The 71,728-nt window shown below is 54.3% G+C and overlaps 2 protein-coding genes across 2 annotated transcripts in view; one reads left to right on the plus strand and one right to left on the minus strand.

Moving 5' to 3' along the window:
• Nucleotides 1-7,216: 7,216 nt before the first annotated feature.
• On the plus strand, nt 7,217-56,551 carry LOC129716271 (uncharacterized). The gene is made up of 13 exons (XM_055666145.1): nt 7,217-7,433; nt 13,986-14,061; nt 16,046-16,237; nt 18,823-18,954; nt 21,550-21,817; nt 25,515-27,000; nt 28,109-29,397; nt 29,818-29,920; nt 44,643-44,766; nt 48,652-48,843; nt 50,517-50,648; nt 51,134-51,401; nt 55,480-56,551. The coding sequence occupies exons 2-13, from the start codon at nt 14,001-14,003 to the stop codon at nt 56,549-56,551; spliced, it is 5,319 nt and encodes a 1,772-aa protein (XP_055522120.1). The 5' UTR covers nt 7,217-7,433; nt 13,986-14,000.
• A 5,405-nt stretch (nt 56,552-61,956) lies between these two features.
• The window catches only part of LOC129716275 (rhotekin-like), a 39,969-nt gene continuing 30,197 nt past the window's right edge, over nt 61,957-71,728 (minus strand). The window contains exons 9-12 of the mRNA XM_055666148.1: nt 68,456-68,587; nt 65,858-66,034; nt 63,100-63,211; nt 61,957-62,503 (exon numbers count right to left, since the gene is read on the minus strand). Coding sequence (XP_055522123.1) covers nt 62,112-62,503; nt 63,100-63,211; nt 65,858-66,034; nt 68,456-68,587 — 813 coding nt within the window. The 3' untranslated portion in view covers nt 61,957-62,111. The remainder of the gene's footprint in view (nt 62,504-63,099; nt 63,212-65,857; nt 66,035-68,455; nt 68,588-71,728) is intronic.

Here is a 71,728-nt window from a genome sequence, read left to right on the forward strand (position 1 = left end):
ATTTTTCCACCTATTTCCTATGTTTCTATGCTGGAGTATATGGCAATAAAACTTGATCACTTGATTTTGAAGAATTCATGCAAGGTGGAGGTTTAATGTAGTCATAGAGTGATACGGTGTTAAAGTGTACCCCAGAACAAGGGGTCACAGTTTAAGGATAAGGGGGAAATCTTTTAGGACCGAGATGAGAAAAACATTTTTCACACAAGGAGTGGTGAATCTCTGGAATTCTTTGCTACAGAAGGTAGTTGAGGCCAGTTCATTGGCTATATCTAAGAGGGAGTTAGATGTGGCCCTTGTAGCTAAAGGGACCAGGGGGTATGGAGAGAAGGCAGGTACAGGATACTGAGTTGGATGATCAGCCATGATCACATTGAATGGCAGTGCAGGCTCGAAGGGCCGAATGGCCTACTCCTGCACCTATTGTCTATGTTTCTAAAACCGGCCCTTCGGTGCAACTTTCCCACACCCGCCAACATGTCCCAGCTACGCTACCTGCTTTTAGTCCATATCCCTCCAAACCTGTCCTATCCATGTTTCAGTCTAACTGTTTCTTAAATGTTGGAATAGTCCCTGGCTCAACTACCTCCTCTGGCAGCTCGTTCCATACACCCTTTTGTGTGGAAAATGTTACCGCTTAAAATGTTACCTCTTAAAAATACTTCAACCAAAATACATTGAAATCAGACTTCTACAATGCACTAAAAGGATGTCAACAAAATAGAGAGAGTACAGAGGAGATTTACTAGAATGTTGCCTGGGTTTCAACAACTAAGTTACAGAGATAGGTTGAATAAGTTAGGTCTTTATTCTGTGGAGCGCAGAAAGTTAAGGGGGGACTTGATAGAGGTCTTTAAAATGATGAGAGGGATAGACAGAGTTGATGTGGACAAGCTTTTCCCTTTGAGAATAGGGAAGATTCAAACAAGAGGACATGACTTCAGAATTAAGGGACAGAAGTTTAGGGGTAACATGAGGGGGAACTTCTTTACTCAGAGAGTGGTAGTGGTGTGGAATGAGCTTCCAGTGGAAGTGGTGGAGGCATGTTCGTTGGTATCATTTAAAAATAAATTGGATAAGCATATGGATGAGAAGGGAATGGAGGGTTATGGTATGAGTGCAGGCAGGTGGGACTAAGGGGAAAAAAGTTGTTTGGCACGGACTTGTAGGGCCGAGATGGCCTGTTTCCGTGCTGTAATTGTTTTATGGTTATATGGTTAAAACTTGATTTTAATACATCAAATTTCAATGTCCCTTCAGTGAGAGGGGGAGGGGGGAACCTCCCTCCCACACCGTCCCCCTACTTGGTCACTCCACTTCTTCGCTGAGTACCCCCTAATACCAATGATCAGTGATCGCTCAGCCCCCCCCCCATTTTCAAAAATGCTCCGCGGCCCCTGGTTCAGACAGAGAGCACTGCCAAATATGATCAGGGAACTGTGGCCAGTTGTCCCGTGATGTCTGAATCCCAATGCTCAGCGGTTTGTGTTTCGGAGTTGGCTAATGTGATTGACTTGTAATTAGCCCGATTTGTAATTAGTTGTCAAAACCTTAATTTATTAATCCAGAATATCCAGGGGGACTTCAGGACAGTTTGTTAGGAAAATGAAGGAAAAGGTAACAGAATACTTATACAGCTGGGTGCATGGATGAGAAATTGTGTTCTTTGACAAAGTAACTAGTACGTTAGATAACAAGGAAGCCAATGGATGGAGCAGTGCCCCATAAAAGATTACTGCATTAGATAAGCACCTGTGGACTTGAACGTAATAGGTTAAGTGCAGGGGGTCACATATAGGGTGTTATGTGAGGGCCAGATATATTGTCAGTGCAGAGGGGCTAGGAGCAAGGCCAAGTTTGCATCCAGAGTCAAGGTCTGGAATAGTACAAGGTGTGCAGTCAAAGCTGGGGCAATGGAATGTGTTCAGCACTGGGAACCTAAGCAGGTAAGCAGCTATGATCAGGGTAGAATAGGGGGCCAGGTGTAAGGCTGGACTCAGGGTCAGGGATGAGAGAAGGTATTCAACTGGAGTCAGGGTCAGTAGTACCATGTGTGCAGTGAGATCCAGGTTGGTCAACATGGGCCAAGTGTTTGATTATAATCTGATTTCCATACATGAATACACTAAGATCATTCATGTGCTGCACCTGTTGATCAGTGCCTGGCTCTACTGTGGAATGTAATTTAGCCTAACCTTATTCATAGCTAATCCAATTTAAAGCATAAATATTGCATTCAAGTGTAGGTTAAAAGACTCGTTACTGTATACAATACATCAGATGTATAGATAGAGTCGATACAGTACACAATACAATAGATACATTATCTGAATGGTGGCCATTAGTATGCAGATAACACCAGTCGTTACAGTGGTATGTTGGCACATAGCAAAAGGATTTGAGTAGATGGTCAAGGTAAAGGTTGAACAAGTTAGGGCTTTATTCTTTGGAGCGCAGAAGGTTAAGGGGGGACTTGATAGAGGTTTATAAAATGATGAGAGGGATAGACAGAGTTGACGTGGAAAAGCTTTTCCCACTGAGAGTAGGGAAGATTCAAACAGGGGGACATGACATGAGAATTAAGGGACTGAAGTTTAGGGGTAACATGAGGGGGAACTTCTTTACTCAGAGAGTGGTGGCTGAGTGGAATGAGCTTCCAGTGAACGTGGTGGAGGCAGGTTCGTTTTTATCATTTAAAAATAAATTGGATAGGCATATGGATGAGAAGGGAATGGAGGGTTATGGTCTGAGCGAAGGTATATGGGACTAGGGGAGATTATGTGTTCGGCACGGACTAGAAGGGTCGAGATGGCCTGTTTCCTTGCTGTAATTGTTATATGGTTATATGGTTATAGGAGCGGGGAGGTTCTACTGCAGTTGTACAGAGTCTTGGTGAGACCACACCTGGAGTATTGCGTACAGTTTTGGTCTCCTAATCTGAGGAAAGACATCATTGCCATAGAGGGAGTACAGAGAAGGTTCACCAGACTGATTCCTGGGATGTCAGGACTTTCATATGAAGAAAGACTGCATAGACTCGGTTTGTACTCGCTAGAATTTAGAAGATTGAGGAGGGATCTTATAGAAACCTACAAAATTCTTAAGGGGTTGGACAGGCTATATGCAGGAAGATTGTTCCCGATGTTGGGGAAGTCCAGAATAAGGGGTCATAGTTTAAGGATAAGGGGGAAATCTTTTAGGACCGAGATGAGGAAAACTTTTTTCACACAGCAAGTGGTGAATCTCTGGAATTATCTGCCGCAGAAGGTAGTTGAGGCCAGTTCTTTAGCTATATTTAGCCATAGAATATAACCATATAACAATTACAGCACGGAAACAGGCCATCTCGGCCCTACAAGTCCGTGCCAAACAACTTTTTTTCCTTAGTCCCACCTGCCTGCACTCATACCATAACCCCCCATTCCCTTCTCATCCATATGCCTATCCAATTTATTTTTAAATTATACCAACGAACCTGTCTCCACCACTTCCACTGGAAGCTCATTCCACACAGCTACCACTCTCTGAGTAAAGAAGTTCCCCCTCATGTTACCCCTAAACTTCTGTCCCTTAATTCTGAAGTCATGTCCTCTTGTTTGAATCTTCCCTATTCTCAAAGGGAAAAGCTTGTCCACATCAACTCTGTCTATCCCTCTCATCATTTTAAAGACATCTATCAAGTCCCCCCTTAACCTTCTGCGCTCCAGAGAATAAAGACCTAACTTATTCAACCTATCTCTGTAACTTAGTTGTTGAAACCCAGGCAACATTCTAGTAAATCTCCTCTGTACTCTCTCTATTTTGTTGACATCCTTCCTATAATTGGGCGACCAAAATTGTACACCATACTCCAGATTTGGTCTCACCAATGCCTTGTACAATTTTAACATTACATCCCAGCTTCTAGACTCAATGCTCTGATTTATAAAGGCTAGCATACCAAAAGCTTTCTTTACCACCCTATCTATATGAGATTCCACCTTCAAGGAACTATGCACGGTTATTCCCAGATCCCTCTGTTCAACTGTATTCTTCATTTCCCTACCATTTACCATGTACGTCCTATTTTGATTTGTCCTGCAAAGTAGTAGCACCTCACATTTATCAGCATTAAACTCCATCTGCCATCTTTCAGCCCATTTTTCCAAATGGCCTAAATCACTCTGTAGACTTTGGAAATCCTCTTCCTTATCCACAACACATTGTCTAAATGCATTTCGTTGTCTAAATGCATTTCGTTGTCTTTAAATGCATTTCGTTGTCTCTGTACTGTACACTGACAATGACAATTAAAATTGAATCTGAATCTGAACACCCCCTATCTTGGTTTCATCTGCATACTTACTAATCCAATTTACCACATCTTCATCCAGATCATTGATGTACATGACAAACAACAAAGGACCCAATACAGATCCCTGGCACCCCACTAGTCACCTGCCTCCAACCCGACAAACAACCATCCACCATTACCCTCTGGCTTCTCCCATTCAGCCACTGTTGAATCCATCTTGCTATTCCTGCATTTATACCCAACAGTTGAACCTTCTTAACCAACCTTACATGAGGAACCTTGTCAAAGGCCTTACTAAAGTCCATATAGACAACATCCACTGCTTTACCCTCATCAATTTCCCTAGTAACCTCTTCAAAAAATTCAAGAAGATTAGTCAAACATGACCTTCCAGGCACAAATCCATGTTGACTGTTCCTAATCAGACCCTGTTTATCCAGATGCTTATATATATTATCTCTAAGTATCCTTTCCATTAATTTGCCCACCACTGAAGTCAAACTAACAGGTCTATAATTGCTAGGTTTACTCTTAGAACCCTTTTTAAACAATGGAACAACATGCGTAGTACGCCAATCCTCCAGCACTATTCCCGTTTCTAATGACATTAGAAATATTTCTGTCATAGCCCCTGCTATTTCTACACTAACTTCCCTCAATGTCCTAGGGAACATCCTGTCCGGGCATGGAGACTTATCCACTTTTATATTTTTCAAAAGTGTCAGTACTTCCTCTTCTTTGAATCTCATAGTTTCCATAGCTACTCTACTTGTTTCCCTCACCTCACATAATTCAATATCCTTCTCCTTGGTGAATACCGAAGAAAAGAAACTGTTCAATATCTCCCCCATCTCTTTTGGCTCTGCAGATAGCTGTCCGCTCTGACTCTCCAATGGACCAATTTTATCCCTCGTTATCCTTTTGCTATTAATATAGCTGTAGAAACCCTTTGGATTTACTGTCACCTTACTTGCCAAAGCAACCTCATATCTTCTTTTAGCTTTTCTAATTTCTTTCTTAAGATTCTTTTTATATTCTTTATACTCCTCAAGCACCTCATTTACTTCATGCTGCCTATAATTATTGTAGATCTCCCTCTTTTTCCGAACAAGATGTCCAATTTCCCTTGAAAACCATGGCTCTTTCCAATTTTTACTATTTCCTTTCAACCGAACAGGGACATAAAGATTCTGTACTCTTAAAATTTCACCTTTAAATGTCCTCCATTTCTCTTCTACATCTTTCCCATAAAACAAACTGTCCCAATTTACTCCTTTTAAATCCTTTCGCATCTCCTCAAAGTTAGCCTTTCTCCAATCAAAAATCTCAACCCTAGGTCCAGTTTTGTCCCTCTCCATAATTATATTGAAACTAAATGGTATTGTGATTACTGGACCCGAAGTGCTCCCCAACGCATACCTCCGCCACCTGTCCCGTCTCATTTCCTAACAGGAGGTCCAGCACCGCCCCTTCTCTAGTAGGTACTTCTATGTATTGCTGCAAAAAACTATCCTGCACACATTTTACAAACTCCAACCCATCCAGCCCATTTACAGAATGTGTTTCCCAGTCTATGTGTGGAAAATTGAAATCTCCCACAATCACTACCTTGTGCTTACTACTAATATCTGCAATCTCCTCACATATTTGCTCTTCCAATTCTCGCTCCCCATTTGGCGGTCTATAATACACCCCTATAAGTGTTGCTACCCCTTTCCCATTTCTCAGTTCCACCCAAATAGCCTCCCTAGACGAGCCCTCTAATCTATCCTGCCAAAGCACTGCTGTAATATCTTCCCTGACAAGCAATGCAACACCTCCACCTCTTGCCCCTCCAATTCTATCACACCTGAAGCAACGAAACCCTGGAATATTTAGTTTCCAATCACAGCCCTCCTGCAACCATGTTTCACTGATTGCCACAACATCATACTTCCAGGTGTCAATTCACACTCTAAGCTCATCCACCTTTCTTACAATGCTCCTAGCATTAAAATATACACATTTAAGAAACCCACCCTCTCTTATTCTCTGTTTATTGTATTTTTCTTCTCTCTCCCCTACATTTTGGGTCAGAATGCTACCATTCTCTGCCCCTGCCTCACACACTGACTGCTAGCTTTCTCTATTTGAGTCCCTCCCCCCAACCATCCTAGTTTAAAGTCTCCCCAGTAGCCTTTGCAAATCTCCCCGCCAGGATATTGGTCCCCCTTGGGTTCAAGTGCAATCCGTCCTTTCTGTACAGGTCGCACCTTCCCCAAAAGAGGTCCCAATGAAGAAGGCAGGTACGGGATACTGAGTTGGATGATCAGCCATGATCATATCGAATGGCGGTGCAGGCTCGAAGGGCCGAATGGCCTACTCCTGCAACTATGTTTCTATGTTTCTATGTTTCTATCCAGTAGAACATTGTAAGAGTCACTGGGGACATGGTAGACATTCATCCTCGACCTCGAGGGATAACCGATACAACCCCCACCCATATACACACCCCACCCCCACTCCCCTCCCCAGGCCATATACACACCCCACTACCCCCACCAATATACATCCCCCCCCCCACCCATATATACATCACCCCCCCTATATATACCCCCCCCACCCCCATACACTCCCCTCGATCCCACCCCTGAATATACACCCCCCTAAATATACTTCCCCCATATATACCCCCCCCCCCACCCATATATCCCCCACCCATATATACCCCACCCCACCCATATACCCCACCCCCCACCCCCCCACCCATGGTCCCCCACTGATGATACCCTGTTTCTCCCACCAGACATCACAGTCCCCCACCCATATACCGGCTTCCCCCCCCCCCTCTCCCCATCCATACACCCCCACCCCCTGGTTAGTAACATCGCTCGTCAGCACCACACACCACACACAATCCACCCCTGGGGGTGGGGAGCGGTCTGTGTCTGTGGAGCGTGCCGAGGGAGACCAGCGACCACATCATCGTCCTCACCGCAGCATCCAGAGACCAGTGGCCAGAGCCCTCACCACACCACTGACCACCAGAGACCCAGTGGCCAGAGACCTCACCACACCACTGACCAGCAGAGACCAGTGGCCAGAGACCTCACCACACCACTGACCAGCAGCCAGAGTGCCTGACCAGCCGACATCACACGTGAGTGTAGAGCTCAGCCCATGACTGGGGGAAAGGTCACAGTGGGGTACAGACCCCCCCATTCTGTGATGGAACAATGGGGTTCAGGTGGGACTGTGTTGGGGTAACACCGACAAAGTGGGGTGCAGTCCAAGACCCACTGATGCTGCATGAACTGTACAAGTTGTTGGTGAGACCACAGCTGGAGTTCTGTGTGCGGGTCTGGTGGCCCAGCTACAGGGAAGGGTGGAACGGATGGAGCAAAGATACACCAGAATGTTTCACTCAGAGTGCTGGAGTAACTCAGCCGGGACAGGCAGGCAGCATCCAGAGACAAGGAATGGGTGACGTTTCGGGTCGAGACCCTTCCTCTGGCCTTGTGGGATTGAGCTACAAGGCTGAGGTTTGATAGGCTGGGACGTTATTGATTGGGCGGGGGAGGTTTAGGGGGGACATTATTCAGGTGTACAAGATCATATAACCATATAACCATATAACCATACAACAATTACAGCACGGAAACAGGCCATCTCGACCCTTCTAGTCCGTGCCGAACACATAATCTCCCCTTGTCCCACATACCTGCGCTCAGACCATAACCCTCCATACCTTTCCCGTCCATATAACTATCCAATTTATTTTTAAATGATAAAAACGAACCTACCTCCACCACCTCCACTGGAAGCTCATTCCACACAGCTACCACACTCTGAGTAAAGAAGTTCCCCCTCATGTTACCCCTAAACTTCTGTCCCTTAATTCTCAAGTCATGTCCTCTTGTTTGAATCTTCCCTACTCTCAGTGGGAAACGCTTATCCACGTCAACTCTGTCTATCCCTCTCATCATTTTAAAGACCTCTATCAAGTCCCCCCTTAACATTCTGCGCTCCAAAGAATAAAGCCCTAACTTATTCAACCTTTCTCTGTAACTTAGTTGCTGAAACCCAGGCAACATTCTAGTAAATCTCCTCTGTACTCTCTCTATTTTGTTGACATGAGGGGCACGGATAAAGTGAACACTCTCAGTCTTATCCCCAGGGTGGAGGATTCTAAAACTAGAGCACACAGGCTTAAGGTGAGGGGAGAGATTTAAGAGGGACCTCAGGGATACCATTTTCACACAGAGGGTAGCCTGTATCTGGAACAAGCTGCCAGCGATAGATGCGGCAACAATAACAAATTGGAAAAGACACTTTGACGATATATGGATAGGAAGAGTTGTGAGAAATCAGGTTGAGTTTAGTTTATTGTCACGTGTACCGAGGGGCAGTGAAAAGCTTTTGTTGCATGCTAACCAGTCAGTGGAAAGATGATCCAAGATTACATAGAAAATAGGTGCAGGAGGAGACCATTCGGCCCCTCGAATCAGCATTGCTAATTCAATATGATCATGGCTGATCATCCACAATCCGTAGGTACATAAAAATGCTGGAGAAACTCAGCGGCTGCAGCAGCATTTATGGAGCGAAGGAAATAGGTGACGTTTCGGGCCGAAACGTCACCTATTTCCTTCGCTCCATAGATGCTGCTGCACCCGCTGAGTTTCTCCGGCATTTTTGTGTACCTTCGATCTTCCAGCATCTGCAGTTCCTTCTTAAACATCCACAATCAGTAACCCGTTCCTGCCTTCTCCCCACACCCCTTGAATCCGCTAGCCCCAAGAGCTCTATCTAACTTTCTTTTAAATTCATCCAGTGAATTGGTATCCACTGCCTTCTGTGGCAGAGAATTCCACAAATTCACAACTCTCTGGGTGAAAAAGTTTTGTCTCAGACAATAGACAATAGGTGCAGGAGGAGGCCCTTCGAGCCAGCACCGCCGTTCAATGTGATCATGGCTGATCATCGCCAATCAGTACCCCGTTCCTGCCTTCTCCCTATATCCCCTGACTCCGCTATTTTTAACAGCCCTATCTAACTCTCTCTTGAAAGCATCCAGAGAACCTGCCTCCACCCCCCTCTGAGGCAGAGAATTCCACAGACTCGCAACTCTATGAGAAAAAGTGTTTCCTCGTCTCCGTTCTAAATGGCTTACTTCTTATTCTTAAACTGTGGCCCCTGGTTCTGGACTCCCCCAACATCGGGAACATGTTTCCTGCCTCTAGCGTGTCCAAACCCTTAACAATCTTACATGGTTCAATGAGATACCCTTTCATCCTTCTAAACTCCAGAGTGTACAAGCCCAGCTACTCCATTCTCTCAGCATATGACAGTCCCGCCATCCCAGGAATTAACCTTGTAAACCTACGCTGCACTCCCTCAATAGCAAGAATGTCCTTTTAAATGGTCTCCCCTTTATTCCAAGACTGTGGCCCCTGGTTCTGGACTCGCCCAACATTGGGAACATGTTTCCTGCATCTGGCTTGTCCAATTCTTTTATACAATTGTATGTTTAAGCTAAATAGTAGTTGGGGGCGGGGGGGGGGGGGGGGGGGGGGGGGGGGATGATGGGCTGATTACGACCAATCCGTCTACAATGTACAGATACATGATTAAGGGAATAATGGGAATAATGTTTAGTGCAAGATAAAACCATTAAAGTCCGATCAAAGACAGCCCGAGGGTCTCCAATGAGGGGTTTATGTGTGAGTTTAGCTGCAGGAAGTAACAATGTGATAATGCTGGTCTCAGAGTGTATGCCAGTCAAACACTGTTGTGTCAGCACCATTCCTCCCAGCAGCCTTGCCCTTCACTCTGACAGGAACACACTGACCTTGCGGCTTCACTATCACACGACTGAATCCTCCCACTTGCCGGACCTGCCCTTATCTGCAAACAGCCTCCCCCTCCCAGCAGCTCTGCCAGTTCCTGCCTAATCTCCCCTAAATTGGCATCAACATATTTATCCAGTCAAAGAGCATAAAAGCAGGCCCTTCGGCCCAACTCAACCATGATGGGCAAGTTGTGTAACTGAGCTTGTCCCACAAGACCACGTTTGGCCCACATTTCTCAGTTAGTTCAGTTAGTTTAGTTTTGTTTATTGTCACGTGTGCTGATATACAGTGAAAAACATTTGTTGCGTTCTAACTAGTCCGCGGAAAGACAATACATGATTACAATCTATTCATTTACAGTGTATAGATACATGATAAGGGGACAACGTATAGTGTAAGGTAAAGCCAGCAAAGTCCGATCAAGGATAGTCCTAGGGCCACCAAAGAGGTAGATAGTGAAGGAGATATAAGGAACTGCAGATCCTGGTTTACAGACAAAGATACAAAGTACTGGAGTAATTCACGTTACTCCAGCACTTTGTGTACATGAGGTTTGAAGATTGTTTTGAACGAGGATAAGGCTGAACCTTGTGGGAAAGTAGGTCAGATGACAAGGTTATTGGGCAGGAGCTGGCGAGTGGGCACTGGCACCAGTTATTGGGCAAGTCCACATCTGACCCGTGGGAGTGAGTGAAAGGCCAGTGATCGATGTTTAGACCTGGCATCCTGCAGTCAGGATGGCAAAGTAAGGAATCTCGGATGACCAGAGATTGTAAATTTGGTCCAAAGGAAACGATGCAAGATATAGAAAGATGAAATCAGATCCAATAATATCCAGTCCTGGTAACCTTGTGAATCTTCTTTGCACACTTTGCAATGAATGAATTCAACTCCATCCAAGCTCATTGCTCGGGTGTAACCAGTCACTATTTGCAAAGTGAAGATCTCCCACCATTACAGACTTACAATTCTCACCAATCTCCCAAATAATTGTTCAGGCGTTCATATGTGATAGGAGTAGAATTAGGCCATTCGGCCCATCAAGTCCACACCGGCATTCAACCATGGCTGACCTCTCTCCCCCCTAACCCCATTCTCCTGCCTTCTCCCCATAACCCCTGACACCCACACTAATCCAGAACCTATCTATCTCTGCCTTTAAAATATCCACAGTTCAGTCTGAAGAAGTGTCTCGAGCCGAAACGTCACGCATTCCTTCTCCCCAGAGATGCTGCCTCTCCCGCTGAGTTACGCCAGCATTTTGTGTCCATCATTGTTCAGTTTAGTTTATTGTCACATGTATTGAGGCACAGTGAAATGCTTTAGTTGTGTGCTAACCAGAAAGACAATACATGATTACAGTTGAACCATTCGCTGTGTACAGATACATGATATGGGAATAAGCAATGTTGCTGTAGGAGAGCAGAGATTTAAGAGTGTGGAACTTTGTAATATGTGACTGTAGATCTGCCTCTGTGTTTACATGTAAATGTCGAAGAGGATTCTCCTAAACTTCTACAGGTGCACGGTAGAGAACATTCTGACTGGCTGCATCGTGGCCTGGTTCGGCAACTTGAACGTCCAGGAGCAAAAAAGACTCCAGAAATTTGTGACCACTGCCCAGTCCATCACTGGCTTTGACTTCCCCACCGTCGAAGGGATCTATTGCCTCAAAAAGGCAGCCAACATCATCAAAGACCCACACCATCCTGGCCACACACTCATCTCACCATTGCCGTCGGGAAGAAGGTACAGGAGCTTGAAAACTGTAACATCCAGGTTCAGGAACAGCTTCTTCCCTGCAGCCATCAGGCTATGAAACACAACGAATAAGCTCTGAGCTCTGAACTGCAACAGGCTTATATTATTGTTTGTTAATTGCACTATATTTGTTATTTATTGAACTTTTTCTTTTTTTCTCTTCCCCCCTTTATGTACAATATTTACATATTCACATATCCTGTTGTGTTGCAGTAAGTAAGAATGTCATTGGCCCATCCGGAACATACGACAATAAAACACTCTTGACTCTTGAAATAGTCACCCGGGGCTGACCTCCACTTGGAAGCAGCTTCTGCAATGAATTCTACAGACCCTCCATCTCCACTGGCATGTGGACCTCTTGTACAACATCAACAGAGTGCTCGCCCCTTTGGTTCACACACCCACCCATATAGTCTCACGTACAAGACATAGCTTTAATATGGGAGGGGATGTACACAGAGAGTGGTTGCTGCCTGGAATAGTGGTGGAGGCTGATGCAAGACATGCACTGAGCAGGCACGGGATGGAGGGATATAGACCACATGCAACAGATGTAGTTTAGGCATCATGGCTAGCACGGATATACTGGGCCAAAAGGCCTGTTCTTCTGCTTTACTGGTTGTAGTTGCCCGCGATCCCTCTGCTCTACAACACTCCCCGGGGCCCTGACATTCACTGTGTAGGTCCTGCCCTGGTTTGGCTTCCCAAAATACAACTCCTCACACTAATCTGCATGAAACTCCATTCGCTATTCCCCAGTCCACTTACCCAACACATCAAGATCCTGCTGTTATTTTTGACAACCATCTTCACCATCTACAATACAACCCACGTTTAGTGTCATCGGCTAATCTTGCCTTGTACGTTCTCATCCAAATCATTCAGATAGATGATGAACAGCAACAGGCCCAGCACCGCACCCTGAGGCACATCACTGGTCACAGGCCTCTAGTCCAGAGGTGTAGCTCGTTTCACAGAGTGCTGGAGTAACTCAGCGGGTCAGGCAGCATCTGCGGAGAACATGGATAGGTGACGTTTCACAGAGTGCTGGAGTAACTCAGCGGGTCGGGCAGCATCTGTGGAGAACATGGATAGGTGACGTTTCACAGAGTGGTGGAGTAACTCAGCGGGTGCAGCAGCATCTGTGGAGAACATGGATAGGTGACGTTTCACAGAGTGCTGGAGTAACTCAGTGGGTCAGGCAACATCTGTGGAGAACATGGATAGGTGACGTTTCACAGAGTGCTGGAGTAACTCAGCGGGTGCAGCAGCATCTATGGAGCTAAGGAAATTGGCAACGTTTCGGGTCGAAACCCTTCCGGGTTTCGGCCCAAAACGTTGCCTATTTCCAGATGGGTTTCGGCCCGAAACGTTGCCTATTTCCTTCGCTCTTTAGATGCTGCTGCACCATAACTCAGCTGGTCAGGCAGCATCTGTGGGGAACATGGATAGGTGACGTTTCACAGAGTGGTGGAGTAACTCAGTGGGTCAGGCAGCATCTGTGGGGAACATGGATAGGTGACGTTTCACAGAGTGCTGGAGTAACTCAGCATCTGTGGAGAGAAGGAATGGGTGACGTTTCGGGTGGAGACCTTTCCTCAGACTGAACATGAAAGTTGTCCAACCTCTCCCTATAGCTGAAACCCTCCAAAAGAGGCAGCACTCAAGGGCAGACCAGGACTGCACGCAATAGTTTAGAGACAGGGCTCGGTAACAGGCACCTCAGCCCACCGAGTCCGCACCGACCAGCGACCCCCGCACACTAACACCATCCTACATACACTCGGGACCAATTACATTTACACCAAACCCAGTTAACCTACAAACCTGCATGTCTTTGGAGTGTGGGAGGAAATTGGAGCACCCGGAGAAAACCCCCATGGTCACGGGGAGAATGTACAAACTCCCAGCGTACAGACAGCACCCGTAGTCAGGATGGAACCCGGGTCTCTGGTGCTGTGAGGCAGCAACTCTACCGCTGCCCCTTGCTCCAAATACTGACTAAACTAAGTCCTGCAGAGCCGCACCGTCACTCTTATACTCGCTGCCCGGATGGACAATGGCGACCAGCGTCTGACACCACCCTTCTCTCCCAGGTCTCGCCCATCCCCATGGAGATGTCTCGCCCACGGACCCTGGTACTGACCCTGCTGCTGGCTGGTCTCAGCAATGGTAACGTCTGCCCCTCAACCCCCAACTGCCCCCCCAACCCCACCCCACCCTAACCCCCAACTCACTCCCCTCAAACACCAACCCCCCCCCAACAACACCCCCCCCCCCCCCTCACCCAACAACCCCAACCCCTCCCCAACTGCCCCCTCAACCCCCACCCCACCCTAATGCCCAACTCACTCCCCTCGACACCAACCCCCCCCAACAACTCCCCCAACAACCCCCCCCCCAACTACCCCAAGCCCCCCCCACCTCACCTTAACCCCCCCAACACACCCCCCCTCAACCCACCCCTTTCAACCCTCCCGAACTCGCCCCTCAGCCCCACCTCAACCCCGTGTCTCTGTCTCCCCCTGTGTCTCTGTCTCCCCCTGTGTCTCTGTCTCCCCCTGTGTCTCCCCCTGTGTCTCCCCCTGTGTCTCCCCATGTGTCTCCCCCTGTGTCTCTGTCTCCCCCTGTGTCTCTGTCTCCCCCTGTGTCTCCCCCTGTGTCTCCCCCTGTGTCTGTGTCTCCCCCCTGTGTCTCCCCCTGTGTCTCCCCCTGTGTCTCTGTCTCCCCCTGTGTCTCTGTGTCTCCCCCTGTGTCTGTGTCTCCCCCTGTGTCTGTGTCTCCCCCTGTGTGTCTCCCCCTGTGTCTGTGTCTCCCCCCCGTGTCTGTGTCTCTGTGTCTGTGTCTCCCCCTGTGTCTCTCCCCCTGTGTCTCCCCCGTGTCTCTGTCTCCCCCTGTGTCTCTGTCTCCCCTGTGTCTCCCCCTGTGTCTCCCCCTGTGTCTCCCCCTGTGTCTCCCCCTGTGTCTGTGTCCCCCGTGTCTCTGTCTCCTGTCCCTGTGTCTCCCCCTGTGTCTGTGTCTCCCCCTGTGTCTGTGTCCCCCCTGTGTCTGTGTCTCCCCCTGTGTCTGTGTCTCCCCCTGTGTCTCCCCCCCCTGTGTCTGTGTCTCCCCCCGTGTCTGTGTCTCTGTGTCTGTGTCTCCCCCTGTGTCTCCCCCTGTGTCTCCCCCGTGTCTCTGTCTCCCCCTGTGTCTGTGTCTCCCCCTGTGTCTGTGTCTCCCCCTGTGTCTGTGTCTCCCCCTGTGTCTCTGTCTCCCCCTGTGTCTGTGTTCCCCCCCTGTGTCTGTGTCTCCCCCTGTGTCTGTGTCTCGCCCTGTGTCTCCCCTGTGTCTGTGTCTCCCCCTGTGTCTCCCCCTGTGTCTGTGTCTCCCCCTGTGTCTGTGTCTCCCCCTGTGTCTGTGTCTCCCCCTGTGTCTCCCCCTGTGTCTCTGTGTCTGTGTCTCCCCCTGTGTCTGTGTCTCCCCTGTGTCTGTGTCTCCCCCTGTGTCTCCCCCCTGTGTCTCTGTGTCTGTGTCTCCCCCTGTGTCTCCCCCTGTGTCTCCCCCTGTGTCTGTGTCTCCCCCTGTGTCTCCCCCTGTGTCTCCCCTGTGTCTGTGTCTCCCCCTGTGTCTGTGTGTCTCCCCCTGTGTCTCCCCCCTGTGTCTCCCCCCCTGTGTCTGTTTCTCCCCCTGTGTCCCCCCTGTGTCTGTGTCTCCCCCTGTGTCTGTGTCTCTCCCCCTGTGTCTGTGTCTCCCCCTGTGTCTCCCCCTGTGTCTGTGTCTCCCCCTGTGTCTGTGTCTCCCCCCTGTGTCTGTTTCTCCCCCTGTGTCTGTGTCTGTGTCTCCCCCTGTGTCTGTGTCTCCCCCTGTGTCTGTGTCTCCCCCTGTGTCTGTGTCTCCCCCTGTGTCTGTTTCTCCCTGTGTCTGTGTCTCCCCTGTGTCTGTGTCTCCCCTGTGTCTGTGTCTCTCCCCTGTGTCTGTGTCTCCCCCTGTGTCTGTGTCTCCCCCTGTGTCTGTGTCTCTCCCCCTGTGTCTGTGTCTCCCCCTGTTTGTCTCCCCTGTGTCGCTGTGTCTCCCCCTGTGTCTCTGTGTCTCCCCCTGTGTCTCCCCCTGTGTCTCTCCCCCTGTGTCTCCCCCTGTGTCTGTTTCTCCCCCTGTACTGATCACCCTCTCTCCCCAGCGGTGGATCGTGGTGAGCTGCGTCTGTCGGGGGGCCAGCAGCCGACAGAGGGCCGAGTGGAGGTTTACTATGACGGGGAGTGGGGCACGGTGTGTGACGATGGCTGGGACCTGACCGACGCCAACGTGGTTTGCCGCAGCCTGGGCTACCTCAACGCCACAGAGGCCACCATCGGAGGCGTGTTCGGGGCAGGTGGGAGCGCCGCGCATCACCCACACGCTACACACACACAACATGGGCCAGCACAGCATGGGAAGCGGCCCTTCGGCCCACAAGGTCTGTGCTGGACATGATAGGAAGCGACTGCAGATGATGGTCAGGGCGGCACGGTGGCGCAGCGGTAGAATTGGTGCCTCACAGCGCTGGAGACCCGGGTTCAATCCTGACCACGGGTGCTGTCTCTGCCGAGTTTGCACGTTCCAATAGACAACAGGTGCAGGAGTTGGCCATTCGGCCCTTCGAGTCAGCACCGCCAGTTAATGTGATCTTGGCTGATCATCCCCAATCAGTACCCCGTTCCTGCCTTCTCCCCATATCCCCTGACTCCACTATTTTTAGGAGCCCTATCCAGCTCTCTGTCAAACGTAAAAGTTTTATTCATGCAGTGAAATGAATTTGCCAGCAGCGAACTTTGAAAGCATCCGGGGAACCGGCCTCCACCGCCCTCTGAGGCAGAGAATTCCACAGACTCACCACTCTCTATGTGAAAAAGTGTTTCCTCATCTCCGTTCTAAATAGCTTACCCCTTATTTTTAAACTGTGGCCCCTGGTTCTGGACTCCCTTAACATCGGGAACATGTTTCCTGCCTCTAGCGTGTCCAAACCCTTAATAATCTTATATGTTTCAATAAGATCCCCACTCATCCTTCCAAACTCCAGAGTGTACAAGCCCAGCTGCTCAATGCTCTCAGCATATGATTTCCCCCTGTGACTGTGTGGGATTTCTCCGTGTGCTCCAGTTTCATCCCACACTCCAAACATGTATAGGTGTGTAGGTTAATTGGCTTGGCATAAATGTAAAAACATGTCTCTGGTGTGTGTAGGATGACGTTTATGTGCATAGAAACATTGAAAATAGGTGCAGGAGTAGGCCATTCGGCCCTTCGAGCCTGCACTGCCATTCAATATGATCATGGCTGATCATCCAACTCAGTATCCTGTACCTGCCTTCTTTCCATACCCCCTGATCCCTTTAGCCACAAGGGCTACATCTAACTCCCTCTTAAATATAGCCAATGAACTGGCCTCAACTACCTTCTGCGGCAGAGAATTCCAGAGATTCACCACTCTCCGTGTGAAAAATGTTTTTTCTCATCTCGGTCCTAAAATATTTCCCCCTTATCCTTAAACAGTAGCCCCTTGTTCTGGACTTCCCCAACATCGGGAACAATCTTCCTGCGTTTAGCCTGTCCAACCCCTTAAGAATTTTGTTAAAGAGGGACTGCAGATGCCCCAATCGAAGGTTACACAGAAAAGCTGGAAAACTCTTCAGCTGCATCTATGGAGCGAAGGAAATAGGCAACCCCTTACGTTGCCTATTTCCTGCTCCATAATGCTGCTGCACCCGCTGAGTTTCCCCTCTTTTCTGTCCCTTAAGAATTTTGTAGGTTCTATAAGATCCCCCCTCTACTAGCGAGTACAAAACCGAGTATATCCAATCTTTCTTCATATGAAAGTCCTGACATCCCAGGAATCAGTCTAGTGAATTATCGGGAATTATCGCTGGTCGGCACTGACTCGGTGGGCTGAAGGGCCTGTTTCCGCGCTGTATCTCTAATCTAAACTAAACTGGGTAAATACCCAAGAAAGACTCAAAAAGCTAGAGTAAACTAGAGCGGGCCAGGCAGCATCTGTGGAGAACATGGATAGGTGACGTTTCACAGAGTGCTGGAGTAACTCAGCGGGTCAGGCAGCATCTGTGGAGAACATGCATAGGTGACGTTTCACAGAGTGCTGGAGTAACTCAGTCAGGCAGCATCTGTGGAGAACATGGATAGGTTTAGTTACTGGATCCAGCACTGTGTGAAACGTCACCTATCCATGTTCTCCACAGATGCTGCCTGACCCGCTGAGATACTGCAGCACTGTGTGTCTATCTATGATGTCAACTTAAACTGATCTCCTCAGCCTGCATGTGATCCATATCGTTCCATTCCCTGCATATCCATGAGCCTGTCTAAAAGCCCCTTAAACACCACTATCGTATCTTCCTCCACCCAAACCACCAGGCACCACCCCCTCCCTCCGTTGCAGCACCAGGCCCCCACCACCCTCTGTGTATAAACCTTCCCCCCACATCTCCGTTAAACTTTCCCCCTCTCATCTCAAAGCTGTGCCCTCTCGTGTTGGACAGTGCGGCCACATTGCGGGAAGTGGGGGAGATGGGGGGGGGGGGGGGGCGGTTCGTGGGGGGTGCGGCTACACTGATCCCTTTCACTCTCTGCCCCTCCTCTCTCTCTCTCTCTCCTCCCCCTCTCTCTCTCCCCCTCCCCCTCTCTCCTCCTCCCCCCTCTCTCCATCCCCCCCCCCCCCTCTCTCCCCTCCCCCCCTCTCTCTCCTTCCCTTCCCCCTCCTCCTACTTCCCTTCCCCCTCACACCCCTTCTCTACTCCCCCTTTTCCCCTCTCCCCCTCTCTCTTCCCCCCGGCCTCTCCACCTCCCTCCCTCTCCCTCTCTCTCCCCCTTTCTCTCCCCCTCTCCCTCTTCCCCCCCTCTCTCTGTCCCCCCCCCCCCCCCCCCTCTCCCTCTCCCTTCTCTTCTGCCCCCCCCCCCCCCCAGGTTCTGGCCCCATCCTGATGGACGAGGTGGCGTGTGCGGGCACCGAGACCTCGCTCACACTCTGCAAGAGTCGTGGCTGGAAGGTCCACGACTGCCAGCACTCGGAGGATGCAGGGGCCCGCTGCGACCCCCGTACGTATGGGGAGGGGGGGGGGGAAGGGAAGGGGTCGGAAGAGAGAGGGGGGGGGGGGGGTTGGGGGGGGAGAGAAAGGGGAGTGAGGGGGTGGGGGCAGGAGGAGGGAGGGAGGGACAGGGAGTTCACTGTGGGGCTATGGTTGAGGGGGGGGGGGGGGGGGTAGGTCTGGAGGTAGGTGAGGGAAGAGGGATGGGAGAGGGGGTGGAGGAGGGGGTCAGGGGGTTCATTGTGGGGGTGGAGTTGAGGTGTTTGGGAGGTTTTTACTGCCCGTTATATTCTTGGGTAGTTTACCTTCGTACCTCCTCGTTTCTCCCCGTAATGCCATTTTGGTTACCTCACTACCCTCCGTACCAGCTTCTCTCACGTGCCTCTGTCCGGTACAAGATCCCACCATAGTACAAGATAAAATGCAGTGAAGTGCGATCAAGGTTTTGTACAGAGGAACGGAGTAGTCGTGCAGCAGAGTCGCGGGTTTGATCCCGACTCCCGGCGCAGTGTGTGCGGGATCTGCACGTCCTCCCCGTGACCGCGTGGGTTTTCTCCGGGTGCTTTGGTTTCCTCCCACACTCCAAAGACATTCCGGTTTGTGGGTTAATTGGCGTTGGTGTAAATGCAAATTGTCCCTAGAGTGTGTAGGATGGTGCTAGTGTTCGGGGATAGCCGGTCGGCGTGGACTCTGTGGGCCGATTGGCCTGTTTCTGCGCTGTATCTCGAAACTAAACCAACCCGCTGGGAAGAATCTAGACATGTGTGTTACAACACTTCTGTGTCCTTTGCCCGATGAGAAAATGTTACACGGTTGCGGGACTCCATGCACGGTTGCGGGACTCCATGGTTGCAGGAATCCATGCACGGTTCCGGGACTCCATGCGCGGTTCCAGGGCTGCATGCACGGTTGCGGGAATGCATGCACGGTTCCAGGACTCCATGGTTGCGAGAATCCATGCACGGTTGCGGGGCTCCATGGGTGCGGAACTCAATGGTTGCAGGAATCCATGCACGGTTGCAGGAATCCATGCACGGTTGCAGAACTCCATGCACGGTTCCAGAACTCCATGCACGGTTCCAGGACTCCATGCACGGTTGCAGGACTCCATGCACGGTTGCGGGACTCCATGCACGGTTCCAGGACTCCATGCACGGTTCCGGGACTCCATGCACGGTTGCGGGACTCCGTGCACGGTTCCAGGACTCCGTGCACGGTTCCAAGACTCCATGCACGGTTGCGGGACTCCGTGCACGGTTCCAGGACTCCGTGCACGGTTGCGGGACTCCATGCACGGTTCCAGGACTCCGTGCACGGTTCCAGGACTCCGTGCACGGTTCCAAGACTCCGTGCACGGTCCAAGACTCCATGCACGGTTCCAGGACTCCGTGGACTCCGTGCACGGTTCCAGGACTCCGTGCACGGTTCCGGGACTCCATGCACGGTTCCGGGACTCCGTGCACGGTTCCAAGACTCCATGCACGGTTCCAAGACTCCGTGCACGGTTCCAGGACTCCGTGCACGGTTCCAAGACTCCATGCACGGTTCCAAGACTCCATGCACGGTTGCGGGACTCCGTGCACGGTTCCAGGACTCCATGCACGGTTCCAGGACTCCGTGCACGGTTCCAAGACTCCGTGCACGGTTGCGGGACTCCATGCACGGTTCCAAGACTCCATGCACGGTTGCGGGACTCCATGCACGGTTGCGGGACTCCGTGCACGGTGACTCCATGCACGGTTGCGGGACTCCATGCACGGTTCCAGGACTCCATGCACGGTTCCAAGACTCCATGCACGGTTCCAAGACTCCGTGCACGGTTGCGGGACTCCATGCACGGTTCCAGGACTCCATGCACGGTTCCAAGACTCCATGCACGGTTCCAAGACTCCATGCACGGTTCCAAGACTCCGTGCACGGTTGCGGGACTCCGTGCACGGTTCCAGGACTCCATGCACGGTTCCAAGACTCCATGCACGGTTCCAAGACTCCATGCACGGTTCCAAGACTCCGTGCACGGTTGCGGGACTCCATGCACGGTTCCAGGACTCCGTGCACGGTTGCGGGACTCCATGCACGGTTCCAAGACTCCATGCACGGTTCCAAGACTCCGTGCACGGTTCCAAGACTCCATGCACGGTTCCAAGACTCCGTGCACGGTTCCAAGACTCCGTGCACGGTTGCGGGACTCCGTGCACGGTTGCGGGACTCCATGCACGGTTCCAGGACTCCGTGCACGGTTCCAAGACTCCATGCACGGTTGCGGGACTCCATGCACGGTTGCGGGACTCCGTGCACGGTTGCGGGACTCCATGGTTGTGGAACTGCATGCACGGTTGCGGGACTGAGCTTCCAGTGGAAGTGGTGGAGGCAGGTGCGATTTTATCATTTAAAAATAAATTGGATAGGTATATGGACGGGAAAGGAATGGAGGGTTATGGTCTGAGTGCAGGTAGATGGGACTAGGTGGGAGTAAGTGTTCGGCACGGACTAGAAGGGCCGAGATGGCCCGTTTCCGTGCTGTAATTTTTATATGGTTATACATGCACGGTTGCGAGACTCCATGCACGGTTGCGATGCGTTGTTCCATGAGTGCGTGTTGCAGGCAGATGGGACCATTTCTTCGGCTACAGACTGGACCTGACGGCGGAGCTGCGGGTGTCGCTGCAGGAGCTGTACGCTAGTCGCAGGGACTGCGACCTCAACATCACCGTGATCGCGCTGGAGACCGGCAGGGAGCAGATGCGCTCTTGTGTCCACCGCCTGGTGCTGGCCCTGCACAACGACGGCAACACCATCAGCCGCACCGACGGGCCCAACGTCAGCATGCTCTTGTCACAGGACTGCGTGCAGTACGTGGAGGGCATCATCAGGTTAGGCCCGCACATCCCTCACCCCGCTCCCCCCCCCCCCCCCCCCCCCCCCCCCCCCGCTCACCCCCCCCTCCCTAATCCCTCACCCCCTCCCCACCACACTCACCCCATCCCTGACCCCGCTCACCCCCCCTCCCCTCACCCCTCACCACCCCCTCCCTCACCCACTGAGGGGGCAGATACGGGGAGCGGGGGGGGGGGGGGGGGGGGGCATAGGGCCCTCCTCCAGTCCTGCCCTTGTTCGATGTCCCAAAATGCAACATCTCACAATTTGTATTACATTCCATCAGCCATTCCTCCGCCCACCTGGCCAATCGATCCAGATCCTGCAGCAATCGTTCACAACCATCTTCACTATCTGCAAAATCACTCATAGAAACATAGAACATAGGTGCAGGAGTAGGCCATTCGGCCCTTCGAGCCTGCACCATTCGCCATTCAATATGATCATGGCTGATCATCCATCTCAGTATCCTGTACCTGCCTTCTCTCCATACCCCTGATCCCCTTAGCCACAAGGGCCACATCTAACTCCCTCTTAAATATAGCCAATGAACTGTGTGGCCTCAACTACCCTCTTTGGCAGAGAATTCCAGAGATTCACCACTCTCTGTGTGAAAAATGTTTTTCTCATCTCGGTCCTAAAAGACTTCCCCCTTATCCTTAAACTGTGACCCCTTGTTCTGGACTTCCCCAACATCGGGAACAATCTTCCTGCATCTAGCCTGTCCAATCCCTCAATAATTTTGTACGTTTCTATAAGATCCCCCCATCAATCTTCTAAATTCTAGCGAGTACAAGCCGAGTCTCTCCAGTCTTTCTTCATATGAAAGTCCTGATATCCCGGTAATCAGTCTGGTGAACCTTCTCTGTACTCACTCTATGGCAAGAATGTCTTTCCTCAGATTAGGAGACCAAAACTGTATGCAATACTCCAGGTGTGGTCTCACCAAGACCCTGTGCAACTGTAGTAGAACCTCCCTGCTCCTATACTCAAATCCATTTGCTATGAATGCTTTCTTCACTGCCTGCTTCACCTGCATGCGTACTGTCAATGACTGGTGTACCATGACACCCAGGTCTCATTGCATCTCCCCTTTTCCTAATCGGCCACCATTCAGATAATAGTCTACTTTCCTGTTTTTTGCCTCCAAAGTGGATAACCTCACATTTATCCACATTATACTGCATCTGCCATGCATTTGCCCACCCACCCAGCCTATCCAAGTCACCTTGCAGCCTCCTAGCATCCTCCTCACAGCTAACACTGCCCCCCAGCTTAGTGTCATCGGCAAATTTGGAGATGTTGCATTCAATTCCCACGTCCAAATCATTAATATATATTGTAAATAGCTGGGGTCCCATCACTGAGCCTTGCGGTACCCCACTAGTCACTGCCTGCCATTGTGAAAAGGAGCAGTTTACTCCTACTCTTTGCTTCCTGTTTGCCAGCCAGTTCTCTATCCACATCAATACTGAACCCCCAATACCGTGTGCTTTAAGTTTGTATACTAATCTCTTATGTGGGACCTTGTCGAAAGCCTTCTGAAAGTCCAGATATAACACATCCACGGGTTCTCCCTTATCCACTCTATAACCATATAACCATATAACAATTACAGCATGGAAACAGGCCATCTCGACCCTTCTAGTCCGTGCCTAACACATATTCTCCCCTAGTCCCATATACCTGCGCTCAGACCATAACCCTGCATTCCTTTCCCGTCCATATAACTATCCAATTTATTTTTAAATGATAAAAACGAACCTGCCTCCACTACCTTCACTGGAAGCTCATTCCACACCGCTACCACTCTCTAAAGAAGTTCCCCCTCATGTTACCCCTAAACTTCAGTCCCTTAATTCTCAAGTCATGTCCCCTTGTTTGAATCTTCCCTACTCTCAGTGGGAAAAGCTTGTCCACGTCAACTCTGTCTATCCCTCTCATCATTTTAAAAACCTCTATCAAGTCCCCCCTTAACCTTCTGCGCTCCAAAGAATAAAACCCTGACTTATTCAACCTTTCTCTGTAACTTAGTTGCTGAAACCCAGGCAACATTCTAGTAAATCTCCTCTGTACGCTCTCTATTTTGTTGACATCCTTCCTATAATTAGGCGACCAAAATTGTACACCATACTCCAGAATTGGTCTCACCAATGCCTTGTACAATTTTAACATTACATCCCAACTTCTATACTCAATGCTCTGATTTATAAAGGCCAGCACACCAAAAGCTTTCTTTACCACCCTATCTACATGAGATTCCACTTTCAGGGAACTGTGCACAGTTATTCCCAGATCCCTCTGTTCACCTGCATTCTTCAATTCCCTACCATTTACCATGTACGTCCTATTTTGATTTGTCCTGCCAAGATGTAGCACCTCACACTTATCAGCATTAAACACCATCTGCCATTTTTCAGCCCACTCTTCCAACTGGCCTAAATCTCTCTGTAGACTTTGAAAATCTACATTAGCCACAACACCACCTATCTTAGTATCATCTGCATACTTACTAATCCAATTAACCACACCATCATCCAGATCATTGATGTATATGACAAACAACAGTGGACCCAACACAGATCCCTGAGGCACCCCACTAGTCACTGGCCTCCAACCTGACAAACAACCATCCACCATTACTCTCTGGCATCTCCCATTCAGCCACTGTTGACTCCATCTTGCTACTCCACCATTAATACCCAACCTTTGAACCTTCTTAACCAACCTTCCATGAGGAACCTTGTCAAAGGCCTTACTGAAGTCCACTGTACTAGCTACATCCTCGAAAAATTCTATAAGATTCGTCAGACATGATTTACTTTTCATAAATCCATGCTGACTTTGTCCAATGATTTCACCACTTTCCAAATGTGCTGCTATCCCATCTTTAATAACTGACTCTAGCAGTTTCCCCACTACCGATGTTAGACTAACTGGTCTGTAATTCCCCGTTTTCCCTCTCCCTCCCTTTGTAAAAAGTGGGGTTACATTAGCTACCCTCCAATCCTCAGGAACTACTCCAGAATCTAAAGAGTTTTGAAAAATTATCACTAATGCATCCACTATTTCTGAGGCTACTTCCTTAAGTACTCTGGGATGCCGCCTATCTGGCCCTGGGGATTTATCGGCCTTTAATCCATTCAGTTTACCTAACACCACTTCCAGACTAACCTGGATTTCACTCAGTTCCTCCATCTCATTTTGACCCCTGGTCCCCTGCTATTTCCGGCAGATTATTTAGGTCTTCGTTAGTGAAGACGGAACCAAAGTAGTTATTCAATTGGTCCGCCATATCCTTGTTCCCCATGATCAATTCACCTGTTTCTGACTGCAAGGGACCTACATTTGTTTTAACTAATCTTTTTATCATTACATATCTATAAAAACATTTGCAGTCAGTATTTATGTTCCCTGCCAGTTTTCTTTCATAATCTATTTTCCCTTTCCTAATTAAGCCCTCTGTCCTCCTCTGCTGGTCTCTGAATTTCTCCCACTCTGGTCTCTCACTCCCTCCCCTTCCCTCACCCCCTCCCCCCTCCCCCTCCCCCCTCCCCCCCACCCTCTCTCACCCCCCCCCCCCCTCTCCCCCTCTCCCCCCCCCCCCCCCTCCCCCCCCCACCCCCCCTCCCCCCCCTCCCCTCTCCCCCCCTCCCCCCCCACCCCCCCTCCCCCCCTCCGTCTCCCCCGCAGGTATTTCTACACCAAGACCATCGATGTGACTCTCGCGTCGGTGAAGTGCATCCACAACATGGCATCAGATTACGGGGTGACCGCGGTGCGGGATCATTGTGACCGACTGTTCTACAAACTGTTGCCGCAGGACCCGTCCTTCCGCCACCAGCTGGAGTTGTACAATTACGCGGAGGCGGTGGAGGACCCGCTGCTGAAGGAGGTTTGCCTGGAGTACTTGGCGTGGAACTGCCAGGCGTTCATGCAGTCGCTGGCGTGGCCCGAGGTGACGGCAGAAGAATTGGACACGTTGCTGCAGCGGTCGGACCTGGCGGTGCCGAGTGAGCTGTCGCTGTACAGGGCGCTGGAGCGGTGGCTGGAGACCCGCGGGCGAGGAGACGCCGCCGAGCTGCTGCTCAGCCGCATCCGCTTCCCCATGATGTCGCCGGAGGAGCTGGTGTCGCTGCCGGCGGCGGTGGGGCAGCAGCTCCGGCCTCTGCTCACGCCTCGCCTGCTGGAGGCCTTTCAGTTCCACGCCGTGGCCCCGGAGCGCCTGAGACTCTACACCGACCTGTCCCAGCCACGTTTCCGCCCGCGTCTCTACACCTCGCCGGCGTGGAGCTGCCGCCTGGAGCTAGCGGTCGTTCCCCGGGCACAGCCCGCCGCGCCGGCCCGCAGACACCCCGCCTATAGCCGCACCGGCCGCTACGGGGGCAGGTTCGCCTACCCGGGCCAGGACAGTCAGCGGGCCGGCCCGCCCAGGGACCCCGCCTCGCCCGGCCTTTACTTCTACACCAGCGGGCACCGGGGCGGCCGCCAGTCGTGGGCAGCGTATTACCACGCCAGCCGCGCCCAGTGCCGGGCCGCCGGCCTCTTGTGTCCGTACGACACTTACCCGGTGGCCGTGCTGTCGGCCCGCGGGCCTGCCGCTAGACCTGGCCTTGTGCCCTGGCCCACACCCGGCCCCGACCTCCCGCCCGGCCCCAACCCCAACCCCAACCCCAAACCCAAGCCCAACCCCAAACCCAAACCCCCGCCCCGCTTCTCCCGCGGGCCCGCCGCCAGATCTGGCCTCCCGGCCTCGCCAATACCCAGCCCCGACCTCCCGCCCGGCCCCAACCCCCACCCCAACCCCAACCCCAAACCCAAACCCCCGTCCCGCTTCGCCCGGGGCCCCGCCGCCAGACCCGACGTCTCGCCCGGCTTCGCCCGCGGCCCCGCGCCAGGTCCTCCCGCCCCCGGTCCTCTTCCCCCCGCGACCAGCCCGCCTGGCACGGCCGCCTTGCCCTCCGGCCGGCCCGGCTTGTTCTACCACAACCGGCTGCTTCTGCACTGTGGGGCCATCGTGGTCCACGCCCAGGAGATGAAGAACTCGAGCGCCGTGTTACCTGCTCCTCCGCCCGGATCCACACCCGCCTCGTTCCCCGGCCCCGACGCTTCCCGCCTGCACCGCTTCGCCTGTCACACCCGCATCACCGCGCTCACTTTCGTCGTGCGACCTGTCTACGTCTGAACCCCACCCCGGGGGACAGGAGATGGGTGTGGGTGCCACGAATACACCTGTCACACCTGGCCACACCTGGCCACACCTGGCCACACCTGGCCACACCTGTCCCCACACACCTGGCCACACCTGTCACAACTGGCCACACCTGTCACACCTGTCACACCTGGCCACACCTGGCCACACCTGTCACAACTGGCCACACCTGTCACACCTGGCCACACCTGTCACACCTGTCACACCTGGCCACACCTGTCACACCTGTCACACCTGTCACAACTGGCCACACCTGGCCACAACTCGCCACACCTGTCCACACCTGTCACACCTGTCACACCTGTCACAACTGGCCACACCTGTCACACCTGGCCACACCTGTCCACACCTGTCCACACCTGTCCACACCTGTACACACCTGTACACACCTGTCCACACCTGTCCACACCTGTACACACCTGTCCACACCTGTACACACCTGTACACACCTGTCCACACCTGTACACACCTGTACACACCTGTCCACACCTGTACACACCTGTCCACACCTGTACACACCTGTCCACACCTGTACACACCTGTCCACACCTGTCCACACCTGTCACACCTGCCGCACCTGGCCACACCTGGCCACACCTGTCCGCACCTGGCCACACCTGGCCGCACCTGTCCACACCTGTCACAACTGGCCACACCTGTCCGCACCTGGCCACACCTGTCACACATGGCCACACCTGGCCGCACCTGTCACACCTGGCCACACCTGGCCACACCTGTCCACACCCTGGCCACACCTGTCCGCACCTGTCACACATGGCCACACCTGTCACACCTGTCACACCTGGCCGCACCTGTCACACCTGTCACACCTGCCACACCTGTCACACCTGTCCGCACCTGTCACACCTGGCCACACCTGTCACACCTGTCCGCACCTGTCACACCTGTCCGCACCTGTCACACCTGGCCGCACACCTGTCACACCTGGCCGCACCTGTCACACCTGGCCGCACCTGTCACACCTGGCCGCACCTGTCACACCTGTCACACCTGGCCGCACCTGTCACACCTGGCCACACCTGTCACACCTGGCCACACCTGTCACACCTGGCAGCACCTGTCACACCTGGCCGCACCTGTCACACCTGGCCGCACCTGTCACACCTGGCCGCACCTGTCACACCTGGCCACACCTGTCACACCTGTCCGCACCTGTCACACCTGGCCGCACCTGTCACACCTGGCCACACCTGTCACACCTGTCCACACCTGTCACACCTGGCCACACCTGTCACACCTGGCCGCACCTGTCACACCTGGCCACACCTGTCACACCATGCCGCACCCTAGTCCCACCTGGCTACACCTGTCACCCAGTACCTGGCCGCACCTGTCCACCTATCTGGTGGCCGCACCGGCCACACCTGGCCGCAATGCGGTCACACCACGTCTTATCAACTGCACCTGTCCCAACTGGCCATACCTGTCACAATACTCTGGCCACACCTGGCCGCACCTGGCCACACCTGTCACACCTGTCCGCACCTTATCACACCTGGCCGCACCTTGTCACACCTGGCCGCACCTGTCACTGTACTCCGCACCTGGCCACACCTGTCACACCTGGCCGCACCTGGCCGCATCTGTTCACACCTGTCCGCACCTGTCACACCTGGCCACACCTGTCACAACCTGTCCGCACCTGGCCACACCTGTCACACTACCGCACCTCTCACACCTGTCCGCACCTGTTCACACCTGGCCGCACCTTGTCACACCTGGCCGCACCTGGCCACATCCTGTCCCAGATCCGCACCTGGCAATCGTGTCACAACCATCCGCACCTATCACACAAAACCACTCACGTTGTCACATCCTGGCCACTGCTAATCTTGCCCTGTCCGCACCTGTCCACACCTTGCCGTACCTGTCACACCTGTCCGCACCCAGCACCTGGCCGCACCCCTCACACCTGTCCGCACCTGTCACACCTGGCCTGCACCTGCCACACCTGTCCACCATCACCCTGGCTGCTTCCTTGTCCACCTGGCCACACCTGTCACATCCATTCAGGCCACTCCTGTCCACATCCCATGGCCACACCTGTCACACACCTGTCTGCAGTTGTCACACCTGTCCGCACCTGTCCGCACCTGTCCACACACATGGCCGCACCACCTGGCCGCACCTGTCACACATGGGCCACACCTGTCACACCTGTCACACCTGGCCGCACCTGTCACACCTGTCCACAACCGTCACTGTCACACCTGGCCGCACCTGTCACACCTGTCACACCTGGCCACATCCCCACACTTGTCACACCTGGCCCGCGGTGTCACACCTGTCGCCTCCACACCTGTCACACTTTCCCAGGCCGCACCTGTCACCCGCGCCGCACCTGTCACCCTGGCCGCACCGAACATATCCGATCATGCCTTGATACCCCCACTCCTTAACACTCTGTCACCCCTCCCCATTCCCCCCCCGCACCCAGGCCTCCTAGATCCCTCTGCTCTCCAACCCGGACCCAGTAGTGTTGTACGCCGGCCCTATCACACAGTGCCCAGAACGCTGTACACAATGGATAAATGCGGTCTCACCAAGATCTTGTACAACTGCAAACATGATCTCCCAACCTCTATACTCAATACTATGACTGATGAAGGCCAAAGTTCCAAAAGCCTTTTTGACCACCTTATCTACCTGTGACTCGACCTTCAAGGAACCATGCACCTGTACTCCTAGATCCCTCTGCTCTACAACACTACCCAGAGGCCGACTATTCACTGTGTCAGTCCTGCCCTTGTTTGACCCCCAAAGTTACAACAGCACTGTGGCTCTGTTAAATTCCCGTGAGAACCATTCCTCCGCCCACCGAGCTCTGATCCAGATCCTCCACCAGTCACAACCATCTTCGTTATCTGTAAAACCACTCACTTTTGTATCATCAGCAAACCGTGCTAATCTTGCCCTGTACTTGTCATCCAAACATTGCGGTAGCTGCAACCAGTACGGGTCCCCACCGAACCCTGAGGCCCATCACTAGGACAGGCCTCCATGGCCAGAAGCAACCTTCCACCATCACCTTCTGTTCCTTCCATGGAGCCAAGGGATCTAGGGGTTCAACCATCTCCCTTGGGGAGTGTTGTAGATCTAAGGGATCCAGAGCAGCCTACCATGCGGCACCTTGTCGAACGCCTTAGTGAGTCCATGTACACACACATCTACAGCTCTGCCCTCAACAATCTTATGGTCTACAAAAACATGGGGCCTATGGGGCCATGTCCATAGAGCAGAGGGATTTTAGGGGTGAAATATGGGGCCATGGGGAGTGTTGCACCACAGAGGGATCTAGGGTGAACACAGGGCGTCATTCGCCTCCCGTGTTGGAGTTTCAGCCTGGACCCGCGCCCACCCCCGTGAACAGCGGCTCCACTCCGGCCCCCCCCCCCCCCCCCCCCCCCTAGGGTGAACATGGGGCCTTGGGGCCATGTTGTAGAGCCACCCGGACCAGGGGTGACACGGGGCCATGGGGACAAGGAAGAGCAAATGCTGGATTTACATGGGGTGAACACGTTTTCCAAGGGGAGTGTTGTAAAGCAGAGGGATCTATCCGTGTGAACCACAGGGCCATGGGGCCCGCTGTAGAGCACTCCAGCATCTAGGGGTGAACACAGGGCCATGTTCTCCACAGAGCAGAGGGACCCTAGGAGTTACTCCAGGGCCTGTGGCTCTGTTGCCCGTGAGCAAGGGATACATTCTCCACCAGTCACCGCCATGCCTTCAATAGAGCAGGTTTCCTGCAAGGGTGTCACTGGTGCCGTGTGTGGGGACCGCGGAGCTGCCCCGGCTACGGGTTCCCACTCCCTGAAGGGATCTGGGAGTGAATGGCAGGGCCATGGGGAATGTTGTAGAGCAGAGGGATCTAGGGGTGAACACAGGGCCATGGGAGTGTTGTAGAGCAGAGGGATCTAGGGGTGAACACAGGGCCATGGGGAGTGTTGTAGAGCAGAGGGATCTAGGGGTGAACACAGGGCCATGGGGAGTGTTGTAGAGCAGAGGGATCTAGGGGTGAACACAGGTACATAATTCCCTGAAGGTGGTTTCACAGTAGCTCGGGTCAAGGGGCTTTTTGGCACGTTGACCTTCATCAGTCCGGGTATTTCGTACATACGATGGAGCGTCGTGTCACAGGTGTACTGTTATAGAGTGCAGAGAATATTTATGAAGATATTTAATTTAGTTACTTTAGTTGACAGATGCAGTGCGGTAACAGGCCCTTCGGCCCCACCGGGTCCGCGCCGACCAGCGATCTCCGCGTATTAGCACTACTCTACACACACTAGGCACAATTTTTACATGTGCCAAGCCAATTCACCTACACGCCTGTACGTCTTTGGAGTGTGGGAGGAAACCGCAGATGTCGAAGAAACGGCGAGAACGTACAGACAGCACCCGAAGTCGGCGGGTACTATAATAGCATTAATAACACACTCAGACAGGTACATGGATAGGACAGGTTGAGAATGATATGGGCCAAACGCAGGCCGGTGGGACTAGTGTAGATGGGGCATCCTGGCCGGGTTGGCAAGTTGGCCGAAGGGTTTTTTTCAGTGCTGTGTGACGCAATGGGCCCATCAGTGTGGTGGGAGTTGGTTGTGTGAGGGAAGGGGGGACGGGGTAGACTGGTGGGTGTGTGTGTGTGGGGGGGGGGGGGGGTATAATGACGAGCCACTGGGTGGAGTGGGGGAGGGAGCGTTTTCTCTCAGGAACAACACTCACACGTCCCTGGGGGATAAATCTCAAAGCGGTTGGTGGGGGGAGGAGGGAGGGGGGGGAGAGTGGTTGGGTAACTGAAGGGAGGACTGAAGCTGGGGACTGGGGGCAAGATGAAGCCGTTCTGCCCCTCTATTCTACCCCACCATTGAGATGATCGTCGCTGATCCCATTGTAACCTTCTCTGCATCCCGGTCCGCGGTGACCTTTCACCCTTCACCGAGTCAAGTGTCTGCAGAACATACTAGAACATAAAACAGTACAGCACATGAACAGGCCCTTCGGCCCGCAATGTCCATGTTGAGCCAGTTGACATACTGGGCTAGTCCTGTTTTCCTACATTTGGCCCATATCCTTCCAGCCCAGTTCTCAATGTAAATAGGGTCTCATTGCATTTGACGAGACGGAGACAGGGAGCTTGGTAACATGGTGTCAGGACAACAACTTCTCCCTCAGTGCCAGCACGTCCAGGAGCCAGTGACAGGAAACGTGATGGATGGAGTACAAGCGCCAACCAGCAGCATTGGTGCGGATGTGGAAGTGGTTGGGAGCATCAAGCTCCTTGGCTTCAACAACCTGTCGAACCGACCACATTGGAGCAACAGCCAAGAAGCCAAGAACTGAATATTCAAGGGTATACCTCCTCCTGTAGCTGGTGTCTATCGTCTATTAAACCACACAAACACATCTACTTACATGGCAGACTGGGAAATCCAACATGTACCCAGTGACTCTTACAATGTTCTGCTGGATAAAAACATAGAAACATAGAAACATAGAAACATAGAAATTAGGTGCAGGAGTAGGCCATTCTGCCCTTCGAGCCTGCACCGCCATTCAATATGATCATGGCTGATCATCCAACTCAGTATCCCGTACCTGCCTTCTCTTCATACCTCCTGATCCCTTTAGCCACAAGGACCACATCTAACTCCCTCTTAAATATAGCCAATGAACTGGCCTCAACTACATTCTGTGGCGGAGAATTCCACAGATTCACCACTCTCTGTGTGAAAAAGGTTTTTCTCATCTCGGCATTTTCTCATAAGATTTCCCCCTTATCCTTAAACTGTGACCTCTTGTCCTGGACTTCCCCAACATCGGGAACAATCTTCCTGCATCTAGCCTATCCAACCCCTTAAGGATTTTTTAAGTTTCTATAAGATCCCCCCTCAATCTTCTAAAGTCTAGCGAGTACAAGCCGAGCCTATCCAGTCTTTCTTCATATGAAAGTCCTGACATCCCAAGAATCAGTCTGGTGAACCTTCTCTGTACTCCCTCCATGGCAAGAATGTCTTTCCTCAGATTAGGAGACCAAAACTGTACGTAATACTCCAGGTGTGGTGGAGTGGATGTGGAGAAGATGTTTCCACTGGTGGGAGAGTCTGGGACTAGATGTCATAGCCTCAGAATTAAAGTTCGTCCTTTTAGAAAGGAGATGAGGAGGAATTTAGATAGTCTTCAGAGTGTGGTGAATCTGTGGAATTCATTGCCACAGAAGGTCGTGGAAGCCAAGGCCATGGATATTTTAATTAATAGATTCATGATTAGTACGGATGTCAGGGGTTATGAGGAGAAGGCAGGAGAAATAGGGATAAGAGGGAGAGATAGATCAGCCATCATTGAATGGCGGAGTAGACTTGATGGACCGAATGGCCTAATTCTGCTTCTCTCACGTATGAGCGTATGAACTGATACACCATTGAAGGTATATAGACAATAGGCAATACACAATAGGTGCAGGAGTAGGCCATTCGGCCCTTCGAGCCAGCACCGCCATTCAATGTGATCATGGCTGGTCATCCCCAATCAGTACCCCGTTCCTGCCTTCTCCCCACATCCCCTGACTACGCTATCTTTAAGAGCCCTATCTAGCTCTCTTTTGAAAGCATCCAGAGAACCTGCCTCCACCGCCCTCTGAGGCAAAGATAGACTCGCCACTCTCTGTGTGAAAAAGTGTTTCCTCGTTCTTAAACTGTGCCCACTGGTTCTGGACTCCCCCAACATCGGGAACAGGTTTCCTGCCTTAAAGGTAGCGTGTTTTTACCAATAACTCTTAACAATAGTTATATTGGGCTTTTTATATGAGATTCCCTCTCATCCTTCGCGCTGTAAATTCTCCAGAGTATTCACTAGAAAGCCCATTGCTCCATTCTCTCAGCATATGACAGTCCCCATTTGGCCATCCCTGAATCTGTTGTTTTGGGGACACTTAGCTATGCCCAAGAAATGACTATCCAAGATCACAGCAATGAAAATCAATAGGGACAAGATGCTAATTTCCGAGTGTGTGGCCATAACCCTTGAGGAATTTGGTGTCACCAAACAGATCTTTACTGCTCGCCATAAATGTAGACTTTTTTTAGCACAAATTTTGTCCATCAGACTGACCACACTCCCCACCATTGACTCCATCTACATATCACGCTGCCTCGTCATTAGTAAAGATCCTTCCATAACGAAGGGTTTCAGCCCGAAACGTTGCCTCTTTCCTTCGCTCCATAGATGCACCTGCTGAGTTTCTCCAGCACTTTTGTCTACCCTCCATAAAGATACTTTCTGGTTCATCTAAGTCCCACTGTAGCCACTGGAGTCCATCTCTATCTCATTCCCCACCCTTCGGCCCCAACCCATTAACCCCACTCTGTAGTCGGAGACAAAGCTTCTCATCGTCCACAAATCCACCAACCGCCACGTTACCTTTTGACCAACGAAACAGGTCTCCCTCATTCAACCACCCAGGTAGTTGGTGATTTGTAGTGTCACTTGCAGTGAGATACAGCAAAAACACGCTATCCACTGGTCACATGTGTACATCCATGTCATAATACACATACTATCCACTCATAACATCCGGTCATACCATCCACATATTATCCAGCCTGATCATACTACACATGTGTACATTCACGTTATACACAAGCACAGCAGGATGTGCAGAGTCACAAGGAATTGCAGATGACGTGATCTTGAGTAAAGCACAAAGTGCTGGAGGAACACAGCAGGTCAGGCAGCATCTATGGAGGCAATAGACAGGAGACGTTTCGGGTCAGGACACCTTCTACAGCATCCCTTAAGACGACCAGCATCTACAATTCGTTGTGTCCACCTTCCACAGATGCTGCCTGACCCACTGAGTTCTTCCAGCACTTTGTATTTTGCTCCTGATAATCGGCGACCACTCGGTTAGAACTTTGCAAACGTTGCTTTCCCCTGAAGTGATTTCTCCTCATTTCCCACCTCAATCCGCTGAAGTTTATCATTTTCCAGCTGATAAATTCTATTATAGTCACGTGCACAAAGATGCAGTGGCAACTTGTCTGTCTGCAGGCTATCCAGTCTAATCATACTGTACATCAGCATCTATCTATCTATATGGCGTCAAGTTGGGAAAAGTTGAAGTACAACGGGATCTGGGGGTCCTTGTACATCAGTCTATGAAAGTAAGCATGCAGGTACAGCAGGCAGTGAAGAAAGCGAATGGCATGTTGGCCTTTATAACAAGAGGAATCGAATATTGCAGCAAAGAGGTCCTTCTGCAGTTGTACAGAGCCCCATTGAGACCACACCTGGAGTATTGTGTGCAGTTTTGGTCCCCTAATTTGAGGAAGGGCATTCTTGCTATTGAGGGAGTGCAGCGTAGGTTTACAAGGTTAATTCCCGGGATGGCGGGACTGTCATATGCTGAGAGAATGGAGCGGCTGGGCTTGTAGACTCTGGAGTGTAGAAGGATGAGAGGGTATCTCATTGAAAAATATAAGATTGTTACGGGCTTGGACACGCTAGAGGCAGGAAACATGTCCCCGATGATGGGGGAGTCCAGAACCAGGGGCCACAGTTTAAGAATAAGGAGTGAGCCATTTAGAATGGAGACGAGGAAACACTTTTTCTCACAGAGAGTGGTGAGTCTGTGGAAATCTCTGCCTCAGATGGGCGGTGGAGGCAGGTTCTCTGGATGCTTTCAAGAGAGAGCTAGAAAGGGCTCTTAAAATTCCGGATTCAGATTCAGATTCAGATTCAACTTTTATTGTCATTGTGCAGTGTACAGTACAGATGAGGGGGGGGGGGTGATTGGCAGTCACCGAGGTACGTTGTTTAGTAGAGTGACAGCCGCCGGGAAGAAGCTGTTCCTCGACCTGCTGGTCCGGCAACGGAGAGACCTGTAGCGCCTCCCGGATGGTAGGAGGGTAAACAGTCCATGGTTGGGGTGAGAGCAGTCCTTGGCGATGCTGAGCGCCCTCTGCAGACAGCGCTTGCTTTGGACAGACTCAATGGAGGGGAGCGTGGAACCGGTGATGCGTTGGGCAATTTTCACCACCCTCTGCAGTGCTTTCCGGTCAGAGACAGAGCAGTTGCCATACCATACTGTGATACAGTTGGTAAGGATGCTCTCGATGGTGCAGCGGTAGAAGTTCACCAGGATCTGAGGAGACAGATGGACCTTCTTCAGTCTCCTCAGGAAGAAGAGACGCTGGTGAGCCTTCTTGATCAGAGTAGAGGTATTGTGGGTCCAAGAGAGGTCATCGGAGATGTTGACCCCCCAGGAACCTGAAGCTAGAAACACGTTCCACCTCCGTCCCGTTAATGTGGATGGGGGTGTGCGTGCCGCCTCTAGACTTCCTGAAGTCTACAATGAGCTCCTTGGTCTTCTTGGAGTTAAGGGCCAGGTTGTTGTCAGCGCACCATGCTGCTAAGTGCTGGACCTCCTCCCTGTAGGCCAACTCATCGTTGTTGCTGATGAGGCCAATCACCGTTGTATCATCTGCATACTTGATGATGGTGTTAGTACCATGTACAGGTGTGCAGTCGTAGGTGAAGAGGGAGTAGAGGAGGGGGCTCAGCACACAGCCCTGTGGAACGCCGGTGTTCAGGGTGAGGGTTGAAGAGGTGTGCTTGTCTAACCTCACAGACTGGGGTCTGTTGGTTAGAAAGTCCAGTATCCAGTTGCAGAGGGAGGGGTCGATGCCCAGGTTACCGAGTTTGGTGATCAGTTTAGATGGTATAATGGTGTTGAATGCTGAGCTGTAATCGATGAACAGCATTCTTACATAAGTGTCTCTGTTGTCGAGGTGGGAGAGGGCGGAGTGAAGTGCCGTTGAGATGGCATCCTCCGTACTCCTGTTCTTGCGGTAGGCAAACTGATAGGGATCCAGTGTGGGGGGTAGGCAGCTTTTGAGGTGTGCCAGGACCAGCCTCTCGAAGCACTTGGTGATGATGGGGGTAAGTGCAACTGGGCGGAAGTCGTTGAGGCTTGCCGCAGTGGAGTGTTTTGGCACTGGCACGATGGAGGTGGTTTTAAGGCAAGTGGGGACAACTGCTTGGGCAAGTGACAGGTTGAAGATGTCAGTCCAGACGTCTGTCAGCTGCGCAGCACAGGCACTGAGCACGCGCCCGGGGATGCCGTCAGGGCCAGCAGCCTTACGTGCATTAGTCCTACTCAGTGCCACGTACACGTCGTAGGGGGTGAGTGTGAGGGGTTGGTGATCGGCAGGTAGCACAGCCTTGATGGTTGTCTCTAGATTGTCCCTGTCGAAGCGGCCATAGAAGTGGTTAAGCTCCTCAAGGAAGGAGGCGTCGCTGGATGTGGGGGTGATGTTGGTGGGTCTATAGTCCGTGATGGCCTGGATGCCTTGCCACATGCGTCGGGGGTCGGAGTTGTTGTTGAAGTGCTCCTCAATCCTGAGCTTATGGCAGTGCTTGGCCTTCCTGATGCCCCTCTTCAGGTTAGCCCTGGATGAACTGTAGGCTCGAGCATCGCCTGACCTGAAAGCGGTGTCCCGTGCTTTCAGCAGTAGCCTGACCTCGCTGTTCATCCATGGCTTCTGATTCGGGTATATGGTCACCTGTTTGAGGGAGGTGACACTATTGATGGTGGAGTTTATAAAGTCCAGAACAGAGGATGTGTAGGAATCAATGTCCGTGTGAGAGTCAAGGGTGGCCTGGGCGGAGTCAGGGGGTATGGAGAGAAGGCAGGTACAGGATACTGAGTTGGATGATCAGCCATGATCATATTGAATGGCGGTGCTGGATCGAAGGGCCGAATGGCCTACTCCTGCACCTAATGTCTATTGTCATAGACAAGCCACACACATGTACAAGTAGTACAAAGAGAAAAGACCAGATGCAGGATATAGTGTTACAGTAACATAACGTCCCTGTTGCAGAGAAACTCATGAGAGGCGGGGAGAGAGGGGGTGAGCAGGAACGGTGAGAGGAGAGGGGAAGATGTGACTGGTGGTGGGATAACGTTGGAGGCTGAAATGTCGGAGGATGATGTGTTAGATGTGAATGTTTACGTGAGCGGGGGGGGGGGGGGGGTGGTAGGAACTGTTGGCCGTAGAGAGATACTGTGTCCAGGGTGGGAGGAGGATCATCCTGTTCTGGAACATTCTCTGCTAGTTCGCCTGGCATGCACCAAGGTCAACGTGACTGGAGGAGAAACCTATGTCCTCTGATCCCCGATTCCCCTACTCTGGGCAAGAGACTCTGTGCATCTACCAAATCTATTCCTCTCATGATTTTATACACCTCTATAAGATCGCCCCTCATCCTCCTGCACTCCAGGGTTTAGAGACCCAGCCTACTCAACCTCTCCCCATCACTCAGACAGGTACATGGATGTGACAGGTTTGGAGGGATATGGACCAAACGCGGGCAGGTGGGACTAGTGTAACTGGGACACGTTGGCCGGTGTGGGCAAGTTGGTCTGAAGGGCCTGTTTCCACACTGTATCTCTCTACGGGCTGTAGCTATGGGCTGTTATGCCCCTGTCCCACTTAGGAAACCTGAACGGAAACCTCTGGAGACTTTGCGCCCCACCAAAGGTTTCCGCGCGGTTCCCGGAGGTTGCAGGAGGTTGCAGGTGGTGGAAGCAGATAGGGAGACTGACAAAAACCTCTGGGAACCGCACGGAAACCTTGGGTGGGGCACAAAGTCTCCAGAGGTTTCCTATGACACAGACCCTCGATTCCTGACGAGACGTTGGTGAGACGTCACACGGAGTATTATGTAGAAACAATGCACGGCGGATAGATGAAATCAATGGGTGGAGTATCTGAACTCACTGAGTTATTCCTGCGCGCTTTGTCTAAAGAGTATTGTATTCACTTTAGGCCTCGCTGTTATAGGATGGATGGATGCCATTAAGCTGGAAAGAGTGCAGAGAATATTTACAAGAATGTTGCCAGGACTCGAGGCTGAACTACAGGGACAGGTTGAGCAGGCTAGAATTATATACCTTGTAGCGTAGGGGGATTAGACGTGATTTTATATAGGTGTATAAGAATCATGAGAGGAATGGTGAATAGACTGAGTATTTTACCCCCAAAGTTGGGGAATCAAGAACCATATGTTTAAGATGAGGGAAGATAGATTTGATCAATATCATAATCATTAAAATGCTGGAGAAACTCAGCGGGTGGCGCAGCATCTGTGGAGAGAAGGAACATGTGATTCGGGTGGAGACCCTTCTTCAGGGTGGGGGTGGGGGAGCTGTGGAAGAGCTGGGGAGGGGAGGTGAAGGAGGGAGAAAGCAAGGACTAACTGACCTCCAATTTCAGGTAGTCCTTGTTTTCTCCCTCTTTCCCCTCCAATTCCCAGATCTCCCACAGCCCACAGTCTCTGCCCCTTCCTCTCCCCCCCCCCCCCCACATCAGTCTGAAGAAGGGTCTCAACACTAAACGTCACCTATTCCTTAGCTCCATAGTTGCTGCCTCACCCGCTGAGTTTCTCCAACATTTTTGTCTACCTTCGATTTTTCCAGCATCTGCAGTTCCTTCTTAAACAAATGAAAAAAATCAACAAAACACACAAAATACATTTTAACATGAACATCCTGGCACCCGAGGGGCAACCTTTCATGGAGGGGGGGTAGTTTGTGGAGCGAGCTGCCGGAGGAGGTGGTTGAGGCTGGAAGTATCACAACACATACAATACATTTCGCCAGGTACATGGATAGAGGGATATGGGCCAAGCGCGGGCAGGTTAGACACGTGTGGATGGGGCATGTTGGTGGGCGAGGGAGAACTGGGCCGAAGGGCCTGTTCCCGTGCTGGGCGAGTCTGTGTCAAGTGCGGGGCCGTGTCCTTGCGATGTTGCGGCTTCTGTCGACCGAGCGGCGGAAGCAGGAACCGGAGGCTGCAACAATCTAGCGGCGGGAACTTGTGTCCGAGCAAGGACGCGCTCCTCCGCTCCCCATCCGCCGCTGGGGGGTAACCGCACCCCCCACCCCACCCCCCCCAACGCCCCCGCCCCTCCTCCACCCCCTCCCCCCCCGTCCCCAACCCCGCCCCTCACCCACTCCCCTCTCCCCACCCCCCCCCCACCCCATCCCCCGCCTGTCCCCTCCACCCCCCCCGCCCCCCCCCTCTCCCCTCTCCCTCTCCCCTACTACCCCCACCCCAGGCCTCTTCCCTCCCTTCACCCCCCCCCCCCCCCCTTCACCCCCCCCCCCCCACACACACACACACACACGTCCCTCCTCCTCTCCTCTCTCCCATTCATTCCCCCCACCCCCACAGCAGCTCAGTTATCGTTCTCCCCGCTCTCTCCCGCCTCCCCTTCCCCTGAGGAAGCCTGTGGGCGGGGAGGGGGTGGACGGGGCGGGACGGGGGAGCGGCCGCCGGGGGGGGGGGGAGGAGGTGCAGAGCTCAGTGGCCGCGGGAGCAACGAGCGGTGGAGCGGCTCCGGATCGGGTGAGTGCGGCTCCCGGCTGTTGCTCTGCCCCTGCCCGGGGAATGGACCGGCGGGGGGCGGGGGACGGAGGGGGGGGGGGGGGGGAGAGGGGGGTCGGGGGGGGGGGGTGTATTGTTTGGGTAGAACTGCCAGGGATAATTAATTGAGTGCAGACCGGTGGAGGGTGAGGAGTGAGGGGGGGGAGGGGGTAGGGGAGGGTGAGGGTTAGAGGGGAGTGGGGGAGGTTGGTGGGGGGGGGGGGGGGGTGATGGGTGGGGATGGATAGTGTGGGCTCCAGGTTGACCTCCTGCAGTGTATCGGTCAGTCAGTGTCTCGAGTAACAAGGCACAATGACGGGATAGCTGCCCAGTCAAGTCCACGCCATGCGGAGATCGCTGGAATGTTGGGATAGTCCCAGCATCAACTACCTCTTCTGGCAGCTCGTTCCATACACCCACTGCCCTCTGTGTGAGAATGTAAACCCCTCAGGTTCCTATTCATTTTTCTCCTTCCTCCCTTCACCTTAAACATATGGTACATCCCCCCTACTGGGCAAGAGTGCGTCTACCCGATCTATTCCTCTCATGATTTTATACACCTCTATAAGATCACCCCTCTTCCTGAGTGGACACTGGTGTGGACAGTAGTGGACACTGGTGTGGAGTGAGTGGACAGTAGTGGACACTGGTGTGGACAAGAGTGGACACTGGTGTGGACACTGGAGTGGGTGGTCACTGGTGTGGAGTGAGTGGACACTGATGTGGACAGTGGTGTGGACACTGGTGTGTGGAGTGAGTGGACACTGGTGTGGAGTATGTGGATATTGGTGGGGAATGAGTGAATGCTAGAAGACACAAGTTTGAGGTGAGAGGGGCAAAGTTTAAAGGAGATGTGCGGAGCAAGTTATTTTACACAGTGGGTGGTGATGGAGGCAGATACTATGGTGGTGTTTACGAGGCTTTTGGACACGTGGATACTCAGGGAATAAAGGGATATGGAGCATGTACAGGCAGATGAGAGATGGTGTCGGCATCATGTTCAGCACAGACATTGTGGGCCGAACGGCCTCTTCCTGCGCTTCACGGTTCGATGCTAGTCCCATTAACCTATATTTGATCCATCTAAACCCTGTCATAGAAACATAGACAAAGCAATTCGGCCCTTCCAGCCAGCACCACCCGCCATTCAATGTGATCATGGCTGATCATTCACAACCAGTACCCTGTTCCTGCCTTCTCCCCATATACCTCGATTCCTTTAGCCCTAAGAGCTAAATATAACTCTCTCTTGAAAATATCCAGTGAATTGGCCTCCCCTGCCTTCTTTGGCAGAGAATTCCACAGATTTACAACTCTCTCGGCGAAAAAGTGTTTCCTTATCTCAGTCCTAAATGGCCAACCCCTTATTCTTAAACTGTGGCCCCTATTTTCTAGACTCCCCCAACATCGCGAACATTTTTCCAGCATCGGGCCTATCCAATCCTTTAAGAATGTTAAATATTTCTATAAGATCACCTCTCATCCTAAATTTCAGTGAATGCAAGCCCAGTCCATCCATTCTTTCACATTCTTACAGAGAAGGTTCACCAGACTGATTCCTGGGATGTCAGGATTTTCATATGAAGAAAGACTGGATATACTCGGCTTGTACTCGCTAGAATTTAGAAGATTGAGGGGGGGATCTTATAGAAACTTACAAAATTCTTAAGGGGTTGGACAGGCTAGATGCAGGAAGATTGTTCCCGATGATGGGGAAGTCCAGAACTAGGGGGTCACAGTTTAAGGATAAGAGGGAAGTATTTTAGGATTGAGATGAAAAAAACATTTTTCACATAGATAGTGGTGAATCTGTGGAATTCTCTGCCACAGAGGGTAGTTGAGGCTAGTTCATTGGCTATATTTAAGAGGGAGTTAGATGTGGCCCCTGTGGCTAGAGGGATCAGGGGGTATAGAGAGAAGGCAGAGATGGGATACTGAGTTGGATGATCAGCCATGATCATATTGAATGGCGGTGCAGGCTCGAAGGGCCGAATGGCCTACTCCTGCACCTAATTTCTATGTTTCTATGTTTCTACATGTTTGATAAATGTCTTAAAAGTCGTAATTGTATCATTTGTTTCGCTTCCTCTGGCAGCTTGTTCCAGATACGGACTGCCCTCTGTGTGATAATGGTATCCCTGAGGTCCCTCTTAAATCCCTCCCCTCAACTTAACCCTGTGCCCTCCAGTTTTATAATCCTCTACCCTGGAGATAAGGATGAGAGTGTTTGCTTTATCCGTGCCCCTCATGATCTTGTACACCTCAATAATGCCACCCCTCAACCTCCCCCGATGGTCAGTGATCAGGGGAGGTCCCTGGTTTTGGTCTGAATCGGCTGTGTGACCGCATCGCTGGACACTACCGTGGCTCCCCCCCCCTATCCCCCCACACCCCCACCCCTCCCACCGCGGGCTCTGTCCCACCGGGCAGGAGGGGGTGAGGCGGGGACCGGCCTGAGGGTGCGCTCAGAGACGAGGCATCTTCCCGCACTGGTCACCACCTCGATGCTACGGCCACGGATGTCCAGACTGTCCGAGGCATTCACTCCGCCCGCCGGTCCGGACGGAGAAACTGACCATGGACAGAAAAACTGACCACACACACAGATACTGACCACAGACACAGACACAGACACAGACGCAGACGCGGACGCGGACACGGACACGTACACGGACACGGACACGGACACGGACACGGACACAGACACAGGCACGGAGACGGACACGGACACGGAAACGGAAACAGAAACACACACAGACACAGACACAGACACAGACACAGACACAGACACAGACACAGACACGGACACAGACACAGACACAGACACGGACACAGACACAGACACGGACACAGACACGGACACGGACACGGACACGGACACGGACACGGACACGGACACGGACACGGACACGGACACGGACACGGACACGGACACGGACACGGACACTGACACGGCACGGACACGACACGGACACGACACGGACACATTTCTCACGGGCACAGACACAGGCACGGGCACGGACACAGACACAGACCGGACCACGGACACGGACACAGACACAGACAACGGACACGGACACGGACACGGACACGGACACGGAACTTTTCACACGGACACGACACGGACACGGACACGGACACGGACACGGACACGGACACGGACACGGACACGGACACGGACACGGACACAGACACGGACACGGACACAGACACGTACACGGACACGGACCACGGACACGTACACGGACAACGGACACGGACAGACGGACAACGGACACAGACACGGGACACAGACACAGACACGGACACACAGACACGGACACAGACACGCACACAGACACGCACACGGACACGGACACAGACACGGACACGGACACAGACACGGACACAGACACGGACACGGACACAGACACGGACACGGACACGGACACAGACACAGACACACACAGACACAGACACGGACACAGACACAGACACAGACACGGACACGGACACGGACACAGACACGGACACAGACACGGACACAGACACAGACACAGACACGGACACGGACACGGACACGGACACAGACACACGGACACGGACACGGACACGGACACGGACACGGACACGTCACAGACACGGACACGGACACGGACACGGACACAGACGGGGAGCTGCGGCCCGCCGACGCCGGTGGGAATCCGCGAGCGCAGGTCGGTGTTTCCCGGAGACGGAGTCAGCGCGCGACCGGGATCACGTAAAGCACCATCTGTGGGGGGGGGGGGGCGGTGGATGGATGGGGAGGGGGTGTGGTAGGGGGGGTGGGAAGAGGAGGTAGGGTGTGATGGGATGGGGTAATGGTGGGGAGGGCGGGGCGAGTGGGAGAGGGGGTGGGATTAAAGTGGGGGAGGGGTGGGGTGAGTGGGGGAGGGTGGGATGAGTGTGGGAGGGGTGGGGTGAGTGGGGGGGGGGGTGGGGTGAGTGGGGGATGGGGGGTGGGATGAGGGTGGGATGGTGTGGGCGGGGCGGACTTGGCCTCAGGGACATTCCTGGACGGGGGGGGGGGGGGGGGGGGGGGTCCGCGCTGTGAGAGACCGCTGTAGGGGGGTTGGAGGCGCGGGTTCCCGGGGGAAGCGCTGGGTGTCCCGGGTTGGAGGGGGTCGGGGGTCCGGGCAGCCCCAGCCCGCGCCTCATCCACTGACCCGCTCCCGCAGGCGACGGACGGACGGACGGACGGACGATGGAGAGAGTTTGCTGGCGGCGCTCTGCCTGTCTCTGCTCACCGCCCTCCCCACCACAGGTAAACCCCCTCCCCGAGAGCACCGCACCCCCCCCCCCCCCCCCCCAACCCCATACGCTGCTCACCCCGCATCCGCTCCATCCCCACGCATCCGCTCCACACACCTCCACCGCCCCACCCACTCCCCACGCCCGCTACCCAACCCTCTCCCCAGTCTCTCCCCCGCTCCTCCTCTCCCCCCCCGTCATGTACCGACTCCCCTCCCCATGTCTCTCCCCCCCCCCCCACCAGCACTGAAGCGCGCAATATTTTTCCCGATCCCCCGACTGTACTGACCCCCCACCCTCGTCTCCTTCCGTCTCTCTCCTGTCTCCCCCCCCTGAGTGTCTCCCCCTGTGTCTCCCCCTGTGTCTCCCCCTGTGTCTCCCCCTGTGTCTGTGTCCCCTCTCCCCCTGTGTCTGTGTCTCCCCCTGTGTCTCCCCGCTGTGTCTGTGTCTCCCCCTGTGTGTGTGTCTCCCCCCTGTGTCGTGTCCTCCCCCTGTGTCTGTGTCTCCCCCTGTGTCTGTGTCTCCCCCTGTGTCTGTGTCTCCCCCTGTGTCTGTGTCTCCCCCTGTGTCTCTGTCTCCCCCTGTGTCTCCCCCTGTGTCTATGTCTCCCCCCCTGTGTCTGTGTCTCCCCCTGTGTCTCTGTGTCTGTGTCTCCCCCTGTGGTCTGTGTCTCCCCCTGTGTCTCCCCCTGTGTCTGTGTCTCCCCCGTGTCTGTGTCTCCCCCTGTGTCTCCCCCTGTGTCTGTGTCCCCCTGTGTCCCCCTGTGTCTGTGGGGATCCCCTGTGTCTGTGTCTCCCCCTGTGTCTGTGTCTCCCCCTGTGTGTGTCCTGTGTCTCCCCCTGTGTCTGTGTCTCCCCCTGTGTCTGTCTGTGTCGGATGTTCCCGTGGGTCCTCCCCCTGTGTCTGTCTCCCCCTGTGTCTGTGTCTCCCCCTGTGTCTGTGTCTCCCCCTGTGTCTGTGTCTCCCCCTGTGTCTGTGTCTCCCCCTGGTGTCTGTGTCTCCCCTGTGTGTCCCCTGTGTCCTGTGTCTGTGGTCTCCCCCTGTGTCTGTCTCTCCCCTGTGTCTCTCCCCTGTGTCTGTGTGTGTCTCCCCCTGTGTCTGTTTCCCCCTGTGTCTGTGTCTCCCCCCCGTCCTGTGTCCCCCCCTGTGTCTGTGTCTTGCCTCCTGTGTCTCCCCCCTGTGTCTGTGTCTCCCTCTGTCTGTCCTCTGTGTCCTGTGTCTGTGTCTGGTGTCTCCCCTCCCTGTGTCTCCCCCTGTGTCTCCCCCTGTGTCTGTCCACTATTCCTCTCCTTCCCTGTCCCCCCTGTGTCTGTGTCTCTGTGTCTCCCCCTGTGTCTGTGTCTCCCCCCTGTGTCTTCTGTGTCTCCCCCTGTGTCTGTGTCTCCCCCTGTGTCTCCTGTGTCTCTGCTCCCCTGTTCTCTGTGTCTCCCCCTGTGTCTGTGTCTCCCCCTGTGTCTCCCCCTGTGTCTGTCCTGTGTCTCCCCCTGTCTCCCCCTGTGGCTCTCCCCCTGTGTGTCTGTGTCCTCCCCTGTGTCTGTGTCTCCCCCCCTGTCTGTGTCTCCCCCTGTGTCTGTGTCCCCTGTGTCTCCCCTGTGTCTGTGTGTCTCCCCCTGTGTCTGTGTCTCCCCCTGTGTCTCCCCTGTGTCTGTGTCTGTGTGTCTCCCCCTGTGTGTCTGTGTCTCCCCCTGTGTCTGTGTCTCCCCCTGTGTCTGTGTCTCCCCCCTGTGTCTCTGTGTCTCCCCCTGTGTCTGTGTCCCCCTGTGTCTGTGTGTCTCCCCCTGTGTCTCCCCTGTGTCTGTGTCTCCCCCTGTCTGTGTCTCTCCCCTGTGTCTGTGTCTCCCCCTGTGTCTGTGTCCTCCCCCTGTGTCTCCCCCTGTGTCTGTGTCTCCCCTGTGTCTGTGTCCCCCTGTGTGTCTCCCCCTGTGTCTGTGTCTCCCCCTGTGTCTCCCCCTGTGTCTCCCCCTGTGTCTGTGTCTTTCCCCTGTGTCTGTGTTGTTCCCCCTGTGTCTGTGTCTCCCCCTGTGTCTCCCCTGTGTCCCCTGTGTCTCCCCCCTGTGTCTCTGTCTCCCCCTGTGTCTCCCCCTGTGTCTGTGTCTCCCCATGTGTCCGTGTCTCCCCCTGTGTCTGTGTCCTCCCCCTGTGTCTGTGTCTCCCCCTGTGTCTGTGTCTCCCCCCTTGTCTGTGTCTCCCCTGTGTCTCCCCCTGTGTCTGTGTCTGTGTCTCCCCCCCTGTGTCTGTGTCTCCCCTGTGTCTCCCCCTGTGTCCTGTGTATGTGTGTCCCCCTGTGTCTGTGTCTGTGTCTCCCCCTGTGTCTGTGTCTCCCCTGTGTCTGTGTCTCCCCCTGTGTCTCCCCCTGTGTCTGTGTCTCCCCCCTGTGTCTGTGTCTCCCCCCTGTGTCTGTGTCTCCCCCTGTGTCTGTGACTGTGTCCCCCTGTGTCTCTCCCCTGTGTCTGTGTCTCCCCCTGTGTCTGTGTCTCCCCCTGTGTCTGTGTCTCCCCCTGTGTCTGTGTCTCCCCCTGTGTCTCCCCCTGTGTCTGTCTCCCCCTCCCTGTGTCTCTGTGTCTCCCTGTGTGTCTGTGTCTCCCCCTGTTTTGTGTGTCTGTGTCTCCCCCCTGTGTCTGTGTCTCCCCCTGTGTCTGTGTCTCCCCCCTGTGTCTCCCCCTGTGTCTGTGTCTCCCCCTGTGTGTCTGTGTCTCCCCTGTGTCTGTGTCTCCCCCTGTGTCTGTGTCTCTCCCCCTGTGTCTCCCCCTGTGTCTGTGTCTCCCCCTGTGTCTGTGTCTCCCCCTGTGTCTGTGTCTCCCCCTGTGTCTCTGTCTCCCCCTGTGTCTCTGTCTCCCCCTGTGTCTGTGTCTGTGTCTCCCCCTGTGTCTGTGTCTGTGGCTCCCCCTGTGTCTGTGTCTGTGTCTCCCCCTGTGTCTCCCCCCCTGTGTCTCTGTCTCCCCCTGTGTCTGTGTCTGTGTCTCCCCCTGTGTCTGTGTCTCCCCCTGTGTCTGTGTCTCCCCCTGTGTCTGTGTCTCCCCCTGTGTCTGTGTCTGTGTCTCCCCCTGTGTCTCCCCCTGTGGCTCCCCCTGTGTCTCCCCCTGTGTCTGTGTCTCCCCCTGTGTCTCTGTCTCCCCCTGTGTCTGTGTCTCTGTGTCTGTGTCTCCCCCTGTGTCTCCCCCTGTGTCTGTGTGTCTGTGTCTCCCCCTGTGTCTGTGTCTCTCCCCTGTGTCTCCCCCTGTGTCTGTTTCTCTCCCCCTGTGTCTCCCCCTGTGTCTGTGTCTCCCCCTGTGTCTCCCCCTGTGTCTGTGTCTCCCCCTGTGTCTGTGTCTCCCCCTGTGTCTGTGTCTCTCCCCCTGTGTCTGTGTCTCCCCCTGTGTCTCCCCCTGTGTCTGTGTCTCCCCCTGTGTCTGTGTCTGTGTCTCCCCCTGTGTCTCCCCCTGTGTCTCCCCCTGTGTCTGTGTCTCCCCCTGTGTCTGTGTCTGTGTCTCCCCCTGTGTCTCCCCCTGTGTCTCCCCCTGTGTCTCCCCCTGTGTCTGTGTCTCCCCCTGTGTCTCTGTCTCCCCCTGTGTCTGTGTCTCTGTGTCTGTGTCTCCCCCTGTGTCTCCCCCTGTGTCTGTGTGTCTGTGTCTCCCCCTGTGTCTGTGTCTCCCCCTGTGTCTCCCCCTGTGTCTGTGTCTCCCCCTGTGTCTCCCCCTGTGTGTCTGTTTCTCCCCCCTGTGTCTCCCCCTGTGTCTGTGTCTCCCCCTGTGTCTCCCCCTGTGTCTGTGTGTCTGTGTCTCCCCCTGTGTCTGTGTCTCCCCCTGTGTCTCCCCCTGTGTCTGTGTCTCCCCCTGTGTCTCCCCCTGTGTCTCCCCCTGTGTCTCTGTGTCCCCCTGTGTCTGTGTCTCCCCCTGTACTGATCACCCTCTCTCCCCAGCGGTGGATCGTGGTGAGCTGCGTCTGTCGGGGGGCCAGCAGCCGACTGAGGGCCGAGTGGAGGTTTACTATGACGGGGAGTGGGGCACGGTATGTGACGATGGCTGGGACCTGACCGACGCCAACGTGGTTTGCCGCAGCCTGGGCTACCTCAACGCCACAGAGGCCACCATCGGAGGCGTGTTCGGGGCAGGTGGGAGCGCCGCACATCACCCACACACTGCACACACACAACATGGGCCAGCACAGCATGGGAAGCGGCCCTTCGGCCCACAAGCTCTGTGCTGACCAGTGATCCCCGCACGTTAACATTATCCTACACACACTAGCGACAATTTACATTTATACCAAGGCAAATAGCCTACAATCCTGCACGTCTTTGGAGTGTGGGAGGAACCCCGAGCACCCGGAGAAAACCCGCACGGTCACGGGGAGAACCTGCAAACTCCGTACAGACAGCACCCGTAGTCAGGATCGAACCCGGGTCTGTTGGGAGGGAGGACTGGACCTGCCAAGGAAGGGGACGCGGGCAGCGGTGGCCGGGGTGACATCTGGTGAGGGGGGAGAGGGGAAGAGGGGGTGGAGGGTACAGGGCAGTCTACCACGCTATGTTGAAACACCCTGCTCCCCGAGAGAGGTCAGTGTTATGACAATGTCGTTTGTAACTGGACAGTGTCAGGCCCTTCGGCCTTTCATTCGATGCCTCTCCCACAAACCTATCTGCACTAAAGACACTTGGACAGGCAAATGGGACTATCCCAGACTGGTAACAGGCGGCATGGTCAAGGCGGGCTGACGTCACTTTTACCTACATTAGCCTTCTCTGCCTAAATGCAACCATGTCTCTAGATCCCTTTCCACAGATGCTGCCTGACCCGCTGAGTTACCCCAGCACTGTGACGTTCCCTGTCCTCACCTCCTCTATTCCCCCCAATCAGACAGTGAATTCCAGATATAACCCCCATCAGTGTGACAAACCCTCACTCGGAATCCCCAACACACGCTGTCGGTGCCTTGGGATTTGGGCCAAATGCTGGCAAATGGACTGAGCCCAGAGTGCTAACTTGGTCGGACAAACATAGAAACATAGAAACATAGAAAATAGGTACAGGAGGAGGCCATTCGGCCCTTCGAGCCAGCACCGCCATTCATTGTGATCATGGCTGATCGTCCCCTATCAACAACCCGTGCCTGCCTTCTCCCCATATCCCTTGATTCCACTAGCCCCTAGAGCTCTATCTAACTCTCTCTTAAATCCATCCAGTGACTTGGCCTCCACTGCCCTCTGTGGCAGGGAATTCCACAAATTCACAACTCTCTGAGTGAAAACGTTTTTTCTCACCTCAGTTTTAAATGGCCTCCCCTTTATTCTAAGACTGTGGCCCCTGGTTCTGGACTCGCCCAACATTGGGAACATTTTTCCTGCATCTAGCTTGTCCAGTCCTTTTATAATTTTATATGTTTCTATAAGATATCCCCTCATCCTTCTAAACTCCAGTGAATACTAGCCTAGTCTTTCCTCATATGACAGTCCCGCCATGGACAAGGTGGGCCGAAGGGCATGTTTCCGTGCTGTACCGTGCAGCTCCGTGACTCTGTCGGTGGGTCGGTGGTGGAGAAAACCCATCAAGACCTCAACGTCCCGAGAAACGTGGGGAGATTCGGCTTGTCCGCAGAAACGCCGCTGAAGCTGCGCATATCAACAACGGGGACACCGCGGCCTGGGGCGGCAACTCCAATGGGGGCGGAGAGCCCCTTTATACACGGGGGGCGCTCAGTAGGAGGGAGGAGGGGGTGGGGGTCCGTGCGGAGATAGCGCGGCCACACTGACCCCCTCAACCTCTCTCTCCCTCCCCCCCCCCCCAGGTTCTGGCCCCATCCTGATGGACGAGGTGGCGTGTGCGGGCACCGAGACCTCGCTCACACTCTGCAAGAGTCGTGGCTGGAAGGTCCACGACTGCCAGCACTCGGAGGATGCAGGGGCCCGCTGCGACCCCCGTACGTATGGGAGGGGGGGGGAGGGTAGAGAAGGGTCGGGAGGGCAAGGGTGGGGAGAGGGAGGGGAGGGAGGGGGGAGGGGAGGAGAGGGTAAGGGGAGATGGAGCACAGTGGGGGATGGAGGGGGGGAGCGGCGGAGGGGAGAGGGCGAGAAGGAGAGATGGGAAGGGGAGGCCACGGCTGCAGCACTCGGAGGATGCAGGGCCCGCCGTGACCAATAGCTCAATAGACAATAGGTGCAGGAGTAGGCCATTCGGCCCTTCGAGCCAGCACCCGCCATTCATTTTTGATCATGGCTGATCATCCACAATCAGTACCCCCCGTTTTCCTGCCTTCTCCGCATATCTCCTGACTCCGCTCTATCTAGCTCTCTCTTGAAATGTGAAGGGTGCGTGCGGCGGTGGGAGTGGGGGGGGGGGGGGGGAGGGGGGGGTGGGGGTGCGGACGGTGAGTGGCCGGTCACTGACGGTCAGTCTCTGCCCCAGGCCTGGCCGGAGCGCTGCCCAGCTACCGGCTGGAGCAGACGGCGGAGCTGCGGCAGTCTCTGGGGCAACTGTACCTGAGCCAGAAGCGCTGCCAGGTGCGGATCCTGGTGCAGACGGCGAGACGCGGCCCCGTCAAGCTGCATCTGTGCGCCCACCGCCTGGTGCTCGGCCTCAGCGCCGACGGCAACCTCATCAGCGGCAACCGGAGCAGCGGCGTCCACATCACCGTCCGCCCCGAGTGCCTGCCCCATGTCGAGGACTTCATCAGGTGGGCGACTCCCGTGACCCCAACCCTGACCCCGGCACCTGACCCCAGACCCCAGCACCTAGCCCCTGAACCCTGACCCCACCCCTAAGCCCGATACCTGACCCCAACCCTGACCCCGGCACCTGACCCTAGACCCCAGGACCTAGCCCCTGAACCCAGACCCCAACCTTTGACTCCGGCACCAACCCTTGACCCCGGCACCTGACCCCTACCCTAACCCAGATACCTTACCCCTACCCCTCACCCCGACCCTAACCTCGATACCTGACCCCAACCCTTGACCCCGGCACCTGACCCCTACCCTAACCTAGATACATGACCCCTACCATTGACCCCGACCCCTGACCCCAACCCTTGACCCCGGCACCTGACCCCTACCCTAACCTAGATACATGACCCCTACCATTGACCCCGACCCCTGACCCCGACCCTAACCCCGGCACCTGACCCTAGACCCCGGCACCTAGCCCCTGAACCCAGGCCCCGACCGTAACCCCGATACGTGACCCCTACCCTTGACCCCGACCCCTGACCCCGACCCTAACCTCGATACCTGACTTCAACCCTTGACCCCGGCACCTGACCCCTACCCTAACCCAGATACCTGACCCCTACCCTTGACCCCGACCCCTGACCCCGACCCTAACCTCGATACCTGACCCCATCCCTTGACCCCTACCCTAATCCAGTCCCCTGACCCCTACCCTAATCCAGATACATGACCCCTACCCTTGACCCCGACCCGTGGACCTCACCGGGTGGGGAGCGACCCCTGACCACTGACCCCCACCTCGAGCCACGACCCCTCCCCCCCACGACCTCCAATCCGAACCCCTTCTTGAGGAGACATCTCCCACACGGGGGCAAACAACCAAATCTGGGACACTCCCCGTCTCCGTTTAACCCTAATCCTATCCAAAATATGTTATCCCACAGACAAAACATGCTGGAGTAACTCAGCGGGTCGGGCAGCATCTCAGACCGAAGAATGGTCTCGATCTGAAACGGCACCCATTCCTTCTCTCCACAGATGCTGTCTGTCTGTCCCGCTGAGTTACTCCAGCTTTTTGTGTGTCTACCTTTGGCGTCCTGTCCGAGCTTCCCCACCACTGACACGGCTCAGGCTGGCCAGCCTCGTATTCGCCGGTTCTCGCTTCTTCCCTTCTTAAATAAAGGATCAACATTGGCTACTGTCCAGTCCTCCAGCATCTTGCCGAGAGAAGATCTTTGTCAAATATCCCGCATTCTCCACTGTTGGCTCTCTGAATAACCTGGGATCGATCCCATCAGGTCAAAGTCAAAAGTCAAAGTTTTATTCATGCAGTGAAATGAATTTGCCAGCAGCGATACATTTAAAAAGAACACACAATACACAATAAAATGTAACACAAACAGGTCCTGGGGATGTATCCACATTCATGCTCTTGAAGAGCCCAAACACCTATTTCTCTTTAATCTCAAACAACCCTTGCATATTAACATTCTCCACACTGATCTCACCGCCCTCCTCGGTGAAAACAGATGCAACCTCAACCTGCCTTCGCCCACGCCCTTAGTCATCTCCCACCAGCAGATACCCAGCAGTATCTACTCATTCAGTGTCGTCTACAAACCTACTGAACATGGCAACTAGATGGTCTCCAAAATAGGTAACGCGATCACGGTGGTCCCAGTGCCCACCCACGTCGCAAAGCCCCCTCCCCTGGTCATTCTCTCCCCTTGGTCATCCCCCCTTAGTCACTCCCTTGGGCCACTGCCCTGGTCACCCCTCCCCTGCCCACTCTCCGCTGGCCACTCACATGGTCTCTGGCCACTGCCCACGGTCACCCCTCCCCTGCCCACTCTCCGCTGGCCACTCACATGGTCATCCCCTGCCCACCCTGCTGGCCACACTGCTTCCACTTTCCCAGTCCGCTGGCCACTCACACGGTCCCTCCCCTGCCCACCGCTGGCCACTCACATCACACGGTCATCCCCTCCCCTGCTCATTCCTTCCTCTGGTCATCCCATCCGCTGTTTACTCCCCCTCCCCTGCCCCCCCCCCCCCCTCTCCCGCTGGCCACTCTTGGTCCACTCCCCTGGTCCGCTGGCCACTCAGACATCTCCGATCTGAATGACCACGAGCCAGAGTTAGACAATAGACAATAGACAATAGGTGCAGGAGTAGGCCATTCGGCCCTTCGAGCCAGCACCGCCATTCAATGTGATCATGACTGATCATCCCCAATCAGTACCCCGTTCCTGCCTTCTCCTCATTTCCCCTGAATCCGCTATTTTTAAGAGCCCTATCCAGCTCTCTCTTGAAAGCATCCAGAGAACCTGCCTCCACTGCCCTCTGAGGCAGATAATTCCACAGACTCACCACTCTCTGTGAGAAAAAGTGTTTCCTCGTCTCCATTCAAAATTGCTTACCCCTTATTCTTAAACTGTGGCCCCTGGTTCTGGACTCCCCCAACACCGGGAACATGTTTCCTGCCTCTAGCGTGTCCAAACCCTTAACATTCTTATATTTTTCAATGAGATACCCTCTCATCCTTCTAAACTCCAGAGTGTACAAGCCCAGCGGCTCCATTCTCTCAGCATATGACAGTCCCGCCATCCCGGGAATTAACCTTGTAAACCTACGCTGCACTCCCTCAATAGCAAGAATGTCCTTCCTCAAACTAGGGGATCAAAACTGCACACAATACTCCAGGTGTGGTCTCACTAGGGCTCTGTACAACTGCAGAAGGACCTCTTTGCTCCTATATTCGATTCCTCTTGTTATAAAGGCCAACATACCATTGGCTTTCTTCACTGCCTGTTGTACCTGCATGTTTACATTCATAGACTGATGAACAAGGACCCTCTTCCAGCTCACTTTGGATCCCATCACCTTCTTGTGAAAGTCCACGTAGACAATATCTCCCACCCCGCCCTCATCAACCTCCCTGTCACCTCTTCAAATCAAACAATCACATTTGTGTGAGACGGTTCTCTCTGCACTAAACGGCTGGTCCGCGGTGAAAGAATCTTCACCCAATCCATTCCTATTATGACCGCACACACCCCTATAATACCGCCCCTCGTGTGCCTGCGCTCCACGGAATAAAGTCCTAGGCTGCCCAACCTCTCCCTGTAGCTCAAGCCCTCGAGTCCAAGCAACATCCTCATCAATCTTCTCTGCACTCTTTCCTGCAACATGGCGGCCAAAAATAGATACAACCACCCAGTGTGTGGCCTCGCCAATGTCCTGAACGACGATAACGCGATCTTCCAACCTCGGCACTCACTACCCCAACTGATCAAGGCCAATGTGCCAAATGCATTCACCGCCACCCGCCACTTTCAAGGAACTGTGTATCTGTGTTCACCCCTAGATCCCTCTGGTCTACAACACTCCCCATGGCCCTGTGTTCACTCTACAGTGAATCTATAATGCGTCAGCCCGACAGAGATTTAACAGCTTCCTGATTTCGTGTGTTCACCCCGTGATTTCGTGCGTATATTCGGTGTCTCCTCGTCCCCGTGACTAACACTCACACTCCTACCCTTTCCTCGCCTCCTTCTCCACTCCCGGACCGGCTCCCCATCCCCCCTCACTCCCCTCCCCCTCTCACGCATCTCCCCTCCCTAATTCCCACCTCCCTCGCCCCCCTCACTCCACCCCCCCTCACTCCCTCCCCTCCCCCCTCACTCCCCTCCCCTCTTATCCCTCCCCTCTTCCCTCCCCCCCCCCTCATTTCTTCCTCTCGCCCCCCTGACACCCTCCTTCTCTCTCTCACCCCCCCCTCCCCTCACTCCCCCCCTCCTCACCCCCTCCCCTCACCCCTTCTCCGCCCACATTCCCGCCTCCCGCCCCCCTCCCTCATTCCCCTCCTCTCGCCCCCTGACTCCCTCCCCCCCCCCCTTCTCTCCTCCCCTCCCCCCTCACTCCCCCCCGTCTCCCCCCCCCTCCCCCCTCCCCCCCCTCCTCCCCCCCCTCTCCCCTCCCCTCCCCCCCTCCCCCCTCCCCCCCCCCCCCCCCCCCCCCCCCCCCCTCCCCCCCCCACCCCCTCCCCTCCCCCCTCCCCCCTCACCCCCTCCGTCTCCCCCGCAGGTATTTCTACACCAAGACCATCGATGTGACTCTCGCGTCGGTGAAGTGCATCCACAACATGGCATCAGATTACGGGGTGACCGCGGTGCGGGATCATTGTGACCGACTGTTCTACAAACTGTTGCCGCAGGACCCGTCCTTCCGCCACCAACTGGAGCTGTACAACTACGCGGAGGCGGTGAAGGACCCTCTGCTGAAGGAGGTTTGCCTGGAGTATTTGGCGTGGAACTGCCAGGCATTTATCCGCTCGCCGTCGTGGCTGGAGTTTAGCGGCGAGCAGCTGAACGCGTTGCTGCTCAGGTCGGACATTGTCATCTGGAACGAGGTGACTCTGTTCCGCGCCGTCGAGTCGTGGATCGTCAACAACAAGAAGACGGAACTCACCCACGAGCTGATGGACAAGATCCGCTTCCAAATGATCTCGGCCGAGGACCTGTCCAAGATCCAGCTGCAGTCTTCACTCTACGAAGAACACGACAGTTTCTTCCTCAAGAGGTTCCTCAAAGCCTTCGAGTTCCACTCTGTGTCGGTGGCCCAGCTGAGTGTGGAGCGGCACGGCTCGGAGCTCAGCCTGGAGCCCAGGATCTACACATCTCCGGCCTGGAGCGCGGCCCTTCACGTCGACACGGGCGCTGAGGCCCACAGCTCAGCAGCCACCTACTACAACGGCTACCAGTATGTACACCAGCTCAGCTTCACCCAGCCCTCCTCGCCCACCATCTCCTTCCAGACCAACAGGTATACCAGCTCCTTCTACGATTCCGACAACGTCTTCTGGACGGCCTTCTACCACCTGAGTGCGCAGAGCTGTAAGAGCAGCAACGTGCCTTGCCCCTTCACCGTCTACCCCATCGCCACTCTCACCAGCAATGGCCACAACAAGGAGAACCACGTGCGCTACCACAACAAGGTCCTGCTACTCTGCAGCAACAACTACGTCTCATACGTACACGACGTGAAGGAGAACAGCGCTATCCTCCCCTCCTTCAAAGGCCAGGGTCTATTCTTCTTCGGCTGTGAATCTGGCCTTTTCTCCACTCTCAGATTCGTGGTCAGACCTGTGTACAAGTGAATAGCCCACCAACGAGACCCCCGACAGTGGGCTGTAGTGATGGTGTTACACCCTGTACTGATGGTGTTACACCCTGTACTGATGGTGTTACACCCTGTACTGATGGTGTTACACCCTGTACTGATGGTGGTGTTACACCCTGTACTGGTGATGTTATACTGTACTGATGGTGTTACACCCTGTACTGATGGTGTTACACCCTGTACTGATGGTGTTACACCCTGTACTGATGGTGTTACACCCTGTACTGATGGTGTTACACCCTGTACTGATGGTGTTACACCCTGTACTGATGGTGTTACACCCTGTACTGTACTGATGGTGTTACACCCTGTACTGATGGTGTTACACCCTGTACTGATGGTGTTGCACTTTGTACTGATGGTGTTACACCCTGTACTGATGGTGTTACACTCTGTATTGATGGTGTTACACTCTGTACTGATGGTGTTACACCCTGTACTGATGGTGTTACACCCTGTACTGTTGGTGTTACACCGTGCACTGATGGTGCCACACTGAACATCGATGGTGTTATACTATGTACTGATGGTGTTATACTGTACATTGATGGCGTTACACTGTATTGATGGTGTCACACTCTATTGATGGTGTTACCTTGTGTACTGATGGTGCTAAACTGTGCACTGAGGGAGTTCCACTGTGTTTTCATGGTGTTACACCGAATTCTACAGTTGTAATCTTGTACAGACTGTTAGACTGTGTACTGACGATGCCACACAGCAGGTTATGGGCCCAAGATCACTGTAAAATGGAATGGACATGAACACATTCTGGGAATGGAGGGATATGGATGAGGTTCAGGCAGAGAATATTACTTTAACGCTGCACCATATTCAGCACGAACATAGCCTGTTTCTGTGCTGCACTGTTCAATGTTCAGAGCTGTTACCTTAGGGCCTGTCCCACTTGGGCGTCATTTGCGCGTCACGCAGATGGCGCACGAAGATTTTGTAAAACCTCAAATCCTGGGGCGACCGCGCGTCACTGCCTACGTCACCGCACAGCATGCGCGCGGCGTGACGCGTGAGTTATGTCGCGTAAATTACGCGCAAATGACGCCCGTGGGACAGGCCCTTTACTGTCCACGATCTCGAAAGCAGTTTACACAAGACTCAACACGGGTCGTGCGAGCACAGACACAGATCAATCGACCCACCAGGTCCACGCTGCCCACGGCACCAAACTAACAATTTACCGCGTTGATTTGTACACAAAGTGACAATGCACATCTAGAATCCGAGAACACGCTGTAATTAAAGAGCGTCACCTTTTCAAACTTGTCCTTGTGTTTGACGTCTCCCCTGCACTCACCGCCCGGGCTCCCCTCACCCACCCGGAGACCCCTCCTCACGCCGGGGTCCCGCAGACCCACCCCGACCCCTCACACCCCGGACACTCCCGCCACACGTTCACCCCACGTCCTCGTCCCCCCAAAATTATTGCCCGCGGACCTCCGGCGCCGACGGAAGGACCACAGTCTCTAAAACGGGGATTTTCGCTGTCAGTTTATTGTGAGTTCGGGTGCAACGGCTGGTCGTGGGATCCGACACTCGCGGTCCCGTCGCCCGGGCCCTGCTCGGTCCGGTGTCCGGGAAATCCAGTCAAATTGCGGTACCGCGGCCCGTGACCGGCATTGGTCAATCCGTCCGCGCCAGACACACACTGATAGGCACACACACACACACACACACACACACACACACACATATACACACACACACACACACACACACACACACATATACACACACACACAAATACACACACACACACATATACACACACACACATACACACACACACACACACACACGTACACACACACACACATACACACACACACACACACACACACACACACATATACACACACACACACATACACACACACACATACACACACACACACACACACACACACACACACACACACACACACACACACACACACACACACACACACACACACACACATACACACACACACACACACACACACACACACACACACACACACACACACATATACACACACACACATATACACACACACACACACACACACACACACACACACACACACACACACATATACACACACACATACACACACACACACACACACACACACACACACATGGATGGGGCGCGCGGAGCCGGTGAGGGGGGAGGGTGGGGGCGGGGGTGAGAGAGTGGGGAGTGAGGGGGAGGGGGGGGGGGGGGGGGTAGAGTCACCCCGAGAGAGATCTCCTACTGTATATCCGCAAGACCCCTCCGACCCACTGCTCCTCCATGAGGTCACCCCTCGCCCTCCTCAGCTCCAATCCAGAAAGTCCCAGCCTATGCAAGCTCGCCCTGTAACTCAAGCCCGCAAGCCCAGGTATCGACCTGGTGAATCCTCTGCGTCTTTAGCAACTCCATGACAATAGACAATAGACAACAGGTGCAGGAGTAGGCCATTCGGCCCTTCGAGCCAGCACCAGCATTCAATGTGATCATGGCTGATCATCCCCAATCAGTATCCCGTTCCTGCCTTTTCCCCATATCCCCTGACTCTATTTTTAAGAGCCCCATCTAGCTCTCTCGTGAAAGCATCCAGAGAACCTGCCTCCACCGCCCTCTGAGGCAGAGAATTCCACACTCACCACTCTCTGTGAGAAAAAGTGTTTCCTCGTCTCCGTTCTAAATGGCTTCCCCCTTATTCTTAAACTGTGGCCCCTAGTTCTGGACTCCCCCAACATCGGGAACATGTTTCATGCCTCTTGCGTGTCCAAACACTTAACAATCTTATATGTTTCAATGAGATCTCCTCTCATCCTTCTAAACTCCAGAGTGTACAAGCCCAGCCGCTCCATTCTCTCAGCATATGACAGTCCCGCCATCCCGGGAATGACGTGCAAAGATCCACCATGTTACGCGTGGCCTCCGCCTCTGTTTACAAAGCACAGGGTACTGATGCTGAGAGACTGTGGCCACTTTCTCAGCCTCGTCACTCTCTACACTACATTATTCCCAGTCTAACTCTCCCATAGTCCCAGCACATTCTACACCGCTAAAAAATACCAATCACACCCAGCGGACAAGCAACCTACAAACCTCGCACGTCTTTGAAGTCTACATCAAATTTGATTATAGAGATACAGCGCGGAAACAGGCCCTTCGGCCCACCGAGCCCGTGCCGACCAGCAATCCCCGTAACACTATAACACTAGGTAGACAAAAGTGCTGGAGAAACTCAGCGGGTGCAGCAGCATCTATGGAGCGAAGGAAATAGGCAACGTTTCGTCCCGAAACGTTGCCTATTTCCTTCGCTCCATAGATGTTGCTGCACCCGCTGAGTTTCTCCAGCACTTTTGTGTACCTTCGATTTTCCAGCATCTGCAGTTCCCTCTTAAACACACTATGACAGTATCCTACACACACTAGTGACGATTTACAGAAGCCAATTTAACCTACAAACCTGCGCGTCTTTGGAGAGTGGGAGGAAACCGGAGCGCCCGGAGAAAGGCCACGCGGTCACGGAGAGAGAGAACGTACAAACTCCGTACAGGCAGCGCCCGTGTCGGGAATGGAACCCGTGTCTCGGGCGCTGTGAGGCGGCAACTACACTGCTGCCCCACCGTGCCGCTCAATATGTCTATGTATTTGTTGATACAGGGACCGCAGCCTGGAGAGGAGGTGAAATGAGGGCGAGTAGCATTTGGGTATTTATTGGATATTTATAAAGACAGCATTAGGGTGAGGGACACGCGAGGAGCAGGCTGTCAGATGGTGGAAGCACTACAGGTGCCGCCCCCACACACACACACGCGCGCTGTACAGGAGGTTAGTCACAGAAACACGCCATTCGGCCCACCTGGGCCCTGGTAACCCAATTGACAAACTAGGTTTTTCCCACTCGCCTGTATTTGCCTCATATCAAAGAGACGCATTGTGGAAACAAGCCTTTCGACCCAACATCTCCATGCTGACATAATGATCTGCAAGTGCTGATTTACCCCCCAAAAAAGCACCAAGTGCTGGAGTAACTCAGCGGGTCAGGCAGTAGAATTTAGAAGATTGAGGGTGGATCTTATAGAAACTTACAAAATTCTTAAGGGGTTGGACAGGCTAGATGCAGGAAGATTGTTCCCGATGTTGGGGAAGTCCAGAACAAGGGGTCACAGTTTAAGGATAAGGGGGAAATCGTTTAGGACCGAGATGAGGAAAACTGTTTTCACACAGAGAGTGGTGAATCTCTGGAGTTCTCTGCCGCAGAGGGTAGTTGAGGCCAGTTCATTGGCTATATTTAAGAGGGAGTTAGATGTGGCCCTTGTGGCTAAGGGGATCAGGGGGTATGGAGACAAGGCAGGAACAGGATACTGAGTTGGATGATCAGCCACGATCATATTGAATGGCGGTGCAGGCTCGAAGGGCCGAATGGCCTACTCCTGCACCTATTTTCTATGTATCTGTAAAGAACATGGATAGGCGACGTTTTGGGTCGGGGTCCGTCTTCAGACATGTGGACCAAGGTGTTCCATAGCCGGGAGTGTAGACAGGCCCTTCGGATCTACCTGCTCCATGCGGGCCAACATGCCCCCATCTGCACTAGTCTCCCCTGTCCACGTTTGGCCACATAGTTCTATCCATGTACCTGTCTAAATGTTGGGATGGTCCCAGCCTCAACTACCTGCTCCGGTAGCTCGTTCCATACACCCGCCTCCCGCTGTTTGAAAATGTTGCCTCTCAGGTTCCTTCACCAGAAACCATGTCCCCTGGTTCTTGCCCCCCACCCCACCCCACCACTCCCACTGTGGGTTAACACTGTATTTACCCGATCTACGCCAATCATAGAACTGTACTAAACGGACTCAGGTCCTTCGGCCCACCTTGTCCATACTGGGTCAGTTCCATATCCCTCTGAACCACATGTGTTAAAGGCAGCAATGGTGCCCACGTCTCCGGATTCAATGGCAGCTCATTCAAGATACAGACCTTCAATGACAGACGTTGCCCTTCAGCCCCTCGGATATCTCTTCCCTATAACTCAGGCCCAGGGAACCCCCTGGTCTGCTGGACACATGCACCTCCATACCCACCGGTCCCGGGAACCCCCACTGCCTTCCTTGTGCGCGACCCCCTCAACTCTGGCAACCCCCTCCCCCCCCCCCCGCCCACACCGACCCTCTCCCCCCATCACTGTCTTCCTAACCCCCCTCCTCACATACATCGACCCTCTCTAACCCTCACCCTCTGCCCCTCACCCTCTCTCCTTCACTCCCCCTCCCCCCCCTCTCTCCCCCCTCCCTCACTCCCCCCTCTCCCCCCTCACTCCCCCCCACACCCTCTCTACCCCCCTCTCCCCCCCCCCCCCCCCCCCACCCCCACCCACACCGACCTTCTCTCCCCGGCCAGGCGAGGAGACATCGCTTCCCCATGTCATGTGATAGTAGAATTAGTCCATTCGGCCCATCGAGGCCATTCAATCATGGCTGATGTATCTGTCCCTACTAACCCGTTCCTCCCCATGACCCCGCGATGTCCCGGTGTGGGCTCAGACCTGTGTCTGGCGGCGGTCAGTGTGTGTGTTGGGCCGGGGATGTGTCCACGGTGGGGGCGGGTGGATGGTCCACACCCCGGGCCCGGGGCTGCGGTCTCTGCGCTCCACCGGGGCCTCGCCGCCGGCCAGCCGACCGTCCAGGGAGCGGGTCCGGTGCCGCCGGTCCGGGGACACGGTTGTCCCATCGCCGGGCACCAGCGGGAACGACTGGCTCTGAACCCAGTCCCGGCAGCGGCCATGACCCGACACCAGGCGCCGCTCCAGCCGGGCCCCCGGCTCCCCCCGACACGGGACCTCCAACCCTGCCGGTCGTGGGGCCACCGGGACCTGTCTCTGTCCACCGGCAGGAGCCGGGATCCGGCCACTGCCCTCCTGGGCGTCAATAACTACAGCAAGAGAGGGGAGGGGGGAGAGGGGGGGAGGGGGGGGGAGAGGGGGAGGAGGGGGGGGGAGAGGAGAGGGGGGCGAGGGGGCGGAGGGGGGGAGGGAGAGAGGGGGGAGGGGAGGGGGGGGGGAGGAGAGGGGGGGGAGGAGGAGAGGGGGGAGAGGAGAGAGGGAGGGGGGGAGGAGAGGGGGGAGAGGAGAGGGGGGGGAGGAGGAGAGGGGGGAGAGAGAGGGGGGAGGAGGAGAGGGGGAGGAGGAGAGGGGGGGAGGAGGGGGAGGAGGGGGGGGAGGAGAGGGGGGAGGGGGAGGGGGAGAGCCGTCACAACCCAGTAGTTTAGTTTAGAGATACAGCGCTGTAATAGGCCCTTCGGCCCACCGGGTCCGCACCGGCCAGTGATCCCGGTTATTCAAGGACATGCTAGACGCTAGGGACAAGAGGGAGGGGGGGGGAGAAACTCCACACAGCCAGCACCGGTAGTCTCGGGTGGATGGTGAGGGGTGCGGTGCGGATTGAGGATTGAATAAGGGGTGAGGGGGGGTCAGTGAGGTGACGTTACAGGGATACACACACACACAGTTTCACTACCCTGTCAACTACCTGTCTCCCGGTACAGCGCTGCTCCCGTCCTGGGCACCGGCACCAGGCGTCTCCGGGGAGACGGTGTCTCCACCCTCATCAACTCGTTACAGCAAGAGGTCGCCATGCACTGCTGCGGACACGGAGAGACGGGGGGGGGGGGGGGGGGGTAGAGACGGGGGGGGGGGTGGGTAGAGACGACGGGGGTAGAGACAGGGGGGGGGGTGTAGAGACGGGGGGGGGGGGGGTTGTATAGAGACGAGGGGGGGTAGTGAGACAGGGGGGGGTTAGAGACGGGGGTGGGTGGGTAGAGACAGGGGGGGTAGAGACAAGGGGGGGGGTAGAGACGGGGGGGTGGGTGGTAGTAGAGACGGGAAGACCTTCATCAGCTGGTTACACCAATGGTGTCAGACACCTGTGTGGAACAGATGGGGGGAGAAGCGGGGGGGGGGGGGGGCAGGGGTGGAAGCGGGGAAGGGGGGCAGGGTGGAAGCGGGGGGGGTAGTTGGCACAGGGGGAGGGGAGACGAGGCAGAGCGGGGGCGGGGAGAGCAGGTCGTAGAGAGTCATGGTGATACAGTGTGGAAACAGGCCCTTCGGCCCTACTTGCCCACACAGACCAACGTGTCCCAGCTACACTAGTCCCACCTGCCTGCGCTTGGTCCATATCCCTCCAAACCTGTCCTATCCATGTACCTGTCTAACTGTTTCTTAAAAGATGGGATAGTCCCAGCCTCAATGACCTCCTGTGGCAGCTTGTTCCATACACCCACCTATGTCCTCTGGTCCTTGATTCCCCTACTCTGGGTAAAAGACTCTGCGCATCTACCCGATCTATTCCTCTCATGATTTTATACACCTCTATAAGATCTCCCCTCATCCTCCTGCACTCCATGGAATAGAGACCCAGCCTACTCAACCTCTCTCTGGGTCGACTGGGCTTGTATTCACTGGAATTTAGAACTGCAGATGCTGGTTAGGAAAAGGGGAGGTGCAACAAGACGGGGTGTCCTTGTAAACCAGTCACTGGAAGTAAGCATGCAGGTACAGCAGGCAGTGAAGAAAGCTAATGGAATGTTGGCCATCATTGCGAGCGGATTTGAGTATAGGAGCAAGGAGGTTCTTCTGCAGCTGTACAGGGCGCTGGTGAGACCACACTTGGAGTATTGTGTGCAGTTTTGGTCTCCTAATTTGAGGAAGGACATTCTTGCTATTGAGAGAGTGCAGCGTAGGTTCACCAGGTTAATTCCCGGTATGGCGGGACTGACATATGATGAAAGAATGGATCGACTGGTCTTGTATTCACTGGAATTTAGAAGAATGGGAGGGGATTTATAGAAACTTGTACAATTCTAAAAGGATTGGACAGGCTAGACGTGGGAAAAATGTTCCCAATGTTGCGGGAGTCCAGAACCAGGGGTGGCAGTTTAAGAATAAGGGGAGGCCATTTAGGACTGAGTTGAGGAAAAACGTTTTCACCCAGAGAATTGTGAATCTGTGGAATTCTCTGCCACAGAAGGCAGTGGAGGCCAATTCACTGGATGGTTTCAAGGGAGAGTTAGATCTAACTCTTAGGGCTAAAGGAATCAAGGGATATGGGGAGAAAGCAGGAACAGGGTACTGATTGTGGATGATTAGCCATGATCACATTGAATGGCGGTGCTGGCTGGAAGGGTTGAGTGGCCTACTCCTGCACCTGTTGTCTATGTTTCTAAACTTACCTGATCTCCCAGTGGCTCAGCACTTTAACTCCCCTCCCATTCCCACACTGACCTTTCTGGCCTGGGCCTCCTCCATTGTCAGACAGAGGGCCAGTGCAAATTGGAGGAACAGCACCTCATATTTCACTTGGGCAGCTTACACCCCAGCGGTATGAACATTGACTTCTCTAACTTCAAGTAGCCATTGTCTTCCCTCTCTCCATCCCCTCCCCCTTCCCAGTTCTCCCACCAGTCCGACTGTCCCTCGGATTATATGTTACTGATTCTTTGCTTCATTGCAGCCTCCCCGAGTGAACAAATACCCATCTTTGTCCCCTTTAATGTCTCGTGTCTCCCTCTCCCGACTTCTCAGTCTGAAGAAGGGTCTCAACCTGAAAAGGGGGGAAGGGGGGATTGAGCAGGGAGGGGGGGGGGGGAGCAGGGGGGAGTGGGGTTGAGCAGGGGGGGGGGGGTGAGCAGGGGGAGGGGGGTTGAGCAGGGGGGGGGGTTGAGCAGGGGGGGGTTTGAGCAGGGGGGGGGGGTTTGAGCAGGGGGAGTGGGGTTGAGCAGGGGGGAGGGGGGGCAGGGAGCAGGGGGGGGGGTTTGAGCAGGGGGAGGGGGGTGAGCAGGGGGGGGGGGTTGAGCAGGGGGGGGTTGAGCAGGGGGAGGGGGGTGAGCAGGGGGGGGGGGGTTGAGCAGGGGGAGGGGGGGAGGGGGGTGAGCAGGGGGAGGGGGGTTGAGCAAGGGGGGGGGTGAGCAGGGGGGGGGAGGGGGTGAGCAGGGGGAGGGGGGGGGTGAGCAGGGGGGGGGGTTGAGCAGGGGGGGGGAGCAGGGGGGGGGGGTGAGCAGGGGGGGGGGTTGAGCAGGGGGGGGGGGGTGAGCAGGGGGGGGGAGGGGGGTTGAGCAGGGGGAGGGGGGTGAGCAGGGGGAGGGGGGGTTGAGCAGGGGGGGGGGTTGAGCAGGGGGAGGGGGGTGTGAGCAGGGGGAGTGGGTTGAGGGGGGGGGGGGGGGGAGGGGGCTGAGCGGGGGGGGGGGGGGAGGATTACTCCGGGAGACAGCTTTGCTCCTCCTGCCCATCACATGTAACTCACTCATGTCATAGAACAGCTGCCAGAAGACCTCCATCCAGCGGTGCATCTGCTGCTGGGAATCTGCGGCCAGTCTGTGCGTCACCTCCTCTGCCCCTACGCGGTTGCTGATGGAGATACAGTTGCTGCCGCCACTGGTGTCCGCTCCCGTCGCCCGGATACGCGTGTCCTGTAACATGGTGGGGCAACAGCAGGGCAGGGTAACAGGAGACGGCAGCCCAGGTGACAGGTGACAGGGTCCTGGCTGTGAGGGGCCTGAGGTTCACCTGCGCCTCCTCCAACCTCATCTACTGCATCCACTGTTCCCCATGTGTCCTCCTGTACATCGGCGTGCCCTCGGCAACCGTTTCACTTACCACTTGCACCCAGTCTGCCATGACCTGCCGGATCTCCCGCTTGCTAACTATTTGAACTCACCTTCCCATTCCCCAAAATTGCTGTTTTTTCCTTTTTCTTCCCTCCCTCTCACAAATATGTAATATGTGAATATATGATTCTGTTCCATTCTGTTTGTAGTTTGTTTGTTTGTCTCTTTGCACAGTCCGCGAGCATTGCCACTTTCCATTTCACCGCACATCTCGTACGTGTATGTGACGAATAAACTTGACTTGCTACTGACCTCTCTGTCCTGGGCCTCCTCCATTGCCAGAGTGAGGCCACACAACAAACTGGAGAAACAGCACCTCATGTTCCTCTTGGGGAGCTCACAACACAACGGCAGGAATCGTGAATTCCCCAATGGTAGGAAACTCCCCACCCAAGGTCCCCACTTCCCCCCCCCCCCCCCCACCCACACCCCTCAGATCCCTTCCCCTCCATCTACATTCCTTCCTCACGCTTCACCCTTTCATCCCTGGCCTTTATCCAACTATCTTCTAATCAAAACTCCTCTCATCTGTATCCACCTATCACTCACCAGATGGTCTCCCAACCCCACCTCTCCTCCAGCTTTCTGTTTCCCCCTCCCCCCACCACAATTAGTCCGAAGGAGTGTCCTGACCTGAAACGTCACCTATCCATGTTCTCCACAGATGCTGACTGACCCGCTGAGTTATGGTGCAGCAGCATCTATAGAGCGAAGGAAATAGGCAACGTTTCGGGCCGAAACCCATCTGGAAATAGGCAACGTTTTGGGCCGAAACCCGGAAGAGAGTTGGACCCCTGACGTTTGCCTATTTCCTTAGCTCCATAGATGCTGCTACACCCGCTGAGTTACTCCAGCACTCTGTGAAACGTCACCTATCCATGTTCTCCACAGATGCTGCCTGACCCGCTGAGTTACTCCAGCACTCTGTGAAACGTCACCTATCCATGTTCTCCACAGATGCTGCCTGACCCGCTGAGTTACTGCAGCATATTGAATCTTTCTAGCAGAGGTGAAGAAGGCATATGGTATGTTTGCCACCATTTGTCAGGGCGTTGAGTATAAGAGTCAGGATGTGACAATGCAGCTCTGTAGTGATCGGGCTGCATTTGAGTATTGCTTGCCGTTCAGCTCATCCCCATTACAGGAAAGATGTGGAGGCTTTAGCGAGGGTGCAGAGAAGTTTACAAGGGTGCTCAGGTAGACAAAAGTGCTGGAGAAACTCAGCGGGTGAGGCAGCATCAATGGAGCAAAGGAAATGGGCAATGTTTCGGGCCAACACCTTCTTCAGAACTGATGGAGGGTGGGGGGGGGGGGGGGGGGAGGGGAGAAGAACAGAGGGTTGACTGAGAAGAGGTGAACAGCAAGGGCTGCCGGGGTGCGGTAATTGGAGAATTCAATGTTCAAGCCGTTGGGATGCAGGCTCCCCAAAGCGGAATATGAGGTGCTGCTCACTCCAATTTCGGTGATGCTCGCTCCTCTGGCAATGGAGGAGCCCAGGACAGAGAGGTCGGAGGCGGAGTGGGACGGGGAGGGGAGTTGAAGTGCTGAGCACACCGGGAGGTCAGCTTGGTTATTGCGGACCGAGCGGAGGTGTTCGGCGAAACGATCGCCCAACCTCCGCTTGGTCTCACCGATATAGATCAGCTGACACCTAGAGCAGCGATTGCAATAGATGAGGTTGGAAGAGATGCAGGTAAACCTCTGTCGCACCTGGAACGATTGCTTGGGTTCTTGAATGGAGTCAAGGGAGGAGGTAAAGGGACAAGTGTTGCATCTCTTGTGGTTGCAACGGAAGGTGCCCGGGGAGGGGGTGGTACGGGAGGGAAGGGAAGAATTGACCAGGGAGTTACGGAGGGAGCAGTCTTTACGGAAAGTGAGGGTGCGGCCTGGATTAGAGGGCTTCAGCTACAGGGAGTGGTTGGAGAGGGTCAGAGACGTTCATCAACATGCTGCCTGGGTTAGAGGGTTCCTGTACTGGACTGTCTACGATGTTTGCCCCGACACTTCCCTTCCCCATTGCCCCCTTATCCCTCTCCCTTACACAGCCACAGCAGCCTGGCTGGAGAGACCAGTCTGTGGGAGAGAGAGTTGCCACGTTACCCACTCACCTTGTTGACGGTGGTGGTGGCGGTAACCGTGCCCCCATCCTGACACTTGCCCCCTGACCCCCAACCCTTGCCCTCAGACCTTAGCTCCCTGACCCTTGACCCGCTGGCCACGCACCTTGTTGACGCTGATGTTGGCGGCTGCTGCGCGCCCAGCCTCGGCCTCCCCCGGAGAGCGGTAACACTGGAGGTTGGTTCCACGCAGGACGCACCACAGCCGGCTCCGGCCCGGCAGCTGTCCCACCCGCTGCTGCAGAGACACGGAGACAATGGACAATAGGTGCAGGAGTAGGCAATTTGGCCCTTCGAGCCAGCACCGCCATTCACTGTGATCATGGCTGATCATCCCCAATCAGTATCCCGTTCCTGCCTTCTCCCCTGACTCCGCTATCTTTAATAGCCCGATCTAGCTCTCTCTTGAAAGCATCCAGAGAATAAGCGAGTTTGGTGTTCCGACTGCACATGCCCAGGTCATAGGTCACTTGCTATGAACATGGCAACTGTGCTGCGGCGTTGTATGCAGGTTGGGTGGTCGGGGTAGGGCATGGAGATCCGGTGCTGCGGGCACTGTTGAGTTGCTGCTGGGCCGTCCCCGTCCCCGTCCCCTCCCGGGTGTCCAGTCCCTGTCTGGGTTTGGTCAAAGGTGTCCCAGCGCGGGGTGGGGGGGGATATGGATCCAGCTCGGCTCTGCCTGTCCCGCCGGGTTGTCCGGCAGTCCGGGGCCATCCCGGAGCGGTGGCAGCTACAGACGTGCAGCCGGCACGATGCAGCTCGGCTCAGCTCCGGGTGGGCGGGAACAGTCCAGTGGCGGAGCAGCAGCGCTTGTGGTGCTGGGGACCCAGGTTGGATCCTGGCTGTGGATGAGGCGCGGGTCTGTGTGTGTGCAGCTCCGGAGAATGTCTCTCCACTGGTCCAGTCTCTCCCCATCTCTCACTCGCATCTGCCTCTCTCTCTCTCTCTCGCTGTTACACCCCACTCTCCCGATACAAGGCAATTCTGTTCCTCAGAGTAAATATATTTTTACACATAAACCATAAATAAAGATAAATATTCACACACAGTTTATACAGCCAGCGCTTGTTCGCTTTTTCTTTACAGCAAGTGACCTTTGACAAATCTCATGATTCCGTATGGTTTTCGAAATAGCGAACTCCCATAATGCCCTCCCCGCCCTCTGAAGCAGAGAATTCCACAGACTCACCACTCTCTGTGGGTGTAAAAGTGTTTCCTCATCTCCATTCTAAACGGCTTACCCCTTATTCTTAAACTGTGGCCCCTGGTTCTGGACTCCTCCAACATCGGGAACATGTTTCCTGCCTCTCGCATGTCCAATCCCTTAATAATCTTATATATTTCAGTAAGATGCCCTCTCATCCTTCTAAACTCCAGAGTGTACAAGCCCAGCTCCATTCTCTCAACATTCTCTCAACACAAGCTCCATTCTCTCAGCATATGACAGTCCCACCATCCCGGGAATTAGCCTTGTAAACCTACGCTGCACTCCCTCAATAGCAAGAATATCCTTCCTCAAATTAGGGGACCAAAACTGCACACAATACTCCAGGTGTGGTCTCACTAGGGCTCTGTACAACTGCAGAAGGACATCTTTGCTCCTATACTCAACCCCTCTTGTTATGAAGGCCAACATGCCATTCGCTTTCTTCACTGCCTGCTGTACCTGCATGCTTACTTTCAGTGACTGATGAACAAGGACCCCAGATCCTGTTGTACTTCCCCTTTTCCCAACTTGACACCATTTAGATAGTAATCTGCCTTCCTGTTTTTGCTACCAAAGTGGATAACCTCACATTTATCCACATTAAACTGCATCTGCCATGCATCTGCCCACTCCCCCAACCTGTCCAAGTCACCCTGCATTCTCATAGCATCCTCCTCACAGTTCACACTGCCACCCAGCTTTGTGTCATCTGCAAATTTGCTCATGTTACTTGTAATCCCTTCATCTAAATCATTAATATATATTGTAAAAAGCTGCGTTCCTAGCACCGAGCCTTGCGGTACCCCACTAGTCACTCACTGCCTGCCATTCTGAAAGGGGCCCGTTAATCCCTACTCTTTGTTTCCTGTCTGCCAACCACTTCTCTATCCATGTCAGCACCCTACCCCCAATACCATGTGCCCTAATTTTGCCCAATACTCTCCTATGTGGGACTTTATCAAATGCTTTCTGAATGTCCTGGGGGGGCACCGGGACAAGGTAGGCGATGGGGGGACAAGGGGGGGGGGGTGGGGGGTGATGATGGGGGGGGGGGCAGGGGGGTGATGGCGAGGGGGGCAGGGGGGCAAGTGGTCGGGGCAGGGGAAGGGCGAACGGCCCACCACAATTCTCAGGGTGGACGGACATGACTTGAAAGGCTTGGGTAAAAGTGGATATGGAGAGGATGTTTCCACTGGTGGGAGAGTCTAGGACTAGAGGGCACAGCCTCAGAATTAAAGGACATACATACTTTTAGAAAGGAGATGAAAAGGAATGTCTTTAGTCAGAGGGTGGCGAATCTGTGGAATTCTTGGCCACAGAAGGCTGTGGAGGGCAGGCCAATGGGTGCTTTTAAGGCAGAGATTGATTAATTCTTGATTAGTATGGGTGTCAGGGGTTATGGGGAGAAGGCAGGAGAATGGGGTTATGAGGGAGAGATAGATCAGCCTATTTATTGCCCATGCCCCATCTATGCAATTTGCCTATCTCCTGCCACACCCCTCCCACTGGATCCCCTGCCCCCCCCCCCCCCCCCACCGCTCCCCCCTTTGGCCCCTCTGCCCCCACACACCTTCTTGATTAAGTTCCACTCTTCCCTTCCCACCCGTCTCCCGAATCTGCAGCCTTTAGTCTCCCAGCATCTGTCACTATCTCCTCCCTCCCCTCCCACAACTAACTGAGATATTCATACAGCACGGAAACTTGCCCTTCAGCCCAACATGCCCTCGCTCCACTAGTCCCACCTGCCTGCATTTGGCCCATACTGTCCTATCCTGTCCTATCCATGTACCAGTCTAAATGTTCCTTAAACATTGGGATAGTCCCAGCCTCCACCATCTCCTCCGGCAGCTCGTTCTTATACCTTAATGTGAAAGGTTACCCCTCAGGTTCCCACCTAATCTTTCACCCCTTATCTTAAATCCATGTCCTCTGGTCCTCGATTCCCCTACTCTGGGCCAAGAGACTCTGTGCATCTACCCGATCTCATGATTTTGTACACCTCTATAAGATCATCCCTCATCCTCCTGCACTCCATGGAATAGAGACCCAGCCTACTCCACCTCTCCCTATAGCTCACACCCTCTAGTCCTGGCAACATCCTCGTAAATCTTTTCTGAACCCTTTCAAGCTTGACACTATCTTTCCTATAACATGATGCCCAGAACTGAACAC

This window comes from Leucoraja erinacea, unplaced genomic scaffold (genome assembly GCF_028641065.1).
Source record: "Leucoraja erinacea ecotype New England unplaced genomic scaffold, Leri_hhj_1 Leri_199S, whole genome shotgun sequence".
Taxonomy (NCBI): domain Eukaryota; kingdom Metazoa; phylum Chordata; class Chondrichthyes; order Rajiformes; family Rajidae; genus Leucoraja; species Leucoraja erinaceus.

Bases quoted from the DNA above. Each gene is read 5' to 3' on its own strand.
- LOC129716271 (XM_055666145.1), top strand. From the start codon at position 14,001: ATGGAGATGTCTCGCCCACGGACCCTGGTACTGACCCTGCTGCTGGCT. The intron at 29,398-29,817 runs GTCACCCTGGCC...TGACCCCCAAAG, and splicing joins CTGTCACCCGCGCCGCACCT to TTACAACAGCACTGTGGCTC. The intron at 51,402-55,479 runs GTGGGCGACTCC...TCTCCCCCGCAG, and splicing joins CATGTCGAGGACTTCATCAG to GTATTTCTACACCAAGACCA.